This window comes from Cetorhinus maximus, chromosome 6 (assembly GCF_964194155.1).
Source record: "Cetorhinus maximus chromosome 6, sCetMax3.hap1.1, whole genome shotgun sequence".
NCBI classification, from domain to species: domain Eukaryota; kingdom Metazoa; phylum Chordata; class Chondrichthyes; order Lamniformes; family Cetorhinidae; genus Cetorhinus; species Cetorhinus maximus.
In genome coordinates this window covers 118,158,819-118,230,907 of record NC_135884.1, presented here as the reverse complement: position 1 = coordinate 118,230,907, position 72,089 = coordinate 118,158,819, and the positions used below count along the sequence as shown (strand labels likewise).

At 43.7% G+C, this 72,089-nt stretch overlaps 1 protein-coding gene across 2 annotated transcripts; it reads right to left on the bottom strand.

Annotated features, from left to right (window-relative positions):
* Window positions 1-13,991: 13,991 nt before the first annotated feature.
* On the bottom strand, window positions 13,992-71,424 carry vstm2b (V-set and transmembrane domain containing 2B). Of its 2 annotated transcripts, XM_078542973.1 has the most exons (6): window positions 70,562-71,424; window positions 69,641-69,825; window positions 67,968-68,000; window positions 66,969-67,335; window positions 60,360-60,389; window positions 13,992-14,800 (listed from the first exon to the last, which is right to left on the bottom strand). In XM_078542973.1, the coding sequence occupies exons 1-6, from the start codon at window positions 70,632-70,634 to the stop codon at window positions 14,724-14,726; spliced, it is 765 nt and encodes a 254-aa protein (XP_078399099.1). In that variant the 5' UTR covers window positions 70,635-71,424; the 3' UTR covers window positions 13,992-14,723. The 2 variants fall into 2 exon arrangements, with proteins under 2 accessions (XP_078399099.1, XP_078399100.1); XM_078542974.1 differs by lacking the exon at window positions 60,360-60,389.
* Between the last annotated feature and the right edge of the window lie 665 nt (window positions 71,425-72,089).

The window sequence follows — 72,089 nt, the reverse complement described above, 5'->3', positions numbered from 1 at the left end:
ATCTTCTAAACTCATGACCGCTACGATCTAGAAAAACAAGTACAGCAGACGCAAGGGAACACCACCACCTGGGAGTTCCCCTCCAAGCCACTCATCATCCTGACTTGGATCTATCTTGCCATTTCTTTACTGTTGCTGTGTCAAAATCCTGGAACTCTCTTCCTAACAGCACTGTGGGTGTACCTACACTACATGGACTGAAGCAGTTCAAGAAGGCAGCTCACCACCACCTTCTCAAGGGGAATTAGGGATGAGCAATAAATGCTGGTCTAGCCAGCGATGCCCACATCCCATGAAAATAATAAATAGTTTGCTTGCTGCCTGCATCCTGCATGACAATTCCTGCACCTTTATCGGGTCTGCCCAATTTCATGCCATTCCAAAGTGGAATTTCACATCAACACAGTGATTCCACATTGATTTCCATCTGTGAGGACTTCAACAGTGGAAGGACAGAGAATCACTGTCTGCAACTTTTGGACTTCTGTCTTTTACCGTGCATATCAGAATTGCTGTCGGCTTCTTAGAGTAGTGATGACGAATAGTGATAGTTTCACCTTCAATACAACTGTAAAATATTGGGAAATAGATCAAGATGTATGAAATAGAAGTGTTTTACGTTTCAGCAGAACACTGTTTTCCTGTCAACTAAATCAGTTACAAACATTCTAGTTTTATCAGCTGAAAATCCCTCTTTTCTTGTCACATGATGGAAAACCACATAACACAACCTGGCAGTCATAACTGCAATGGTCAGCACTGGTAATGAAAGAATGGCAGTAATAAACAGAACATGGATACTGAAATAAAACCTGAATAACAGACCTCACAAATTGATAAAATGCCAAAGCTGTAACACGCACCTCCCGGCTTTATTCTTTACAATTAACTCTATCTAAACTCCTTGGCATACCACACAAGCTTAACAAACTCCCAATGGTTAAGTATCATTGATGAAAGTTATTGGTGTCCAGAACTTTGCAGAACTTCTGTGAAAAAAAACTATTTCTGCAGCACATGACCAGCTGACAGTTTCAGTGGAAGCTGTTCTACATTTAGCCTCAAGTTTTTCATAAGGAACAGTTCATATGTAATGTTGTCCATTGTATAAATGTTACTGCTGAATGAAGATTTGCTGCATTCCTTACTGTATGTCGCAACAGTGAGATACACTATGACACAATAGAACCTTATCAAAATGCTGCTGAGATGAAATGCATCAAAGGTCAAATTCAGAATTAATTTGATATTGCACTTTAGATTAGTATTGATGGAAAGCTTACTTCCTAATCATGGGCTGTTGTATTGCATTACAGACTGCAGTAAGCTGGCGGTATAATTGCTCTGTGATTCTCTCCCTGAGGAAGCGCAGAAGTGCTACCATATAGTACAAATAAGGGTGAGAGCAAAATACTGTCTCATCCAATTTTTCCATTGCTATTGTGCTACTGCCACAGATTTCAACATATTTAATGATCTAAGATTTTGGTTATTGTTTTATGTGTCGTTCAAAAGTAGTGAACCTACACTGAACCAAGGATATCAAAGAATGATTAAAGGTGAAGATGAGCCATAGAGTAGGATTGAATCAATGTTGCACAGAATGCAACATTTCTCCAATCCTCAGCGTGGCTTTGCAGTGTATGTAATAATGAAGGACCTATGTTAATTTTCAGAAATGGAACTTTTGGAGAAAATGATCAGATGAAATAGGTGAATGGAAAGATTAGGGCATTAAACTATAAAGAGGAGGGGAGGTAAGGGTAAATTTGTAATTCTGAAAAGTCAAGGCCCTAGGGCAGAGTTGTGATTTAGGTAAAATCAAGCAGATTTAGTGAAAGGGTGAAATAGGTGCTATTTGGATGCTGTGCTAATTAGACACATTTGCTTCAAAGTCTAGTTTTAGCACACAACTTTGGAGCTAATTGATTGCCATGATTTTAATGTGTCACCAGGTATTAAAACAGACACTTGCAGGTTTAGCACCCAAGTGCTGATTTGAAGTGTAAAAGGGATATGGATAGGTTAAGTGAGAGGGCAAAAATTTGGCAGATGGAATATAATGTGGGAAAATGTGAGGTTGTTTACTTGGCACGGAGAAAAAAGAAGTATATTATTTAAATATAGAAGTATTGCAGAACTCTGTGATACAGAGGGATCTGGTTGTCCTGGTACATGAATCACAAAAAGCTAGTATCCAGGTACAGCAAGTATTTCGGAAGGCAAATAAAATACTGTATTTCATTGCAAGGGGAATGGAATATGCTGTAGTTGTACAGGATGTTGATGAGACCACACCTAGAGTACTGTGTACAGTTTTGGTATCCTTACTTAAAAAAATATATAATTGCATTAGAAGCAGTTCAGAGGAGGCTCACTCGATTGATACTTGGGATGGCAGGGATTATTTTATGAGGAAAGGTTGGACAGGTTGGGCTTGTATCCATTGGAGTTTAGAAGAATGAGAGGTGATCTTATTGAAACATGTAAGATACTGAGGAGACTAGACAGGGTGGATGCTGAGAGGATGTTTCCCCTTATCAGAGAGTCTAAAACTAGGGGACACAATTTAAAAATAAGGGGTGTTTCATTTAACACAGAGATGAGGAGAAATTTTTTCTCTCAGAAGGTCATTGGTCCGTGGAATTCTCTTCTCCAGAGATCAGTGGAGTGTGAGTCATTGAATATTTTTAAGGCTGAGTTAGATAGTTTCTTGATTGACAAGGGATTAAAGGGTATAGGAGGTAGACAGGAAAGTTGAGTTGAGGTCACAATTAGGTCAGCCATGTTCTTACCTAATGGCGTAGTAGGCTGGAGTGGCCAAATGGTCTAATCCTGCTCCTAATTTGAATGTCCGTATGTATGTATGCATCAGTAATGGTAACCATTAAACTACCAGATAGTCATAAAAATCCATTTGGTTTCACTAATGTCCTTTAGAAAAGGAAATCTACCATCCTTACCTGGTCTGGCCTAAATGTGACTCCTGACGCTCAGCAATATGGTTGATTCTTAACTGCCCTATGAAGTGGTTTCATAAGTCACTCTCAGTTGTACCAAACTGCTAAAGCCACATAGGCTGCAGGAATTCAAGAATGCAACCCACCACCACCTGCCCAAGGATAATTAGGGAGTGTGCTGCACTAAAGAAATTGTCCAGAAATACTCCATTCGCTCATCTTTCAGGCTACCTTTGCTAATCTGATTTGCCAATCTATATGTAGATTAAAATCACCCATGATTATTGCCATACCTTTCTCACAGGTCCCTAATATTTCTTCAGCACACCCTGTCCCGCAGTGTGGTTGCTGTTTGGAGACCTATAAACTACTCCCGCTAGTGACATATTAGCTTTGCTGATTCTTATCTCTACCCAAACTGATTCAATACCTTGATCTTTAGAACTAAGGTAATCTCTCACTATTGTACTAATTCCATCCTTAATTAACAGAACTATCCCATCACTTTTTCCTGGCTTCTTTCCCTTCAAAAATGTCAAGTACCCTTGAATATTTAGGTCCCAGCTTTGGTCATCTTGCAGTCACGTCTCTATGATGGCTATCAGATCAAACACATTTATTTCTATCTATGCTGACAATTAATTTAATTTGTTATGTATGTTACACACATTCATATACAGAACCTTTAGTTCTGTCTTTTTACAATTTTTGTAACCTCCAGCCTTATCTGCTAGTGCACTCTGAAGTTTATACGCTCTGTCCGTTCCTGCTATGCTCTGATTACCATTACCCTTATTGCTACCTTGCTCTATCACCTTGTCCTCATCTTCCCTCACGTGATCCCTCACCTCAACTATTTAATTTAAAGCCCTTTCTACTGCTCTAGTTATATGACTCACCAGAACACTGGACCCAGTATGGTTTAGCTCCCACGTTCACCAGTACTGGTCCTAGTGCCCCAGTTAGCCTTTTTGTTTCAGATTTATTTAATTAGCAGTTTTAAAATTCCCAAGCTGCTGTGGTGGGATTTGAACTTTTAAAAAATTCTTTCATGGGATGTGGGCATCGCTGGCTAGGCCAGCATTTAGTGCCCTCATTGCCTTTGAGAAGCTGGTGGTGAGCGGCCTTCTTGAACTGCTGCAGTCCATGTGCTGTAGATACATCCACAGTGCTATTGGGAAGGGACTTCCAGGATGTTGACCCAGAAACAGTAACGGAACGGTGATATAGTTCAAGTCAGTGTGGTGTGTGAGTTGGAAAGGGAAATTACAGGTGGTGATGTTCCCATGCATCTGCTGCCTTTGTTCTCCTAGGTGTTAGAGATCGTGGATTTGGAAGGTGCTGTCAAAGGAGCCTTAGTGAGTTGTTGCAGTGCATATTGTCGACGGTGCACTCTGCTGCCTTTGTGTCAGTGGTGAAGAGTGAGTGTTGAAGGTGGTGGATGGGATGTCAATCAAGCGAGCTGCTTTGTTCTGGGTGGTGTCGAACTTCTTGAGTGTTGTTGGAGCTGCACTCATCCAGGCAAGTGGAGAATATTCCATCACATTCCTGACTTGTGCCTTGTAGATTGGACAGGCTTTGGGAATTCAGGAGGTGAGTTACTCACCACAGAATTCCCAGTCTCTGAACTGCTCTTGTAGCCACTTTTTATTTATATGATTAGTCCAGTTCAGTTTCTGGACAATAGTAACCATCAGGATGTTGATCGTGGGGGATTCAGCGATGGTAATGCCATGGAATGGCAAGGGGAGATGGTTGGATTTTCTTTTGTTGGAGATGGTCATTGTCTGGCAATTGTATGGTGTGAAAATTACTTGCCACTTATTCCAAGCCTGAATGTTGTCCAGATTTTGCTGCATATGGGCACAGAATGCTTCGGTATCAGAGGAGTTGTGAACAATGTTGAATATTGTGTGATCATCAATGAACATCCCCACTTTGGATCATATGATGGAGGGAATGTTATTGATAAAGCAGCTGAAGATGATTGGACACTACCCTGAGGAACTTCTGCAGTGATTTACCCCTGGAGCTGAGATGACTGACCTCCAACAACCACAACCATCTTCCTTTGTGCTAGGTATGACTCCAACCAGTGGAGAGATTTCTCCCTATTCCCACTGATTCCAGTTTCGCTAGGGCTCCTCGATGCCACACTTGGTCAAATGCTACATGGATGTCCATAAGACCATAAGACATAGGAGCAGAAATTAGGCCATTCGGCCCATCGAGTCTGTTCCGCCATTCAATCATGGCTGATAAGTTTCTCAACCCCATTCTCCTGCCTTCTCCCCGTAACCTTTGTTCCCCTTGCCAATCAAGAACCTATCTATCTCGGTCTTAAATACACTCAATGACCTGGCCCCACAGCCTTCTGTGGCAATGAATTCCATAGATACACCACTCTCTGGCTAAAGAAGTTTCTCCTCATCTCTGTTCTAAAAGGTCTTCCCTTTACTCTGAGGCTGTGCCCTCAGGTCCTAGTCTCTCCTACTAATGGAACCATCTTCCCCTCGTCCACTCTATCCAGGCCTTTCAGTATTCTGTAAGTTTCAGTCAGATATCCCCTCATCCTTCTTAACTCCATCGAGTATAGACCCAGAGTCCTCAAACGTTCCTCATATATTAAGCCTTTCATTCCTGGGATTGTTCTCGTGAACCTCCTCTGGACCCTCTCCAGGGCCAGAACATCCTTCCTGAGATACGGGGCCCAAAATTGCTCACAATATTCTAAATGTGGTCTAAAGCCTCAGCAGCACATCCCTGCTTTTATATTCTAGTCCTCTCGAAATAAATGCCAACATTGCATTTGCCTTCCTAACTACCAACTCAACCTGCAAGTTAACCTTAAGAGAATCCTGGACTAGGACTCCCAAGTCCCTTTGCACTCCAGATTTCTGAATTCTGTCCCCATTTAGAAAATAATCTATGCCTCTATTCTTCCTACCAAACTGCATGACCTCACACTTCCCCACGTTGTATTCCATCTGCCACTTCTTTGCCCATTCTCCTAACCTGTCCAAATCCTTCTGCAGCCTCCCGCCTCCTCAATACTACCTGTCCCTCCACCTATCTTTGTATCATGTGCAAACTTAGCCAGGATGCCCTCAATTCCTTCATCTAGATCATTAATGTATAAAGTGAAGAGTTGTAGTCCCAACACTGACCCCTGCGGAATTCCACTAGTCACCGGCCGCCATCCTGAGAAGGACCCCCTTATCCCCACTCTCTGCCCCCTGCCAGACAGCCAATCTTCTATCCATGCTAGTAACTTGCCTCTAACACTATGGGCTCTTATCTCACTGAGCAGCCTCCTGTGCGGCACCTTGTCAAAGGCCTTCTGGAAGTCCAAGTAGATAATATCCATTGGCTCTCCTTTGTCTAACCTACTTGTTACCTGCTCAAAGAATTCTAACAGATTTGTCAGGCATGACCTCCCCTTGATGAAACCATGCTGACTTTGTCCTATTTTATCATGCACTTCCAAGTGTTCTGAAATCTCATCCTTAATAATGGACTCTAAAATCTTACCAACGACCGGGGTCAGGCTAATCGGCCTGTAATTTCCCATCTTTTGCCTCACTCCCTTCTTAAACAGGGGGGTTACATTAGTGAATTTCCAGTCTTCTGGGACCTTCCCTGACTCGAGTGATTCCTGAAAGATCACCACTAACGCCGCCACTATCTCTTCAGCTATCTCCTTCAGAACTCTGGGGTGTAATTCATCTGGTCCAGGTGATTTATCCACCTTCAGACCTTTCAGTTTTCCTAGCACTTTCTCCTTGGTAATGGCCACCATACTCACCTCTGCCCCCTGACTCTCTTGAACTTTGGGGACGTTACTCGTGTCTTCCACTGTGAAGACTGACGCAAAGTATCTATTCAGTTCTTCCGCCATTTCTTTGTTCCCCACTACTACTTCTCCAGCGTCATTTTCCAGCGGCCCAATGTCCACTTTTGCCTCTCTCTTACCCTTTATATGTCTAAAAAAATTCTTGTAATCTTCTTTTATATTACTGGCTAGTTTACCCTCATATTTAATCTTCTCCCTCCTTACTTCTTTTTTAGTTGTCCTCTGTTGGTCTTTGTAGGCTACCCAATCCCCTGGTTTCCCACTGCTCTTCGCCACATTGTATGCTTTCGCTTTAGCTTTTATGTGGTCCCTGACTTCCCTTGTCAGCCATGGTTGCCTAGTCCTCCCTTTAGTATGCTTCTTCTTCCTAGGGATGAATTTTTGCTGTGTCTCCCAAATTATTCCCAGAAACTCCTGCCATTGCTGTTCCACTGTCTTTCATGCTAGGCTCATCTCCCAGTCAATTCTGGCCAGCTCCTCCCTCATGCCTCTGTAGTTGCCTTTATTCAACTGTAATACCGTTACATCTGATTCCAGCTTTTTCCTCTCAAATTGCAGGGTAAATTCTATCATATTATGGTCACTTCCTCCTAAGGGTTCCTTCACCTTAAGCTCCCTTATCAAATCTGCCTCATTACACATCACCAAATCTAGAATTACCTGTTCCCTAGTGGGCTCCACCACAAATTGCTCCAAAAAGCCATCTCGTAGACATTCCACAAATTCCTTTTCTTGGGATCCACTACCAACCTGATTTTCCCAGTCTACCTGCATATTGAAATCCCCCATGATCACTGTAACCTTGCTTTTCTTGCATGCATTTTCTGTCTCCTGGTGTATCTTGTGCCCCACATCCTGACTACTGTTTGGAGGCCTGTACATAACTCCCATTATGGTTTTTTTACCTTTGCGGTTCCTCAACTCTACCCACACAGATTCTATATCATCTGACCCTACGTCATTTCTTGCTATCGATTTAATTTCATTTCTTACTAACAAAGCAACCCCATCCCCTCTGCCAACCTACCTATCTTTTCAAAAGGATGTATATCCTTGGATATTTAGCTCCCAGTCCTGATCCCCTTGCAGCCATGTCTCCGTGATGCCCACCACATCATACCTGCCAATTTCAATCTGCGCCACAAGCTCATTTACCTTATTTCGTATACTGAGTGCATTCAGATACAACACCTTCAGTCCTGTATTTCCCATCCCCTTTCTCATTGTCGTCCCTTTATCTGATGTGCTTGAAGTTAAATTCCTATCCCTTTCCAAACACTCTGTCCTATTTTGTGTTCTGGAGACTTTAATAGCCTCTCCTGGGCTCTCTTTTCTTTTCAGTTTTTTCATAATTTTCCATGAAGTTGAATCCACCCCCCCACTCGCTAACCTGCTGCTTTGTTTCCCATTAGTCATACTTCTTCGAGTTTTACCCTTCCCTCACCCCCCACTTTCTAGTTTAAAGTCCTGTTGACTCTATTTACCCTTTTCGCTAGAACATTGGTCCCAGATCGGTTCAGGTGGAGACTGTCCCAACGGTACAGATCCCTCCTGTTCCAATACTGATGCCAGTGCCCCACGAAATGGAACCCACGAAATGTCAAGGGCAGTCACTCTCACCTCACCTCTGGAGTTCAGCTCTTTTGCCCATGTTTGGACCAAGGATATAATGGGGTCAGGAGCTGAGTGGTCCTGGCAGAACTGAGCGTCAGTGAGCAGGTTATTGCTGAGAAAGTGTTACATGATAGCACTGTCGGTGACACCTTCTATCACTTTGCTCATTATCATAAGTAGACTGACGGGGCGGTAATTGGCTGGGTTGTCCTGCTTTTTTGTGGACAAGACATGCCTGGGCAATTTTCCACACTGCTGTGTAGATGCCAGTGTTGTAGCTGTACTGGAACAGCTTGGCTAGGGGCACGGCAAGTTCTGGAGCCCATAGCCTTTGCAGTATCCTATGCCTTCAGCTGTTTCTTGATATCATGTGGAGTGAATCGAATTGTCTGAAGACTGGCATTTGTGGTGCTTGGGACCTCTGGAGGAGGACGAGATGAATCATGCACTCAGCACTTCTGGCTGAAGATAGTTGAAAATGTTTCAGCCTTGTCTTTTGCACTGATGTGCTGGGCTTCCCCATCATTGAGCATGGGGATATTTTTGGAGCCTCCTCCTCCTCCAGCGAGTTGTTTAATTGCCCACCACCAATCATGACTGGATGTGGCAGGACTGCAGAGCCTAGATCCAATTTATTGGTTGTGTGATTGTTTAGCTCTGTCTATTGCATGCTGTTTCTGCTGTTTGGCACACAAGTAGTCCTATGTTGTAGTTTCATCAGGCTAACATCTCATTTTCAGGTATGCCTGATCCTACTCCTGGCATGCCCTCCTGCACTCTTCATTGAACCAGGATTGATCCGCTGGCTTGATGGTAGTGGTAGAGTGGGGGATATGCCAGGCCATGAGGTTACAGCTTGTGGATGTATATCATTCAGCTGCTGCTGTTGGCCCACAGCGCCTCATGGATGCTCCAGTTTTGGGTTGCTAGATCTGTTTGAAACCTATCCCAACTAGCACGGTGATAGTGCCACACAACATTATGGAGGGTATTCTCAATGTGAATTTGGGACTTTGTCTCCGCAAGGACTGTCACTCCTACCAATACTGTCATGGACAGATGCATCTGTGACAGGTAGATGGGTGAGGACAAGGTCAAGTAGGTTTTTCCCTTGCTGGTTCCCTACCACCTGCCGCAGACCCAGTCTAACAGCTATGTCTTTTAGGACTCAGCCAGCTTGGTCAGTCGTGGTGCTACCGAGCCACTCTTGGTGATGGACGTTGAAGTTCCCCCACCCAGAGTACATGGCAACCAACACAGCCATCCTCAGTGCTTCTTCCAATTGGTGTTCAACATGGAGGAGCACTGATTCATCAGCTGAGGGGGTGGGGTGGGGTGGGATGGTGCAGGCAATGCATTACGTGGTAACCAGCAGGAGATTTCCTTGCCCATATTTGATCTGATGCCATGAAATTTCATGGGGCCCAGAGCCAATGTTGAGGACTCCCAGGGCTCCCTCCTGAATGTATTGCCATCTCTTGTGGCAGTGCAGTCCTTTCGTTGGGACAGGACATAGCCAGAGATGGTGATGCTTGGGACATTGGCTGTAAGGTATGATTATGTTAGGCTGTTTCTTGACTAGTCTGTGGGCCAGCTCTCCCAATTTTTGGAGGGTTGACAGAGCTAGGTGTGCCATTGTTGTTTTGCTGCCTTGATTGATGCTGGGTGGTCCCTCTGATTTTTAACTCTTTTGCGTTTTGTAGCAGTTTGATACAACTGAATAGCTTGCTCGGCCATTTCAGGTTGCTGTGGGTCTGGAGTCACATATAGCCATACCAGGCAAGGATGGCAGATTTCCTTCCCTAAAGGGGCATTAGTGAACCAGATGGGGTTTTAGGACAACTGAGAATGTTCACTATTACCGAGACCAACTTTTAATTCTAAAATTATTAATTTAAATCCTGACAGCTGCCATGGTGGGATTTGAACCTGTGTCCCCCAGAGCATTAGCCTATGACATTACCACTACATCATTGCCTCCCCTTGCGATGAGCCAATGATTGTCTCTGGATCATTTGTTTAAGCCTCTGGATTACTAGTTCAGTAACATAGCCGGTCTAATAACATGGTTCAAAAATGTTCCCTGTGGATTAAGACGTAGCAAATGTAACTCTGCCACTCCAGAAAGAAGGGGGAGGGAAAACAGGGTGATTGTAAGCCAGATAGCTTGACAACAGGTGTGGAGAAAATGCTAGAATCTATTATTATAGATGTGGCAGCAGAGTGGTTAAAAAAATCAGAATAGCCCAGAGTTTGCAATTATAATGAGGGTGAAACTGCAACTGCTTGGTGTCATTACTGTTTAAAACTGATAGCAGAATTTTTTAATCAGAAGGTGTGTATCTTTGGAATTTCTACCCAAAAAGCTGTGGATGCTCAGTCGTCGAGTTTATTCCGAATGTAGATTGATAGATTCTTGGCACTAAGAGAATCAAGAGTTATGGGGATCATGCAGGAGAGTTGAGTTAATGTAAATATTCAGCCATAATTTTCTTGAGACAGAGACAGAGAATAGGTCATGGGACTGTATGGTCTACTCCTGTTCCTATTTCTTATGTTCTAATAATATGTCATATATTTGGCACCCTGGTAGTGACATTTAGACCCGGGATGAATTTGAAAGCACAGCTTGCTTTCAGTGCGGTTCACGCTCAGTTTTTCACAATAGTGACATGCATAACTTGTATTGTATTTAATTCATTTTTCCTTGTCACATATTTTTATTCTTGTTATAGTGACTAAGTTCTCATAGGGAAGGCAATGAATTATGTTTATAACATACAGTCAATGAAGGACCAACAGCAGTAAAGAGAAACAGAACTATGTAAATGGGAGTCAGATTCTGGTTTCATGACAGATCAATTCCTATAGATTTGATCAATAGTTTCATGAATTCCAATGTGACCCTCAGGATCCATCCTGACTGTCAAATTATCATTGGTTCTCTGGAGAATTGGAAGAAGCGTGGAATAAAGATGGTACTCATGCCATAATTAAAGCTGTGTTGATTGACTTTAGTTGACTATGTACTTTGTGCTAGTAAAAATATTAAGTAATTAAGAAAATGGGCATATAATTACCTGCATATGGAATGGAAATATAGCATTCATATGACACTTTCCTCAACATGGCCATAAATGACAATATAGTTAGCTGATGGAAAACATTTCCAAATAACTATTAACAAAGTAGTGGACATTTCTCTAATCAATGTTCAATTTGAGTTTTAAACAGCCTTGAACAGCTCAGTTAAAATGAGATTGGGGTAGGAATGAGATTGACCAAACAGGCAAAAGAATTGGCGAACTGCCAGCCTGAAACTTGTTTCATTTCTTTCATTTTGTTTTTTGAAGCCATCACCGAAGATCCGAGTTGACAGTTGCTAGGACAAATGTATCCTGCATTCCCTCTCTGCGAACTCCTGTTTTAAGCCTTGCTGAGCAGAGGCTGCTGCAATGTTGGAGAGGAAAGTATTGAGATCTTCTTTGGTTAGCTTACTATTGGGGATGGCTCAAGGATTCAGATTCTCTCCTTCAGTTGCAGATGCAGGAAGACCTTAGAGTTTTTTTAAAATTCTAACCTGTCATAGGATTCTGCAACAGCATGCAGAAGAATAAATGACAACTGTTTCACCTTTAAAAAATTATCTGGCAGTTATCTTTAAAATGCTTGTACAAGTTTAAGTTTCTAAAGAAAAAAAACTTGATTTCTTGTATCATTCTGGACATCAATGAACAATTCTCTTGGACAGTGGATCTGAAGCACAGTTATTGGGATCATATCACTAAGAAAATATTTCATCATTTTAAGGTATAACTGCTGAACAATTAGATCTTGGAACTACAAGGACGCTTTAACAAAGCTTTTGCTGTTTTGAGTAATTCACTGCACAATATATCTTACAGTTCTATACATATTGTTTAGCATTGTCAGCAGTCCAAGGACATCGCAGGAGTTCCTCAGGGTAGTGTCCTCGGCCCAACCATCTTCAGCAGCTTCATCAATGACCATTCCTCCATTATAAGGTCAGAGTGGGGATGTTCACTAAAGATTACACAGTGTTCAGCACCATTTGCTACTCCTCAGATACTGAAGCAATTTGTGTCCATATGCAGCAAGATGTGCATAATATTTAGGCTTGGGCTGATAATTGAAAAGTAACATTCGCACCAAACAAGGACCAGGTAATGATCATTTCCAACAAGAGAGAATCTAACCATCTCCCTTTGACATTCAAAGGTTGAATCCCCCACCATGAACATCAGAAACTAGTTGATGTTGACCAGAAATGTAACTGTACAAGCCATGTGAATAATGTGGCTACAAAAGTTGGGGCTGGGATTTCTGTGGCACATAATTCACCCCCTGACTCCCCAAAGCCTGTCCACCATCTGCTAGCCACAAGTCAGGAATGTGATGGAATACTCTCCAATTGCCTGGATGTGTGAAGCTCCAGTAACACTCAAGAAGCTCAACACCATCCAGGGGCAAATGAGCCTGCTTGATCAACACCCCATCAACCACCATAAATATTCATTGCCTCCACCACCGGTGCACTGTAGTAGTGTTGTGTACCATACGTAAGATGCACTGTAGCAACTTGTAGAGCCTCCTTCAACAGCACCTTCCAAATCTCCGCCAACTGGATAAACAAGGGCAGCAGGCACATGGGGATACCACTACCTGCAAGTTCCCCTTCAAGACACACACCATCCTGACTTGGAACTATAATCACTGTTCCTTCACTGTCACTGGGATTCAAAACATGGAACTCATTTCCTAACAGCACTGTGGGTGTACCTACAACACATGGACTGCAGTGGTTCAAGAAAGCGCAACCGCGCCCCCCCCACCCCACCCAGCTTCTCAAGAGCCATTAGGGATGCGCAACAAATGCTGGCCTTGCCTGCAACATTCATATCCCATAAAATAATTTTTAAAAATCAACTTGCGAAGCTGGCGTTCAAAATATTAGATGTTTAGGACAAATTATATTTATGTGATTTTTGTATAGCCTAATTTGCAAGACTGGAGAAGTAAGTCACCTAATTCTAAGTGTAAAATGTATTGAAAAAGCTACAAAATACTTTTTAATCAAGAACAAATTATTTAATTAGAGGTGTTGATGTATTGCTTAACCATGCCATGGATCGGCTAATATCTTATCCCAAGTCATGACTGTATAATCCTTGCAGCTTGTACATTGTACATAACGTTTTTGTAACAAAAGTCACAACAGCAGACATATGTGCTAGACATTTGTTTAGCAGGCACACATATACCAAGTAAATTTATAGATATCTGTACTAGACATCTATGCTACTACTTTTTAGCATAAATCCTCGCAGATGCACTGCCCCCAAATTTCCATGCTACTTAATCTTGTTTCCTACTGAGTTTTAGTGTTTAACTCTGCTGTAGTAGTCTCATTAATAATTAACAGTTTACTATCTCTTTCAGGGTGACCTGAACAAGTACAGGAATGGACCTGCGATTTCCTGCTATGTGCTTCTTTGTTTAGTCGCCACATGAGATGTATGTATTTGTAACATCGGACCAATATCTTTAAAGAGAAAGAATTTAATGAATCTGCCATTTTTGTGCTAAGATGAGATGCACAGCAATACAGGTATTGAAGACATTATTTGAAAATTCTTTATTCCAACTTATTTTCAGCAATATATCAATACAGTTTATAAATGAATGTCTTACCCTATTTTCCATCTTTATTAAAAATAAATATTGTTGATGCTAAATAGTATTTATGATGGGATGTGCTGTTCCTACTCAAAATTCTCAAAGGGAATTAAATCTAAATGCCATAAAATAAAATGAGAAAATGAACAAAGAGATCAATCTAAAATACTCAAATGTCATTAGGTCACTGACCCTGCATTATCACTTGAGAATATCAAGAACTGATAGGTGGCTATGGAATGAATTGTGCAGAAAACAAGCAGGTGGAATTTGTTACCAAGAAAATAATCTTATTAATAACAATTGCCATGCTACATACAGCAAGGCTTTACATTGTGTTTATTGGGAAATTAATTTACCACGTCGAGAACATTTAGAATGTGCAACATTGGACTGCTGAAAATTTTTGAAGGCCGTCCTCAGATAAACATTTTTCCCTCTCATGCCTTCAAGTGCTTCCTTTGCAATTTTTGAAAGGCAGTTTGATCTAACCAGTTTTGAAATTCTTCACTCTTCATAGTCTTATTTTTTTTGTCTCCACTGCACATTTTCTTTGTTTGCTTGAGAAAGATTACTTTGGAGAAATCAGTCAAGGCTTACTAATATGTGCAGAGCCTTTGTAAGATCAGCAGAGAGATAAACAGGAATGGGTGAGATGCAGAAAGGGGTTCAAAACCTGCAGGCGAAATAAAGCATCATTTGTTACAGCGTTTCACTTTGAAAAGTCATTGATGACATTTCCCCATCATTGCAATCAATGTACAAAAATAAGGTTTGGCACTAACCCACAATACCACACTCGCCCTCAGCCTGATTTATGTGGAACATGAAAATCGCCCCATTACTTTTAAGCTCAAAATATTCCAAACTAAAATTAATCAATTCAGATCCAAAATGCTGGGCTATAAACAGAATGTACATTGATATAGCTGAATTTGCGGTAAAGAAATGGAATTGGATCAGAGTTATACTATTGAACGTGGTTAAAGTGGTGCTATTTTGAGGTCATGTGAACAGGATGCCAGTTAAAATTCATTAATATATTTATGGTTGCCAGATGTTCCTTCTGGTCAATGCATCATAGAAAACTCCACCTGTGTTACTGTTACGATACCACTTTGATACACACAAAGATAAAGAACAAGGTCAAAGGATATGAATTTACATATCATCTCTCACTACCTCAGATCATTTTACAGCCAAACAGTTTTGAAGTGAAGTCACTGTTATAACATAGGGAGTGAAATACTTAGTGAATTGGAGAGAGGTGCAGCTTTAGAGATAGTCCTCAAATAACTCTACCAATAGATAGGATGTGACCCATCACTGAGGTGGGTTTCTCCAGCACATGTGATAAATCAGAACTACATCATGACTTGGGTTATTTTCAACAGAAATGTGTCTTGATTTCAGGGCAAAGCTGGACTTATTTCGCTATAATAACTACTGTATGGCAGCCATAGCCTGTGGCTAAACACATTGTGGCTAGCAACAGCTTTTCTATGATTGTGAATACACACTAAACAGAAAAAAAAATTCTAAGTATGTAATCTGCACTCTTATATGCTAACTATATTTTATATCAAGATTATGTTATTTTAAACAGTGAAAGTACACACAAAGTAAATACAGGAGAAAAGATGCAACATCTTCATGTATGTTCCGCAATTTGAAATCAAACGGAGCTGAGAGCTGGAAAACATCTTTCCTTCCTTCTAGTGTTGTGATTTTTGTTGGATTCATTTATCTCTATATATGGGATATATGTCCCATGCACTAATTGAAGATTTCTGACTTCCTATTTGGTTTTTGTTAGAGAAACTGCTTCAGGTTCTTATTATCAAAACTAGCAGCTCCTCAGCCCGACCTTCAGAGAGATAGTTGGGAGAAGGTTATTTAATCTCTGTTACCTCAGGTAGCTATTCATCTGTTAAACCAAATTGCCTATCCTGCCTTCAGGTTTACTACTGTAGGAAATTACTGAAAATAAAGCTCTTCTCTAACAGGCACAGGGTTCAGCTTCTGCTCTGTGTGGATTATCTTTTATTTCTACCAGTTAAATTCTTAACTGTTGCTTTCTCTGGTGCTTATGCTTGCAACCATTCCTGTATAAAGTCCACTGGGTGGGAGAAATCCATTGTGCCAGGCATTGATATAAGCTGCTGCTCAGAATTAAAATGACTTCACTCAAGATTCTGCATGTCAAAGAATTGTGTTGTATTATTTTCCCTCATTGAATAGTGCTGTTTTTGTCTTTACAGTCTGACATTTAAAATGGTTTCAATTGGAAGAGAATTACAGCCTGTGCCTCCATGTTTGACTAATGCTCTTAACAGTTTACGCATGAATAATTAGGAAAGATAATGGGAGATTGTCCAGCATTGGAAGCCCACCAAGGAGTTAATGGCATCAGGATAGGAAATTGGAGAGAAAATGGATAAGAGAGAAAAACAAAGTGGGTTTCACATTAATGATATTTCAATTGGTTGTAGGGATACCATTAAATGTTAACAATCTTTTTATTTCTGACTTCCCACTGCTCTTCATGTGCTGCCTAGGAAGAAAGGGTGCAAGATCTGAAGCACCATCTTTTTTAGCCATGTCATTTCAGTTGTGTAAATTAATTCGTCTCCTTCGCACTAATGGGCTCAGTAACTCTTGCAAACTAGTTCTTCCAATAATGTCTTTTACCTTTACTACTTAAATAAAGTTTCATGTTAATTGGGTGAGCTTTGTTTGAATGTAAGCAGTTTAATGACTATTTTAGATGGTTGCCAAGGTTGCCTGATAAAAAGCTCAACCTAAGATTGGATCAGACATCTTTCAGGCATCCTTCGGCTGTGAGAAAATCATCACTCATTGTGCCCATTTTATGTCCTTAAAGTAGTGCAATAAGACCCAGGCCAGAATCTTATGGAGGCAACAAGGGTCTGGCCACCAGGCAGTGAGTCGACGAGAGCCGTGTCACCTGTTTCCGGGAGGGCCTGCTGCACCTTCTGCTGCTCACCCAGATGGGCCTTCTTCTGGGATCAAGGACCTCAGGGACGGAAATCTCGCACCACTCCCCTGGCCAATCAGAGGCTGGCAGCTCTATTGAATGGCAGCACCATTGCTGAGATGGAGGCTGCTGCCAGTATAACACTCACCCGAGGCCTAGGATTGTTGCTGGATCTCAGGCCAAAGGCGAGTGATGGCGTGGGTTGGGAGTTGTGGGGAGGGGGTGATGGGGGGGGCGGGGTTGATGTGGGGGGGCGGGTGGGGGTGCAGAGGATTAACAACAAAGGCAAGAAAGTGGCTCCCAGGTTCCCTGATCAGACAATGTGCCTTTGAACAAGAGGCCAACCACCGCCCCCTACTCTGGGAGCCCACAGTAACCCCGCCACAGGTTTCCTTGTTGGCTCCCCACATGGTGACACCCCCAAGTGCCGCTGGTTTACTACCAGTGGTGGCCAGATGAGGACCTTAAATGGGCATTAATTTCCCACTTGACAGCCTCAATTGGCTGTCTACAGCCTTCCTGCTATAGACTTAATTGAGGTGGAGGCTGGAAGGTGGCACAATTCCCACCCACCTGTCCCCTACCTGATTAAATGCCATTCATCCCCCCCCCCCCCCCCCCCCGCTGACATCCCCAGTACCAAACCCACCACGGGGGAGGGCACAAAATTCCGCCCCCAATTTCTACCCCATTTTGTTTAAGTCAACAAATACGATCCACTGACATGGGGATGCATGACATTTTCATTATTTTGTATTCTTACTTGAGAATAAATTGTACTGATTGTATACAGTGATTCTGATCAGAACTATTGCTGTGTGTGTTATTTTGCTGTGAAATAAAACAGCTTAAAATTACTATCTGGCCTCGTCTTATGAGGTTTTTTTCTTGGTTCACTTTGAAGTGGGTTGGAGAAGCATGAGAGGGCATGTCTGAAAGAAATGCATGTCTGGTTCAGATCCTACAGGGGGTTAGGACTGTTACATCTTTGGGTTATGCTGTTGCATAGTTAAAAATCAGGCAGTAAAGACACACCTGTAAATGTAAAATGAACAGATCACTAATAGGAATGACTAGCACTGTTGCACCTGAAAATTTTAAGGCAAGACCAAAATTGGTAACAAACATATTGGGCAGAATTTTTCGCTCAGCGTGTGTGTGCGCGCCCAACACGCTTGAGCATGAAATAGCGCGTGATGACGTCGGGCGAGTGTCCTGACGCCATCGTGCACTTGCACAATATTTTGGACGGCAGGCGTGCGCGAGAGTCAGCAGAGCACCCGCCGACAATTAAGAGGCCTATTAAGGCCATTAACGTATTAATCAACTGTGATTTTCCTTTGCCCGTCCAACATTACGTTTGGTGGGCAGGCAAATCAGCCAGGCGGCCTTTGCCTTTTTGAGGAAACTTCATCCAAGGGCGGGATGAGGTTTCCGATATTAATTGAAAAAAATAAAAATGTTTGCACAGAATTTTCATCTGGTATATGTTCCGGTGACTGATTCTGATGTGTGGACTTTTCTCACAGTTTTTACAATCTTTATTGTTGGCATTTAAATTCTTTAGCTCCCTGAGGCAGTTTTCTGCCTTCAGGGAGCTTTCTGTGAACGCTCCCTTGCCCCCGCGCTGACTTCAGCACTCGCCCTCCTCCCGCCCCCCCACCCCGGCAATGCTGAGCTTTCCAGTGTGCCTTTCACGCTGTCTGGCCGCTAATTGGCCAGCCGGTGTGAAATCGCGATTGGGGGCCGATCGCGGTTGGGGGTCTGTTCCCCGGCAACTCCCAGGCCCGCTGATTGTGGGCGCCCGCTGAACTAAAATTCTTGTTCAATAACTGGTGAGCAGTACATAATCATCAAAAATATAAGATACAGCATACCGATGAATCAATGTATTTCTTTCACAGTTGTGAACATCTTAGGAAATGGCGTATTATGAAGCCTTTGTCAAGAGTGAAAGTATGATAAAAATGCCCTTGAATACAATAACCTCTTAATCCGATAGCCAGTGCTATCCTTAGAGTTTACACTAAGTCAAGACACACAAGTAATATGTAGTGTTTGCAGGCAAAATTAATGTGGTTTTCATTGTCACTGATATGAAATATGGAGTAGATTTTTCAACTTGCTGTTTAGGCCGAATACTGGCGCTGACCGTCTGTTATAGAAATGTAAATCGGACAGGTGCTGATCCTTAACGCCAGCTTTATGCCAAGCGGCAAGTTGAAATTCTACCCCATGGTCTCTGGAGATAAAGAAAATATCAAAATCCAAACAGTAAAACACCAATTGGCTAATAACAAGCTGGTATTGCATGAGGCTGTACAATAACAACAGCTTGCATTTATATTGCACCTTCAATGTAGTAACATGTCCCAAGGCGCTTCACAGGAACAGCAACAAACAAAATTTGACACTAAGCTACATAAGGACATACAGTACAGTGTCTCATATCCAGCTGTCCAAAAAACCAGAGTTGTCCAAAAACTGGACATTTTTAGAATGTGCCATGCATCAATTATAATTGAGTAAAATAAAAACTTACCTGGACAATTTGGCTAGGTGTTGCAATGGCAGAGTGTGGCACCTGACTAGTTAACCCCCTTGCCGCTTCTGCACTGGTCTATTCCTGCAGTCCAAGCGACCCTTGACCCCACTGACCCAGCTTGACCCAAACCAATCATAGCCCCAACCGTGCCAGACCTGAAATCTAGCAAGATCTGAAATCCAGCACGCCCTCAGTCCCAAGGTTGCCAGTTTTGAGACACTCTTCCTGTAATAGGACAAATAGCTAAAAGCTTGGTCAAAGAGGTAGGTTTTAAGCGGCATCATACAGGAGGAGAGAGAGGTAGAGATGGGGAGAGGTTTAGGAAGGGAATTCCAGAATTTAGGTCCTCGGCAGCTGAAGGTATGGCCATTAATGGTGGAGCGATTTAAAAAAATGACCTGATTTTTCAGATTTTATCAGAGAGCAAACTGTTGAAATTGTTTCAGTAACAAAACAAACAATTCCATTATTTACCTTTAATCTTTAGATTAGTAGCCAAGCAATTGACTTTGTACTGCTGGAAAGATTTAATCTGAATGAGCTGTGTGGCTTGTATCATTTCCTTTCTAGTTGTATGATCATCTAGCATAGTAACACTCGGAGGTCAAGACTTGGTTCTAAATCCTTACTTTAATAATGTAGATTTGATATTTATATGAGATTATATGCTAAATATGCTGTGTTCAGATAGAAATTTAATGGATTGGCACAGCACTAGAAATCAGTAACCATCACTATAATCCTCTCACTTCAAATCTGTTAATCATTCTGAGACACAAGGCAGCAACACGTTAGACAAAATTACCCCAACATCATGAGAATTGGCACGTACACATTTAGATTTAAACGTGCAACATCTTTAACCAACAATCCTAACATGGTTTACCAATTTCAGATAATTCTTACAAACTCAAGTCAAAGCAGTAATTTAGCAGCTTTAGAATAGGGTCTGTCAACATACAGATTAATGCCATAACATAGAACTACATCTTAACTCTTTCAGGTTTTCAGCCTAAAACTTACCGTCTGCAAAGAACACCAACAATAATGCATAGTCATAGCCAAAGATTCAACAGATTCAGAGCAAGCCAGCATGAGTCGACTTCATGCTGGAGAAGGGGGAGTACATGAGGTACCATCTGAGAACGTAGCATTTTCGTTCACTCAAAGTTTTGATATTTCAGCATTCAACCTGCTTGAACATATACCACAGCCACCAGCGGAACATGATGAGCCACTTTTATATATAGTCTGAGTGAGCATTTTTGTTTGACCCTTCTGATATTGGTTTAAGAATTTTTCTTTGAATTTGCTTTCTTCTTCAGCAGTCTGTTGATAGTGAAGAAATTAGAATATGTTCATCGATCCTAATACATTTATTAGGAGTTATTGATTGTTCACACTGCAATCAGAATTGTAGATTTTACCTGACCATGGACTACTATATCAGTAATATGCGATTCATACTTAAATAGAGGACAAGGGGCTGATTAAAGCACAAAATGCTTTAATCACCAGGGTGTTCTGTGTTAGCCTGAAAGATCATTGCTTATTTCTATGATTGCCAAGTTGATGACTCTGCTTAAAAGTACAACAATTTTATTATATAATTCAGTTGACAAAATACAAAACCATCACAAAAGAAGAGAAAATGCAGAAGCAAGAGGTTTCCAAAGATCTTGCTGTCCCTTCCGTATTCATTTTTGACTTCAACATAGATACAACATAAATAAATTCATTATCCTCTACTTACTAAATACACTGTTTTGACTGTTTAAGTACGTGATGTAGACTGTAGATCACTAAGATAACACAGCAAAAACAAGAAAACAACTAGGGGCTTTTACCATGGCACCTGCTGCCACACTGAACCTCAGAAAGAATATATTAAAGGGTTAAATGATAAGGACAAGTTGCATAAACTTAACTTGTATTCCCCTGACTTTAGAAATTTGAGGGGGTGGCCTTTTGAGGTCTTCAAAATGATAAAGGGTAGACACAGAGAAACTATATACCATGGTGGGGAAATTGAGAACAAGGGGGCACAGCCTTAAAATTAAAGCTGGACCATTTAGTAGTGAAATCAGAAAGAACTTGTTTGCACAAAGAATAGTGGAACTCTATAGTGGAATAGAGGAATAGTGTCCTCTGTGGATGCAGGGTCAGTTGAAAATTTTTAGACTGAATGATAGAGTTTTGTTATGTAAGGGCATTAAGGAGTATGGAGCTTCTTCTTCTTCCAGCTTCTCCCATTTTGCTTAGAGTTGCCAGAATGCTGATTGATCACTCTTCTTGATCTCCTCCTGTCAGTCACCCATTACTCTTCATATCCCACTGTGTTTAAGCTTCTCGCCACTGCATCTTGCCATCTGGTCTTAGGCCTTCCTCTTCTCCTTCTTCCTGGCAGTCCCATCTCCATTACTTACCTCACCATATTACCTCTCTGTCTCCATGCCATTTCGATCTCTTCTCGGCTACTTTCTTTGATGCTCCCACTATATTCACTGACCCCTTGATGCGCTGGTTCCTGATTTTGTCCTTTCTCGCAACTCCACACATCTATCTCTGCATTGCCATCGCATTAGCATCCAGTCATTGTTCCTCTCTTCTTGATGTTATATCATGCTGAAACTTGGGCAACAATTTCAGCCTCAAAACTCTCTTGTAGATTCTTCCTTTCAGTTTCAGCAATACTTTCCTATCACATAATACACCACTGCACTTCTTCCAATTACTCCAAGCAGAGCTAATTCATTGCTTAATTTCCATTTCTACACTTCTATATTCTGCCACCACTGACCCAGATAATTGAAACTACCACTTTCTCCAAGTCTTTAGCCATAATTTCTACATTTACAATCTGACCCCCTTCTCTAGGCTCATATTGACATTCCATATATTATGTATTTGGTCTCCTGTTCTTCATACCCTTGTCTTCCAGCTCTTTTCTCCAGCTCTTCAGATATTTTGTCATGTTCTCATCATGGCCACCTACTAGATCAATGTCATCTGCAATGCCATTGACCATGGCACTTCCTGTCTCATTTTCTCAGTTAGAATATCCATGATGCTTGGGAAGAGGAAGGGACTCACTGCCAATCCTTGGTGAAATCTAACTTTGGCTTTGAAACTCTCACTCTTACTCTTGTCTGGCACTCTTCTACATGTCCTGTGTTAGGTGAGGCGAGAGTGACTGCCTTTGACATCAAGGTAGCATTTGACCGAGTGTGGCATCAAGGAGCCCTGGCAAAATTGGAGTCAATAGAAATTGGGGAAAACTGTCCGCTAGTTGGAGTCAGACCTAGCACAAAGAAAGATGATTGTGGTTGTTGGAGGTCTATCATCTCAGTTCTAGAACAGCGCTGCAGGAGTTCCTCAGGGTAGTGTCCTCGGTCCAACCATCTTCAGCTGCTTTATTAATGACCTGCCTTCCATCATAAGGTCAGAAGTGGGATGATAGCACAATGTTCAGCACCATTCACAAATCCTGAGATACTGAAACAGTCCATGTCCAAATGCAGCAAGTCCTGAACAATATCCAGTCTTCATGTGGCAAGTAACATTCGTGCCACACAAGTGCCAGGAAATGACCTTTTCCAACAAAAGAGAATCTAACCATCACCCCTTGGCATTCGATGGCCTTACCATCACTGAATTCCCCACTATCAACATCCTGGGAGTTATCATTGACCAAAAACTGAACTGGACTAGCCATACAAATACTGTGGCTACAAGAACAGAACAGAGGTTAGGAATCCTGTGATGAGTAACTCACCTCCTGACTCCCCAAAGCCTGTCCACCATCTACAAGGCACAAGTCAGGAGTGTGATGGAATACTCTACACTTGCCCAGATGAGTGCAGCTCCAACAACACTTGAGAAGCTTGACACAATGCAGGACAAAGCAGCACCCAATCAACAAACATTCACACCCTCCACCACTGATGCACAGTGGCAGCAGTGTGCACCATCTACAAGATGCACTGCAGGAACTCACCAAGGATCCTTAGGCAGCACCTTCCAAACTCACTACCGCTACCATTTAGCAGGACAAGGGCAGCAGATGCATGGGAACACCACCACCTGGAAGTTCTCCTCCAAGCCTCTTACCATCCTTAAGTGGAAATATACTGCTGTTCCTTCACTGTCGCTGGGTCAAAATCCTGGAACTCCCTCCCTAACAGCACTGTGGGTATACCACTTGGACTACAGTGGTTCAAGAAGGTAGCTCATCGTCACCTTCTCAAGAGCAGTAAATGCTGGCCTAGCCAGTGATGCCCACATCCCATGAGTGAATAAAAAAAAAATTGTACATACTTATCAGGGACTCCATGAATTCTAGCAGATCTCTGGACTTTGTCCCGAAGCACCCAGTTATAAGCCTTCTCTAGATCAATGAATACAATCTTCATGTTGCATCAGCCTTCTCAATATTTCTCTATATTTCCTTATCCCTTCCCATCAAGGGATACGGAGCAAAGGAGGATAAATGGAGTGACGTAAATGGAGTGGAGTTGAGTTGAAATATGAATAGTATATAACATTTATTTTGTTTTGTACATTTCATTGGCAGAATTTTTTTTCATTCATAATTTTGGAATAAAAAAGTCCATAGTGAAATGTTTCTAAAAAAGGACACTAAAGCTGTAAAAATCACTGATCCTTATAAACAAAATTTTTAAAAAAATAGAATAAAGATATCTTCCTTGCTGTCTTACTGCAAACTATTAGACTCTCTTGACTATGCTATATAGCAAAATAAGAATTTTATTATTTTCTTTCCACATGTATTAAGTAAATTTTCAATGACAACAATGCATTAAATATTGATTTGTTTCTTCTATTGTTTAAGAATTCTGGCAAGAAATATTGATTTAATACTCATGAAGTATTATTTAGTTTCTCATACACATTCTGTCTTTGCCTGCTTCCCTGCAGTAGGACATTATTGAATTATATATTGCCTTATTTGAGTTCTAAATAATTTATGTCTTAGGCATCAAATCAGATAAGATGAACAAACTTTTTTTATTTACTCAGGATTTAACACTTCAACTTCAAACTATGTTTTTCCCATTTTCCATTGCTACGGTACATATAATATGATGAATTAACCTATATCTCAGGATCAGTTTGTAACATTCTCCTACAAGTAAAATAAGCAATAATGTATGCTTGTTTATGGGAAAACATCACAGAATAGATACCTCTATTTTGTATGTGCCAGTTTCTGGCCTATTTTCCAAATGAAGGTAAGTTTCCTGCTCCATTGGTGCTAACTGGTTGCAGATATTGTGGATAATTTTCAACTTCACTGCCTGGGTGGTAATGTGAGAGTGGATTGCCTGCTTGTTATAAAACTCACTTGACTTTCATCCCATTACAATCAAAGCTTCAGCAAATTCTAAAATGAGTGGGTGATCTGTTCCACTCCATTACCACCACTCAGGTGGTGAAGCTATATGTTTACTCCCTGGTGTGTCAGCTAATAGAGATTGATACACTTGTTTTGTTTTATGTAAATTGAGGGTGGATTGATGGAAACCCTCAAGCTACTGATTTCCTATGGTGTTAAATTCAATCCAGAATGGGCTTCAAATTATTTTCAGTGGTAACTTTCCACCCTTGCTGCCTTGAAGTTATTGGTTCTGGTGTTCTTCTAGTACCTCGTCAAATGCCTGCTATTTATTTATGAATATTGACAGTGAGTGTTGGCCGGTGATTCAACCATGGGAGGCATCACAACCTGATACAATCCTGATTCTGACTTCCACTTGTACAGGAGGGAATGCTGCATTGGAACCATGAGCAGATTTCTGTTCAATTTTTCCATTCCCTAACCGAAGTGCCATTCCAGCTGAGATCAGCACAGAGCAGGGGTCTGGAACTGTATTGAAATAGCTCAATTATTCACTGGATAAACTGAAGACCTAAGCTGGGGGAGCTCCAGTTAAATTGCAATTATGCACAGAGTGCTTAGAATTTAGTGTCAGATTAAAACACAGCTCTGGAAATGTCAGGTATCTTGTTTCCAGCCAGCAGAGATCCAATTGTTTGAGCAGTGTCAATTTGTTTTAATGCTGGAAAAACATCCAAACCCAAATATTCTGCCCTAGACTTCATGGGCTGGATTTTAATCTGCTGGCGTGTGTGGGTTTGAGAGCAGGTGTCTGTAAATTAACCTGCTGACTTCCAGGTTTTAGTGCAGCACATTAGTCCCCATGTGAGCAACACCTTCTGGTGTTTTTAATTAATATAGATTAGTCACTCAATTAAAGGGATATTGGCATAGATTTTTCATTTTAACTTTAAGCTTCTTGGAACACACCTGTGAAAGCAAGAATACAACCTCAATTGATGGGGCTAAAGCAATCTCAGGGAAAGGATTTTCTCACAGTGCTTGTGCTAAAAGGCTACATCATGCACTTTGAAGGCTTCTGCAATATTTTGGACATTTGGTGGTGTGACCTGTACTTGGGACTTTGATCTATCAGATTAGGATGGGTTTTGCCAACGCTGCTTTAGATTGGACCTCAGATGAGGACAAAGATGACCAGCAGCAGCAAAAAGCACCAGAAACAGCGACAGCAGCAGTATGATGAGCAGTCTGCTGCTCACAGACCTGCAGCTCCACAGGAGAGAGGAGAGCAGTGTATAGGTGCAGCTCTCAGGAGGCCATGTCACAGAGGATATACAGGTAGAGGATCAGCTTCTTGGACATGTCTGAACACCAGTGTCTCAGGATGCTTAGTGTGTCATGTCAGATAGTGACAGCCATTTGCAACCTGCTGGAACAAGGCCTGCTGCCAAGTGGACCTGGTGGACATGCTTTACTAGCAGCTGTCAAAGTATTTGCCAGATCTTGCAGGCACACACATTAATGCATAAGACAGCTTGCTGATGGTTTGTTTGCCAGGTCTCCAATTATGTCAACTTTTCCTGTAATTATGTCAGTCAGAATGTGTGAGTACTTGGGTTTGTGGCTCTGGCTGGCTTCCCACAGATGCTGGGTGTCATGGAATACACACATGTGGCAATTGAGGCACTTTTGAGTGTTTATCAATTGCACAGGCTTTCACTCCATCAATATGCTGCTCATGTTCAACCACAAGACCATCTTAATGCAGGTGCCTGCAAGGTTTCCAGGCAGTTGCTGTAACAATTTTGTCCTGCGCAGTCCACCAGTCCACTCTCCCTGAGCTCTTCACATCTGGAAGCAGTTTTAACAGGTTGCTTCTTGGAGACAAGGGATATCTAGTAAAATGTGGATGATGACACTTGTCAGGAACCTGAGAAATAAGGAGCACTACAATGAATTCAATATAACACCCAGATGTGTCATTGAATAAGCCATTGGTATGTTGAACAAGAACTTCAGTTGCTTGGACAGACCTGGAGGCACAAAGCACAGTGACACTTAGGTGGATTTCAAGGAGGAAGGGGAGGAAGATGAAGAAGAAGAGGATGAAGATGGGGAGGTAGAGTGTGATGAGGGCAATGCATCACCAGTTGTGCACGTTGTAAGGTTCACTTATGTTCCACCCATCTCACAACCTCATGTAAAACCCACTTTTGCCCCCTCCCCACCCAAACCACTAACACATAGCAGCCCTGTAAACAAGCAAGATTTTCTTTCATGCCATCCATCGGTCATCATCAAATCATGTCTTTCTATTTGTCATCAACAGCTGAAAAAACTCACTTGGCAACCAGCTCTCAACCAAAAATGGGCAACACAGGAAAGAAGTGTATAACAAAAATATTTATGTGCTTCAAATGAAGAACAGATATTTAACAGTACAAAACACCTATCCATATACATATGCTTGTACCAATGCAAATCTTTATTCTTCCTTTTTTCACTGCTTCTACATGGTGCAAACCTTGTGGTTTCAGCAGAGATAGAGACAGGCTGCTCATATCTCTGTTCTGGCTGTTGAAATGCTCTTGGGTGATATATTTTGGGTTTTGGTGCCCATGAGGGATCCACCAAACATTGCTGCCCTTCACCTGTGCAGAGGAAGACTTGTCCATTGGGACCCGGGACAGTATGATGAGCACTGACTGAAGTTCGGTGGGTGGGGGTCAAGGAGGAACGAAGACCTTTGAGCAAAACCTCCACTTCCATGTCCCCTATCCCACTCAATGCTTAGGCGCACCTCCCTGCTACCAATTTGCTGGAAGGTACTTTTGCACAGGTCAGCAGGTACCTCAAGGCCAAAGTTAAGGTATCAGTCATCCTACTTAAGGTAGCATTCAGAGCCTGCAAGCCCTTGTTATAGACCTGCATGCACTTGGAAGATTGCTGCGTTTGACGGTCCATGCATTTGACCCCTCTATTCATGGAAGAAGACATCATTGCAATGGCCTGTGACAGGCACTGCCTTAGGCGTGAGTCGGATTCCTGCAATCTGTCTGTAATTGTGGACAGTGTGCTTGGAACACCTGTCAGTACATTGCACAGTCTCTGCTGCTGCTCAATGATTATCCTCTTCATCGACGATCCTCAGGGTATGGCATCTGTGTCCATTGGGGCAGAGCTTGGTGAGGCCTGTGTCCTCCGACATGGACTCTTCATCCTGTCCCTGACTCCACTATCTACTCTTGTTCACTTGTGAAGTGTAACTCACAATGTGAAAACCCAATGACCTCACTAACCTGTCCCACAGAATTGAGAGTATCTGAGCTGGTGCAAATTCTGGATGAGTCCCGTGACAATGCACTTTCAGCGAGATTGATTTCCTTGGAGGAATCGTTGTCAGGGACCTTGTCCACCTCCTGCTGGATGCACAAAGGCCTTGTGGGAAATAAAAGACTGTGAATGAGTATTGTCAAGGTAAGAGCGCTGGAAATTATCATTATGAAGATGATGATATATCACTCACTGTTGATGTCAAGTTAACTTGACTGGTGGTTGTACAACATATGATTCTGTGATATCTAATACTGTCACCAGGTAGTTGGGAGGCCCCTATCTCTCCAACTCTGATAGCTAGGCACACTGAGAATCCACTGGTCCCCATGTCTCCTCCTCTGCACTTGCGAGTTATGAGATCTGTGGAAGGCCACCTCTGGTTCTCTCCCTGATGTTTTCAGTTCTATTCCCCGGCAAGGCGGGCAAGAAGAGACCTATGAGATTAATGGCATGTGTCCACTTGATGGATGGACTGTATATGTTGAGGGTAAGTATGAGGGACAATGATGACATTGCATAGGGATGAGATTGAGTCAGTGGTAGATGTATAGATGGGGATGTAAGGAAGTGCATAGGCAGAGAGAAATGGTTGTACCTTTAAGATAAGTGGATGTGAGGCATGATGTACTGAGGTCAGCTTGAAGAGCCAGAGTGATGAGGTTGGGGGATACACACATGAGGATGCTAGTGAATGTGTCACTGCTCTCCCCTCTCCTGACCTGGTTAGATCAGTAAACTGCTTCCTGTGTGGCACCATGGTCCTGTTGCTGGCCTCCTCTTCTACCTCCAAACACACCTTGGTTTGCTCAGCAGGCTTCTCCCATCCATTGTTCAGAAATAGTCTCTCTTTCCTACCGCTCACAGCCTCCAGCAGCAAATTCACAAGGGCGTCCATGAAGCACAGTCTTAGGTCATCTACCTTCCATTGCAACACTTCTTTCTCTCTCCTTCCCAACTCCAACCGCTTCAACTTCCATGAATGGATTGTCCTATTAAAGACTCGAGTGGAGGTCATGTCATGTAGATCATCATCATGCCTGATGCACAGATTGAATGGGAAACCTGTAAATAAAATGACCACGGGTGGAATTTTCCCAAATTTGCACTAAGTGCGGTAGCGGGCGGGCAAAATGGCGTTCCACCCACCGACGGTGATGGCAGGTTTTCACACTGTATCATCCGGAGCCTGCCACATTACTTATGCATTCCCGGGAAACACGATGTTTCCATGGTGGGCGGGCAAAGAGAGCCCGCCCACCATCACCCCCACTGTTGCATTACGCATGCCACCATGTCTAAAAGGCAGACGCAAGCTCACCACCGCTGCCTGGGAGACATGGCCAGCAAAGGTTAAAAAGTCCCCGGCCCCCCTGCTTCAACGATGGGTCCCTTGAGCAACTGCTGGATGCCATGGAGGGCCGCCGGGATGTCCTGGACCCCCGCTCTGGCTGCAGGATGGGTTGCAACGTGAGCAATCTGGCTTGGGAGATAGTGGCAGCGGTGATCAGCGCGAACGCTTTTCAGAAGAGGACAGCCACCCAGTGCCACAAGATGATGAATGATCTCTTCCATTCTGCCAGGGTAAGTCACTCTTCTCATCACTCTCAACTCACACACTCACAAACCCATCACACACCCACAGGGCCTTCACTCACTGCCGGTTCAAGGGACATCGCTATTCAATCTCCCACACACACCCTCATTGTCCTCATCCTGTCCATGGGACCACTCACCACCCACACAGGCTAGGCATACTTATTGTCTGGCTTACTCTTTCTCCATCTCTATCCATGCAGGACAAGCTGGCACACAACAAGAGAGAGAGGTCGCAGACCAGTGGCAGAATGCCTGAAATTAAGGTTCCCATGGACTTTGAAAATGGAGCCATCCAGCTGGCCAGCGTTGACCGGGACCGTTCCTGTGCAGACGGCTCTACCAAGTGAGGGTCCAGCAGTGCAACATCTATCAGACAACCATGCTGTGAATGATGTGCCCCGTTTCACAGGCTGCTGCCATGCACCTTGCTTTCCTTGCTTTCACATGCAAATCTGCCAAACAGCCTACAGAGTCCATGACCCGGGGCCTCCAATCAAGCCCCGAAGAAACCTCTGAAGAGGAACCTGGAGACAGCCTCCCTGAGGTCCCATCACAGCACTCACCCACACCCTCCACCAGCACAGAGACACACACCTCAGTGGGACCAAGCTTTAGGGTAGCTTCAGGATCAAAATCTGGTGAGCACATCGCACTGTCTGATCCACAGCAGGCAGTGGTGGTAGGGATTCCCCAGGTGTCTGGCACTTGGAGGATTGCTGAGTGCGAGTCTGGACTCGGTCATGTCACAGTTGCTGGAGCTGCAAAGGCAAGCTCGGGAACCTCAGGAAGGGATGTCCACTGCTCTCCTCAGATTGCAAGGCACGATGGAGGAGTCCGCCCACCTTCAGTCTGAGGTGATAGCGCCAGCATTGCAAAGCACTGAGGTCAATACTGGCAGGGTGGCGGCCACCATGGAGACCTTGGTCCAGGACTTTGCTCCTGCACTGCTGCGCGGGCTCAACTACATCACTGATGCCATAATTGGCCTCCAACACTGTCTGTGCGAGAGGGGTGTTGGGCAGCTCAATCTCACTCCAGCTGCCCCTTCTGCTCATGGAGTCAGCCTGGGGCCTTTGTGCACCCATAGGGAGGAGGATCAGCAGGTGCATGCTCCAGGCCCATCCATCCAGGTGACTTCAAGAGTGTCCAGCCCACCCACTCGCCTGTTCCTGTGACCTCAGCAGCTCCAGCTCCACAGGCCGAGGAGGGTGCCACTGCCACACAGCAAGACCCTGAAAGCAGCTGGGGCCCTCCAAGTCACGGCCCTCTAGAGGACGCCCGCCAAAGTCATCACAGACAGGGCGTCACAGTCAGCAGGCTGCCTCCACCTCCGCTGTGGATGTCCAGTGAACAACAAGATGTAGTGGAAGGGTTAGGATAGTTAGGAAGATGTAGTTCTCCTTGTTCTGATGAGCAGTGTTCTTGTCACTCAGATGTGAAACCTTTCTGCACAAGATAAAGGCGGGTGTCTAAGTCCAGGGCCTCTTCCCTGTGCTCTGTGCAGCCTTCAGACCACAGTGATGGCCTCACATTCCCTGGACACATTACTGATGCCTGCACCTCAGCGGTGCTCGTCCTTACTGCCAGAATGTAGTGGGCAGGCACCACAGAGTTCTCTCATTCTCTTGGTGTGCTCTCAGCATCTTTATCGAAAGGCTGTCCCTCATCTTTTCAGCATCTGTGACCACTGATGCTGTACTCCAGCACCTGAAGGGCTCAGGTGCTGAAGGCAGACAAAGCATCAGATGCATCTAAAGTTTCATGGCTGCGTCTCTATGATATGACTCTGATCACAGAACACAAGTGATCTGCCCTCGGCCAGACAGGAGTCAGGCATTCTCAGAGGCTGTGTGAAGATTTACAGAGTGTCCTCACTGCATGTCGTCATCATCTTCCTGCAATCAAGTGACCATTAGGGCCTCCACTGCATCTCCATGACAGGAGCCTTATCACAGAGGGTATTGGTGCTGCCATAAGCCCGACTGGTCAAACGTTCACAAATGCGATGTGAAGATCTATGGGGTCACCTCACTGCATGTTGTCATCATCCTTCACAAATTTAGCAGCTATGAGGGACTCCTGAGCATGCCTGCCCGAGCAGGGCCTCATCCCTGTCACCGTCGCCTCCGAAGACCTCCTCATCCTCATCCCTGTCGGCGTCCTCCTCATTGGAGACATGCAGCAACTCCATCTCCTCCTCAGCCAGCTTCTCTCCCTGTTGCAGTGCCAGGTTGTAAAGGGCGCAGCAGACGACGACGATGCATGACACCCTCTGTGGACTGTATTGCAGGGCTCCACCAGACCGGTCCAGGCACCGGAACCGCATCTTCAGCATCCCAATGGTCGGTTCCACCAAGTTGCGAGCTGCTGCATGAGCCTCATTATAGCGTCTGCTGCAGTCTGAGGCTGCTGCACAGGTGTCATCAGCCATGGCCTCTGTGGGTAGCCCTTGACCCCGAGGAGCCAACCCTGCAGCCGCTGTGGACCCTGGAAGATGTCAGGGATCAGTGACTGACTGAGGATGTAGGCATTGTGCACACCTGCTGGAAACGGTGCGCACACCTGCAGGATGCGTTTCTGGTGGTCGCATATCAGCTGCACCTTCAGTGAGTTGAATCCCTTGCGGTTGATGTAGTCCACTGTGTGTAGCAACTGAGACCTGAGAGCCATATGGGTGCAGTCAATCGCACCCTGCACCTGTGGGAATCCTGAGATCCGGGAGAATCCTTGCATCCTGGCTGTCCCGGTTCCAGGCGCAATGCACAAAGTTGTGTGCCATGGAGAAGATGGCATCCGTGACCTCATGGATCCATTTGTGCGTGGCAACTTGTGATATCCCACAAAGGTTACCTGTGGTGCCCTGAAAGGAGCCACTGGTGCAGAAATTGAGCACCACTGGCAGTGGATGCCCTCCATGTCCCCTTGGCACCAGGTCCTGCAGTAAGTGGCAGATGTGAGCCACCAGGTCCCTAGACATGTGCAGTCGTCAGCGACACTGGTTCTCAGTCATCTGCAGGAATGGCAGGCGGTGGCTACAGACCCTGGGTATCACTAGGCACCGACCAGCCACAGCCCGCTGTCGCTCCTGGCAGTGTGAGTGGGATCCTCAGCTGTCCCTTCTTCATGAGGTTGCTGCTCCTGTCTTTGCGCGGCCAGTTGCCTCAGTCACTCTCTTCTCCATCTTCTACGGTCTCTGCAGGCCATCAGGCATACAGCTAGGTCACCAGGATCCATGATCCTGAGGTGGTCCTCCTGCAGCATGAAAGAGAGAGAGAGACGTGGTTATCATGTCTGTACTTAGCACCTTTCCTGGCCCTGTGTGACCGCCCCTTAACGCTTCCTGGAGAGTGCTGGTCACCCCTCGGATGGCCAGAGATGACTGCGCTGCATGGCTGCCCTGTCAACCTGTGACATGAGGGACACTGCTCCTAACCGGGATGCTGAGATTGCAAGGGGCAGTGAGCACCTCCAGCAGTGACTGCTACATGGCCAGTGTTGGAGAGGAGATTGTACAACGTGTGCAGTCCAACTGCTCCACGATCCAATAAAGTGGTCGCGGACTTGCAGTCTGTGCTGGGGGTGGGGGGAGGAGCGTGGGGGTGCTGGGGAGGAGGGGGGTAAGGTCTAGGGCACTTGGTGGCACTTTAGTGCCTCCGTGTTGCTTGCTGATGACACCCGTGCGGTGGCCTCAGACTGTAACAGATCGACGGTATAATGAGGCTCATGCTGCAGCTCGCACCTTGGTGGATGGGCAGTCTAGGAGCCCAATCCCAATCATATCACTGTCGAGGAAGTGTGCATGATGCCTACATCCTCAGTTGGTCACAGATCCCTGGAGTCTTCCAGGATTCACAGAAGCTGCAGGGATGGCTCCTCAGGGATAAGGGCTACTCGCAGAGGCCGTGGCTGATAATACCCATGCGGCAGCCTTAGACTGCAAAAGAGCGACAGTATAATTAGGCTCATGCTGCAGCTCACAACTTGCTGGACAGGAAGCCTAGGAGCCCGATCCCAATCATATCACTGTGGCTGTACCTGAATTGTCTCAGTTGCAGAGGCATGGCCAGTTTATACAGATATCCCTATTGCGTGGCCGCTTCCCTCGCTTACCCTGCCCTCCACCTCGATATCTTATGTGCAGGATCCAATGCCAGGGCAGCAGTTGACCCCCCCCACCCCCTCCCCTCCCCGCTGACAACAGTCACTTCTGAGGCTGGGCAGCAGTTGCCCCCGAACATTCCCCCAACAACAGTCGCCTCCGAGGCTGGACAGCAATTGCCCCCGGACAACCCCCCCGACAACAGTCGCCTCCGAGGCTGGGCAGCAGTTGCCATCGGACACACCCCCAACAACAGTTGCCTCGGTGCCAGAGCGGCACTTCACCCTTGCCACCTGGCACCCCTGAAGCCTGCAAAGCAACGGTGACCCTGGCGAGCTCTGCAGAGTGATGCTGTTCGCTAACCATCATTTTTCCCAAAGTGAAGGCCGCCAAGTGCACGTCGCCTGTGTGACGTTGTGAAACACTTCAATGTGCTTTCCCACTGACATGGTTGGATGATTGGGCGGGGGTGCAAGTGCCTGGCAGGATGGCTTTTTAATGATATGCTGATATATTACAATGAGTTCCCCAATGACTATTGGTGGGAAACGCGGCCTGCCATTGGCGGGATGAGTGGACGATTGCGACCTGCCTTCCCACCATCGTGAAACAGATCACGCCATATTGTCCGCACACACCACCTATCATGCCCGCCGCCAGCGGGCATGGAAAATTTCACCCCATGATTTGGCTGGATCACACGAGCCATCAGGCACTCCATTCCATGTGTGTCAGCATATTAAAATCCAGTCCCTTGTTTCCATTTACCTTTACTGACACTGGAACCAAAGTTAATTCCTACAAAGGGCTAAATTTAAATAATTAAATCCATAAATTATATTAAGTGGCACAGAAAACCCACATACATATCCAGATTTACTTTTTCATGTGGGAGGGCCTAGCAGCCGTTCAGACAGTAACAACCTCAATGGCCCTTGAACAGAATGGATACAAATCATTTCAATAAACAAAAAGTAATAAGCTTGTAGGTAAAGTCACTGATCAGTATCAAATTGTATATAAAACATCAAATGGCAGTAAGCAAGTTCGAAGGGGCCACACAAATCCCAGGTTCATGGCATAAATTGCTTGAGATATTCTCTTGTGATTCATGATGCTATCAGAATTTCTCACCCGTGTAACTACTTTGAAAATCACTTGTAACCATTTACTATCAGAGTGGTAGTATCAAAACAAATTTCCATTTTCTTATATTTATCGGCATGATGTTCTATAAAATTATGGTGCACTATGTGTTTAGTCAGAATTTTAACCAATAGCCTGTGCAGAGTTCTTTTGAATTATTTCCTAAAACTTGTAGGTGGAAGAGGTTACAGTGAATGATTTTTGTAGAATTAAATTGTGCAATGGCTCAATTTTATTGAATTAATATTGATCTAAGAATAAATAAAATATTATCATCAGTCTGCATACGATGGGATGTTGTCCTAAATATGACACAATGTTTTCTTGTAATGAACAAATCTGGACAGTATTGGATTTATATCTGCCAAATTGAAATAAGTATTTATCACTGGCTTCAGTATTACTTGAGCATGAGGAAACAGCACAAAATTTAACTATATTCAAATACCATCATGTCTGACATTTACAAAAAGGAAGCAGTAGGTTTTGATTTTGAAGAAATATTTCTATAAGCACAAGAAGGACTTTTGCTGAACACAAAAGCAATTTTGTATTAAGATGAAAATAATGAAAGACTATTTTACAAGTGGGTATGTGCATTTGACTAATGTTGTTTATTCTGCAATTTCCAACAATTTCAATGTTGAAATGTTGAACAGAGCAAGAGACACAGAAAGAGAGAGAGATGTTTAAAACATAGCATGATAATTTGGTCCTCAGGCAAATTTATATTTTCTATTCCAGAATTGAACTTGCTGGAGAGTGTGCTACCATCATTTGTTGATAGGTAACGAAGTAATAGCAAATAACACTGTTTTTCAAATCAAAGCAGCAACCTGGAAATGTCTGAGGGAGTATGAATAATGAACTCGATCCCTCATCTTCTAGCAGCTTGGCTCAGTTGGTGACACTCTCACTGCTGAACTCTTGAGTCAGAAGTTGTGGATTGGCGTTGTTGTTCCTCTGATAAGAGGTAAAATTGAATTGTTAAAGATCTCACATTACTATTTGGAAAGGAGCAGGAAATTCACCCAATGATCTGGACAATATTTTTTCTTCAGCCAGCACCAATACGAATAGATTAGCTGGCCATTTATCTCATCGCTGTGAATGGGATTATGCTGTGCACCCACAAAGAAACAACAAATGCACACACTTCAAAATAAATCCTTGTAAGTGAATCAGTTATAGACAACAACAGGAAAACATTTTGCATTTATATAGCACCTTTAATATTGCAAAATGTTGCAAGATGCTTCAGCGGATCATTATCAAATAAAATTTGATAATCTAAGAGATGTGATAAACTGCTCTATTTATGCATATTCTTTACTTCTTATTTGCTTCTCAACTATTTTAAAATAATGGAGAGAGGAATGAGCATACTAATTTTTGTATGCTAATGTTACAAATAATAATTTATATGGTAATATTTCTGAAATAACTTATTGGACGGGTGACCCGAATACACAAATTTATCCTTGAGAAATATCAAGAAATAATAATGGAATGCATTAGAAAATAAGCAGATTCTTAAGATTTCAAAGGAGGCTTACTCCTCAGAGGATTAATTACTACACAACCAGCCTCAAGGAGCTTCAGAGTGTGGAGGGTTTTTTTTCTGTCAAGACATACTGTTTTTCAGCTAAGAACAATTAGTTGCTTTGCTGCTAAGAATCGTATATTGTCTGGGAGATGCACCGCTGAGATGCACTATCTGGTGTTTACATTATTAAAGGCTCTCTTTGGTTCCTAAAACATAACTTCTGTACCTATCCCATATATTTTTTCCACATCTATTCTCCTTTTTCTCCTTCCTCTCCTCAGGGTGTTGCTTTATACTGGCGGAAGGTTCAAAAGGTGATGGCACTTCTCTATTTTCTAGACCCGGTTCTCCATTTATCAGGCATATATTGAAGCAGTGAGCATTGGTGGACTGTTTTATCATGGAGGACATCACCACTGAGTCTGTTGCTAACATCACCAACGTTCAAAAGCACACAGCTTCAAGCAGGAGTCACTTGACAATAATTAGGAGTGAGACCCTTACAAATACTTCCCTTTCCTACTCTGGGGACATTGCAGTTAATTATAATAACTCACTATTGCTCTAACTGAGATCATATTAACTCATCACAGGTAAGAAATCACATTTGGTACCTTTCTGTTGTGTATTGTTCACTATTTCCCTGGACTATGACAGGGAAGTAATTTATTGGCTTTGGGATATCCTGAAATACGCTATAGAAATGTAATTTCTTTCTCATTAAAAATTCATTACCCACTGAATCATTAATGGAAACTCCAACTCACAAGCACAAACTAGTGATCTTGGGGATGAAATTCCACTTTGACAAGGATGTAAGATGTCCCAGTGGTCACTGCTTACATGCCCCGCTCAATATTCAATTCCATTAATTTCAATGGAATTTAACATCAGGTGGTGCGTTGTGTTTACGAATTTTGTGTTACTTTTGGCCATAAAATACTTCAGTAATCAATCAAAAGGTTTTGCATAAAGTGTAATTCTATCAAATCTTTAAATTCTTAGGCTGTACAGTAACATACATGACTCATTTGTTGATTACAAAATGATATAAATCATCCTACAGTATATATAGAAATTAGTTAGTGTAGGATACTGTTCTTTTTCTTAATCAAATTAGAAAATATCACCAATTTGCATTTTATATTTATAACATGCATTAACACAATAACCGGAGTTAAATGTAAAAGTTTCACATGATAAAGACATTTCTTTCATTTTCCTGTTCTGTGAAGAGCAGAGAAATCTGCAAGAAATAATATGCTCCAAATAAAAGAGACAACAATCAAGATAACTGTGGAAGAATTGATCTTAATTTCCAAAGAGACCTGAGTTTTAATTTGGTATTTTAATTTGGCAATTTTAAAAGGTATGGGCTTTCCTCAAGGACCAATTCTAACCCTGCCACCTCAGTGCAAACCAGGCAAATCATCAGTTAAAATGGCCGCAGTTAAATGCTGCTGACAATCCCACTGGTTGTAATTTTAAAATGCCCTTTTAAGCATGTGAGAGAAACACTCACTGAAAGCCTGTGTGTCCTTCTATAGATATGTAGGTGAAGGCATTTGGGCCCGACTTCAATTTTAACATGAGGCTTTCCTGGGGTAACTGTCGTGACTCCCAGGTTCCAGAGAGCTGGATGGTTTTCTGTCTGCCTGGGCACCTGATGCGTGACTCCCACCAGGGAGTTAACATCAGGGCTCTAAGGTCAGCTTTTTGCTTGTTTTCATCTGGTTAACAATGTTAATGTCCGACATTTCACACAGACCATTAACTGATTTCAATTTGAGAAATGTGATCATTATAGCTTTATAAACTGGGACGATGGTATGAGTGAGGGCACAAATTAGCCAAACAAAACTTGTAGCTTCCCTGCCGTAGTTTTCCTACAGATTAATTGAATGAAACAAGTAAACAATAAAATCTGTAAATGGTGGTTCCTACACCTTCTAATTAATAAGAACCTCTTCAACGGAGATATGGCATGAATACTAACACAAGGAGCAGAGTCAAGCTGTGGATGGATGGTCTGTGGTTTATTATTCATTTCAACACCTGTTTAGTTCTGTTCAGTTGATCAAAGACAAACCACTTTATAGGAAAGCAATCCTCCACCTTATCCACAATTATGATGAATATTCCAGTTTGTCGGTGTGAACGTTCCTTGTTTTTGTAGTATCATTTTGACTATAGCACAGGCTTGTGCAGTACGACAAACACATTGGCCCTTTTCTCTGATGAACAAAAAACCATTCAATTCAAGGTTGCATCAAATAAATATTCTGATAATTCAACCTCGAGCATGAAGTTTCCACCTTTTTAAAAAATTCATTCACTGGATGTGGGCTTCACTAGCTGTCCATCCTTAGTTGCCCTTGAGAAGGTGATGGTGAGCTGCCTTCTTGAACCACTGCAGTCCATGTGCTGTAGGTACACCCACAGTGCTGTTAGGAAGGGAGTTCCAGGATTTTGACCCAGTGACAGTGAGGGAACGGCGATATATTTCCAAGTCAGGGTGGTGAGTGACTTGGAGGGGAACTTTCAGGTGGTGGTGTTCCCATCTATCTGCTGCCCTTGTCCTTCTAGGTGGTAGTGGTCGTTGGTTTCGAAGGTGATGTCTAAGGAGCCTTGGTGAATTCCTGCAGTGCATCTTGTAGATGGTACACACTGCTGCTACTGTGCGTTCGTGATGGAGGGAATGAATGTTTGTGGATGTGGTGCCAATCAAGCAGACTGCTTTGCCCTGGATGGTGTCAAGCTTCTTCAGTGTTATAGGAGCTGCACTCATCTAGGCAAGTGGAGAGTATTCCATCACATTCCTGACTTGTGTCTTGTAGATGGTGGACAGGCTTTGGGGAATCAGGAGGTGAGTTAATCGTCGCATGATTCCTAGCCTCTGACCTGCTTTTGTAGCCACAGTATTTATATGGCTAGTCCAGTTCAGTTTCTGGTCAATGGTAAACCCCAGGAAGTTGATAGTGGGTGATTCAGTGATGGTAATGCCATTGAACATCAAGGGGCGATGGTTGGATTCTCTCTTGTTGGAGATGGAAATTGCCTGGCAGTTGTGTGACACAAATGTTACATGCCACTTGTCAGCCCAAGCCTGGACATTGTCCAGGTCTTGCTGCATTTGGACATGGACTGCTTCAGTATCTGAGGAGTCGCGAATGGTGCTGAACATTGTGCAATCATCAGCGAACATCCTACTTCTGACCTTATGATGGAAGGAAGGTCATTGATGAAGCAGCTGAAGACGGTTGGGCCTAGGACATTACCCTGAGGAACTCCTGTCCTGGAGCTGAGATGACTGACCTCCAACAACCACAACCATCTTCCTTTGTGCTAGGTATGTCTCCAACTGATGGAGAGCTTTCCTCCTGATTCCCATTTACTCCGGTTTTGCTAGGGCTCCTTGATGCCACACTTGGTCAAATGCTGCCTTGATGTCAAAGGCAGTCACTCTCACCGCACCTCAGGAGTTCAGCTCTTTTGTCCATGTTTGAACCAAGGCTGTAATGAGGTCAGGAGCTGAGTGGCCTGGCGGAACCCAAACTGGGCATTAGTGAGCAGGTTATTGCTAAGCAAGTGCCGCTTGATAGCACTATTGATGACCCCTTCCATTACTTTACTAATAATTGAGAGTAGACTGATGGGGCAGCAATTGGCCAAGTTGGATTTGTCCTACGTTTTGTGTACAGGACATACCTGGGCAATTTTACACATAGTCGGGTAGATGCCAGTGTTGTAGCTGTACTGGAACAGCTTGGCTAGGAATGCGGCAAGTTCTGGACACAAGTCTTCAGTACAATTGCTGGAATGTTGTCAGGACCCATAGCCTTTGCAGTATCCAGTGCCTTCAGCCGTTTCTCGATATCATACGGAGTGAATTGAATTGGCTGAAGACTTGCATCTGTGATGCTGGGGACCTCCAGAGGAGGCCGAGCTGGATCATCCACTCGGCACTTCTGGTTGAAGATTGTTGCAAATGCTTCAGTCTTATCTGTTGCACTGCTGTATTGGGCTCCTCCATCATTGAGGATGGGGATATTTGTGGACCCACCTACTCCAGTGAGTTGTTTAATTGTCCACCACCATACCCGACTGGATGTGGCAGGACTGCAGAGCTTAGGTTTGATCTGTTGGTTGTGGGATCGCTTAGCCCTGTCTATCACTTGCTGCTTATGCTGTTTGGCGTGCAAGTAGTCCTGTTTTATAGCTGTGCCAGGTTGATACCTCATTTTTAGGTATGCCTGGTGCTGCTCCTGGCATGCCCTCCTGCACTCTTCATTGAACCAGGGTTGATCCCCTCGCTTGATGGTAATGGTAGAGTGGGGGATATGCCAGGCCATGAGGTTACAGATTGTGTTTGAGTACAATTCTGCTGCTGCTGATGGCCCACAGTGCCTCGTGGATGCCAAGTCTTGAGTTGCTAGATCTGTTCTAGCATTTAGCACAGTGGTAGTGCCACACAACATGATGGAGGGTATCCTCAATGTGAAGGTGGGACTTCGTCTCCACAATGACTGTGCAGCGTTCACTCTTACCGATACTGTCATGGACAGATGCATCTGCGACAGGCAGGTTGGTGAGGATGAGGTCAAGTATGTTTTTCCCTCTTGTTGGTTCCCTTACCACCTGCCACAGACCCAGTCTAGCAGCTATGCCCTTTAGGACTTGGCCAGCTCAGTCAGTAGTGGTGCTACCAAGCCACTACTTGATGATGGACATTGAAGTCCACCACCCAGAGAACATTCTGTGCCCTTGCCACCCTCAGTGCTTCCTCAAAGGAATGTTCAACATGGAGAAGCACTGATTCATCAGCTGAGGGAGGGTGGTATGTGGTAATCAGCAGGAGGTTTCCTTACCCATGTTTGACCTGATGCCATGAGACTTTATGAGGTCTGGAGTCAACATTGAGGACTCCCAGGGCAACACTCTCCAGACTGTATACCACTGTGCTGCCATCTCTGGTGGGTCTGTCCTGCCAGTGGGACAGGACATACCCAGGGATGGTGATGGTGGTGTCTGGGACATTGAACTCCCCCACCCAGGTGTTAAAGTCTGATTAGATGTATGATTCCATGACCATGTCAGGTTGTTGCTTGACTTGTCTGTGAGGCAGCACTCCCATTTTTGGCACTCTCCCAGATGCAGTGTCAACAGGGCTGTGATTGCTGCAATTGCCATTTGCCTAGGTTGATCTGTCCTTTTTTGTATCTTTGTAGTGGTTTGTTACAACTGAGTGGCTTGTCGTTTAAGAGTCAACCACATTGCTGTGGATCTGGAATCCCTAAAAGGCATTAGTGAACCAGATGGGATTTTTACAATAACTGACAATGGTTTTAATTCCAGATTTTTACTGAATTCAAATTCCACCATCTGCCATGTTGGGATTTGAACCTGGGTCCCCAGAGCATTGCCCAGGGTCTGGGGATTACTAGTCCTGCGACAATACCACTATGCTATCACCTCCTCCTTGCTGTGCTCTTTATGTTGTTTAATTCAAATTATTGAATAATTCAAATATTTTTAGTGTGAAAGGTCACTGGATTATTAAATCTCTGGTTCATTTCTTTGATGTTCTTGATGACTAATGCTTAAGAAAATGAGGTGAAGACCAACCCCAGCCATTCTTATTTAGTAGGTTTGCAGCTATTTATAGCCTGTTCCTTAAATACATCTAAAAGCGTACCATTGTTCTGCTGGGGGGGGGGGGGGTGGTGGGGTGGGGGGGGGGGGGGGGGGGGGGGGGGTAGGTGGGAGTGAGGTCATTTTTCAGTTCCAGAATAGGAATTTGCAGCTTAGCAGTTAAGAAACCTGGAAGTATTGGGTTCTCTTTTTAGAATCAGTTGTCTGGTCAGAGCCAGTCATCCAGGTTGAGAGGTTGACTGGCTGGTTGGCTTTCAGGCAGGTAGCTCTTTGACATCAGGCATAGCCTGGAATCGGGAGGGAGAGATTAGAGGTCTGCAGGGTGGACATTGGAGGGGTGGATGCGGAATGCCTGGTGGTATCGTGGAGGGTCATGGAGAAAATCGCAGATTGGGGAAGAAGTCTGGGGAGGAGAATGCAGACTGAAGAGGACCTCAGGAGTTTATCAGGTCACTGGGATGAGGGGGTGCCCAATTTCTGGGGACTGAATGAAAGCACTTCTGCTCCTGGCCAATAACCAGTGCTGAAAGTGTAGCTTCATTAAAATATTTAAATAAGGGACCCGTCTCCTCAGAGCAGGAGGTCTTGTGGGGAGCATCCCTACCTCTGAGCCAGAAGCTCTGGGTTCAAGTCCCATCCCAGGACTTGATGGCCAAGGATGGTGAATTCATTGTGCAGTTAAAAATGTTAATTATCAACCAGTAAATCTTTCCACCACATAATACCATTGGCAGGTGGTAAGAACAAGGGAGATTCCTGGTCAGCCATTTGATGGAAAGAAAGTTGGAGCCTCTACCATCACTACAACATGCAAGTAAATGTGCATGTGACCATAGCAACTTGGACTCCCTGAGTGAATTGTAACACACTGCCACCATCTCCTGAGAGCATGTTGCTCATCTTCCTCCAATCCAGATTGGCTGGCAGCTCTCTGAGGTGGGAATTCCTTCTGAGTGTGGGATGGTGTTGTGACATGCCTTTAAGGGATATCAGCATGACATCACTAGAAGGGAAATGTGTCATGTGATCCAGTCTTGGTTTCACTTTTGCTTTGAGCAGAGCACACACACACACACACACACAGCTCTGATGCCTTCAAGCTTTAAACATATGTATAACTGTTCTCATGAGCCTCGTTTTAATAAATGAACCCACACGTGTTTACAGAATCCCTTATGACCAATTGGTGCCTTGTGTCTTGTGTCCAAGGTCTTATATCATTATTATAATACAACATGGTGATCACCAGTGGTAAGACAGGTGACAGCAAGATTAGGTACAGGTATGACATGGTGAACAGCTTAGATTGTGCTGCATGGCATGAGATGACTCCTGACGTTTTTGTCAGACTGCAACAAAGTCGCAGCATTGGAGAATGTTGGAAATGTAGTGTCATGACTGTGAAGGAAAGCTTTGGAGACACAGCACTGAGCTAGTGCGCAAATAAAGAGCTGGTAAGCAGATGAATTCCATGTGGTGAGATTTCAACTCATAGCCTGTCAGTTCCATGAGTGGCTCGGCATATCGAGAGGACCAGCACTGGGTTAGATCAGTCGGGAAAGGTGAGTGACCAGGGTGTGGGCCGGATTGAAAGCGAACAAGAGAGAGTCAAACAAAAGAAAACGAAAGAAGTAATAAAAATCAGGCCAGAAAAAGTTGCAGTTTTACTGGGCTGCTCTGGGAGTTGCTGAATAATAAATTGAATAAAAAGCAAAGACACCATTACTCCGTGGTGAGATCCCATCACAACCTGTCTTCCTGGCTGGAGTTTCAGAAAAGCACGCAATAGTCGCTATAGTGATACTCATCCCAGGTACAGAAGAAGGAAGGCCAAAGGGATATTGTCAGAATGTCCATAAATTTCCCCAGTTTGAATTGGGATGCAGCTGATCTACCAACCGAATTGAAAATGTTTAAACAGCATACAGAGCTATGGTTTTTTGATTCAGGTGTGTCTGGACCAGATAAGCAAGCCATAAAAATTCACCTAGCAATTTGGGAATGAAGATCTACACAGGCTGAACACGTCAGGATTAACAGAAGAAGAGCGTAAGGATCCCTAAGAGATAAGGACTTCATCGGAAGACCGGTTCAGAGTCATGTTATACTTCCATATTCATCGACTAGAGCTCATGTCATTTTGACAATAGCCTACAGAATCCATAGATCACTTGGTCAGCAGATGCAGGGAAAGTATACATACAGGTCGAATATCCTTTATCCGTAAATCCGAAAACAAAACACATCCAAAAGCCACACTTTGTTGAACCTCATTGCCCTTTAGCGTGGGAAGTTTAGTTATTTGTTTGCACTGTTTACCTTGCGATTTTTGTGGTGAACATGTCAAAAAGAAACTTATTACAGGTACCCCATATTTATTAGTCAGTAATACATCTTACTTTCCCAGCCAAGGCTTAGTAGACTAGGCTTCGGCCATTGTAATGTAAGTGGGCCTAGGCCTATATGCAGTATCCAAAACCAAAATGATCTGAAATCCAAAATACAACTGGCCCCGAGTGTTTTGGATAAAGGATACTCAACCTGTACTGTGTTTTTGCAAATGCAGAGCTAGTAGACAGAATTGTTGAGTTGGTGATCGCATCCATTTCCATGAAAGCATTCCAGATTGATCTGCTAGACAAGCCCAAAACCTATAGCATCGAAGAGATAGACGCAAGTACAAAGTGATCCTCGCCATTTGACAAAGGTTACAGGTCCTAAGTGCAACCCCAATTGCTGATGCACTGATTAGAACATGCAAACCTAGCAAGACGTGACAGGTGTGGTCTTCCGCATACACCAAGAAAATATCCAGCTTTTCATCAATTCCACAAGGCATGTGGCAGAAAGGGCCATTGGCAGTAGCAGTGCACTAGAGCAAAGGCTGATGCAGATACAAAGAGCCGTGCACTGATCCAAACAGACCATACACAATGGGTGCCTTCATGCAATAAGAATAATCATTCGGTATCCCATCAGAAACATATACATGAGGTGATGAACAAACCAGAAAATGACAATGATATACATGAGATGAAGAGCAGTGAGCATATGTTTCACACAGTCAAGTCCGTGGAAAGCATGGATGCTGTCACATCGTCCAAAGTGTTTGCCAAGATTCAAATGGTCTGCCCTAAGAAAGTTGGTAACTATTCATTATTGGCCAAGGTTGACACAGGGGCAAGTGCCAACATACTACCCCTGAATCCTAAAAGACATGAATCCATAGATGTGGAAGGCCAGGGCAAAACTTACTGCTGTGATCTTACAGCGTTCCCCAGTTCACCAATTCTGTGTACAGGATTCATAGTCCTGGAGTGCAAGAACAATCAATCCTCCTGGGTTACACAGATGTTCTACATCATGGAAACTAAGGGCCCAGTGATTGCAGGTCTACCGGCATGTCATGACCTCACACTAATAACAATCCATGGAATCAGTCTGATGTCACAAGGCAGGTCAACCTCAGAAATTACTCTTATCACCTCAGTTTACAACCTAACATTGAAATATCCAGAATATTTCAGCAAAATTGGGTGTTTCAAGGGAGCTGCAACATTACACTTGCAGGAGAATGCAAGCCTGGTAATTGATCCACCACATATGTACAGTATCCAGGTACAAGACAAATTGAAAGTTGACCTGGACAAAATGGAAAAAAACAGAATCATTAGGAGAGTACAAGAGCACACAGATTGATGCAGTCCAATCACATTAGTCATAAAGAAGGATGGCTCATTGTGAGTATCCCTTGATCCACGACATTTAAACACAGCTTTGCAACATTGTCCACATTAGCAGAGTTAAATCCAAGATTTGCAGGTGCAAAGTTCTTCTCGAAGCTTGATGTCAAGTATGGCTACTGGTCAGTACCTCTTGTGGAGAAGTCCTAAGAGCTTACTACATTTCATATCCCATATAATGGTCAGGTGATACCATTTTCAATGACTTTCTTTTGGGCTATCTATCAGCCAGGATCTCTCTCAAGCTCACGTGGACCACATTATAGGCACTGTACCAGGATGCATTTGTATGACAGATGCCATATCTGTTTTGGGAAGAACAAAGCAACAGGAAGACCATAACCTGCACTTATTGATACAAGTGGTGCGTAATGAAAGATTGGTGTTCAACAGTCTGAAATGCGACATCAATGTGCAGCAGGTCAATTTCTTTGGCTCTAATTATTCCAGTGATGGCCTATTTCTTGTTCTAAGTAAAATACAGGATATAAAAGCCACGGATAATGGTCTGCAATTTATGAAAAAGCCATTTCAGGATATGTGTGAGAAGTAGAATATTGATCACAGTACTTCTTCTCCTCATTACCCTAAATCTAACAGCCTAGCTGAACAAATGATTCACATGGTGAAATTCCTATTCTCAAACATTGACAGACCAAGCAAGATCCACAAATTGCAATGTTACAGTTGAGAGCGACAATTTAAGTGCAATTATTCCATCACCAGCAGAGCTCATGTTCAACAGACCAGTAAGTACCAATTTACCTACTCTTACCCATTCTACTCTCTCATAAACTTGAGAGCAACTTTTAAAACTGCATGAGAAGATGACCAACATGCATGATAAAAATGCAGGTACAGAATTGTGAAGTTTACAGTTGAGACAAAAGTTCGCATCCAAGATCCCAGTCAAGGTGACAAGGATTTTTTTCAGAACCAAGGTCCTATGAAGTCATTACACACAGAGGCGTAATGGTGAGGCAAAGCCAAGGACAAATCAGATCGATTTCAGCTCCTGAGCCGTCATACAGTCCTATTGCATTGGGGACAAGGTCCTAAATGTAACCAGGAACAACATCCAAGAATGAAAATCCCACAGATCACTGTGAGCATTTAAAGATACCTCCAGTCAAGGTTACCATCACAAGTTCTGAGCGTACCAGCAGATTACCTCTATGCTTTAGAGACTCGTGATTTCATCAGTTCTATGCACTTATGTAATGGTAACTTAACATGAATATGTATCGTAAATAGTTGTACTTCTTTGGAAGGGGAGAAAACATCTTTAAAAAGAAGGGATATCAAGATGATACCACTAGAAGAGAAATGTGTCATGTGATCCAGTCTTGGTTTCATTTTTGCTTTGAGCGGAGCACACACACAACTCTGATGCCTTCAAGCTTTATATCTATGTAGAGCTGTTCTCATGTGCCTAAAAATGAACCCACGATATGCTTACCAAATCCCTTATGAGTGACTGGTGCCTTGTGTCTTGTACAGTAAATAAGTCCAAGGTACTACATCATTATAATAACATGACAGGCTGAAGTCCTGTCTCTAGCCAAATAATGACATAGGAGCTTTAAATAGCTGCGAGGCATCCAGTGTTGGTGGGGATGCATTCCATAGCGACCCTTTAGGTGATGGGGTAGGAAATCCCACCATCCAAAAAAGCCCTGGCCCATGATCTTTAATGCTGATTTAAGATTTAGCTCACGTGGATCAGGCCCTGGCCCACCAGGTAGAAATTGTGAGATTCCACTGGTTGCTCAGGCTCAAAGGCTCTTCAAATTATACTTTTTTTTTAGGTGCACAGACACTGGTAGACACATTTTAAATACTTTTTAGTATTAAAAAGTAAATTAAGAAACTGACTAATGTAAACCAAGAAAACTATTAAATGGTTCAGTATAGTTTTTAAAAAAATACTTTCAATGATTTTAAATCAGGTTACTCCCAGGAGGAATACTGCACACTTTAAAAAAAATGCTTATTTTTGCTGATAAACCCATTCTCATCTGTATTCATAAAACAGCAACAGGTTACCAGTCTTAAACATATCAAGGTATACTCCTTGATAAAAGAAAATGAATAATTATGTTCTATTGTGCTGTCTGCTTCCACTGGTACTTGCAAAATTTTACTTTTGTGATTGTGCAAATGAGTTTTATCAGTAACTTGAGCTGTAACTCAGCCCATGTGATTCTTCTGATTTCCCAATTGTGCCCAAAGCAGAAACTCTGCTGATATATGAATGTGCATTTTAATAATCAAAATAATCTCCCTAATTCTTAATGGTTTTGCTTAACATAGCTCAGTTGGAAACAACAGAACAAAAAGTGTGGAAAAATAAAAGAGTGATTAGTCCAGACTTCAAAGAGAGAAGATTCACTGAACTCCCATTGGAATGAGGCATTTTGACAGTACCATCAAGATGGCTTATCATCCTCTGCCTGCACAGAATTGTATGCTCCATCATAGCAATACAAGCGAATATCCCTCCACTGTGGTGATTATAACATCTCAGCATTCCCCCCCACCACCGCCCCCTCGCCCATCATCCTTGTGGATTAAAGCAATTACTGAACAAAATTGTTTTATCAGCCTTTTTCTGTTCCCTCTCATTTGCTGTGTTTCTTTTGTTGTTTGTAAATATTATTAAATGTATTTTCAGCTATTCTCTCTCCTTTCAATGGTGACTACTTATTTTTTCCTTACGTTGGTACAATTTACACCTTCTTAATAATTCCCTTAATCCCCCTTCTGTATCCATTTTTGCCCTGTGTACTCCAGAATCTCTCAGCCTTTTAGTAGTTAAACAGTCAAGTAGTAGGTATTAAACAGTCAACTCCCATCAAATTTTGAAATTACTTTTAATAATTCCAGTCATTTGTGGGCTGGCACCAGGTTATGAAATCTGCTAATTGTTGTAAAAAAACACAACTGATTGACTAATGTCCTTTAGGGTGAGGAACCTTGCACCCCTGCCCAGTCTGACCCACATGTGATTCTAGTTCCACAGTACGTGGTTGACTTTAGGTATCCTCGGGGCAACTAAGTATGGGCAATAAATACACATCAGCAAGAGCAGGAGTAGGCTTTACACCAACTCGAGCCTGCTTTGGGCAAAAACAACCTCGCCAATGTCACTCGCATCCCGAGAACAAATAAATAAAAACTAACCATACAGCCACGTAAGCAGTGACCATCTCAGAAGCATCTCATATCAATATAAGGACAATAATCCTTCTTCCCCCATCAGGACATACTGGTGGCATATATCAGACCTACAATTACACAGTCATAATCAACCATTATCTCATTCCAACCTGAACAAGTGCTTACTTTTTGGTATGTTTTTTAATATTCTGGACTGGTCCAAAGAAAGCTCACAGGATATATTTAATTTCTTATGTTTGATTTAAATGGAGGTGAATGTGTATAGTAAAACAGACACTTTCCTATATACCTAGATTAAACTGGCTTGGAATGGGGCTAGGTCAATACTTCTGACATTTAAAAACAGAACAAATGAAAACCCTGTAACATAAGCCATTTGTTCTGTCAATATAGAGGAATGTTGTGGTTAAACCTACTTATCCAGGAATATAGGAAACTTGGGCCTCGCTGTATTTTTAATAATTGAGGTACTGAACATATGTTGTTGAAAGAGATTATATTTACAAAGTGGCAGCAAAATTGCTTCGCTTAGATTGTTCTTGCTGCCCAAATAGTATAATACTGAATATAACTGTAATAAAATATACTTGAAAGGCCTATAAAGTCCTCTCCCAAATGTGCAATATTCTCTGCAATGGAGTGCAGCTGAAGCAAGTGAGTGCAGATCTGGAGTTTGGTGAGTGTGGGAGCGTTAAATGTTAATTTTGATCCTAAATGTTGCTTTCTTGTGCTTAAATTTTGCTCTTAAAATCTAATCTAGTCTGTAATTAGCAGTTACTGGAAAGCACTGTGTAAGCAAGCTAAGTTTTCTTTCTTGCAGATTAGACAGGCTAAACTCACTCTCAGCGGTGGGAGCTGAGTAGTTAATTAGCTAACGGGTTGAATCTGGTTACTGTAGCCCCAGTTCAGTTTACTATAAATTCAGGCTTCTTTACTACAGGCAAGGCAGATGGAGTGCAACTGAGGAAATTGAGTGCAAACTTAGGCCTGAACTTTACCCTTGGTGGGCGTGCACGATTGGCGGGCCCGGGACTGTTCGGGAAACAGGCCCCCGACCACGATTGGCCCACAACCGTGATTTCACGCTGGCTGGCCAATTAAGGCCTGCCAAGCATGAAACGAGTCTTCCTAATGGTCGGGAAGGGCCAGGCGTAGGAGGGGGCCTGTCGGGTACCGGGTCCAATGGCGACCTGGCAGGCGGTTTAAAAATGGCACAGGCAGCTCCTTGAAGGCTGTCAGGGAGGAATCATATATTCTGTGTTCTGGAGAGTGAAGGCATGGCCTCAACAGCGGCTGGAGAAGCCAGGCGGGAGGGCAGGTTGGGTGGGCACTCACCACCCACCCGCCCCCCGCCACCTCCCCACCCCCCACTGGATTTCGGACGAGTGCTTCGCAGTGCTCTCGGAGGAGGTGGTTGCCAGCAGGGACACCCTCGTCCCCAGAGGTGGAAGGAGGAGGCCACTGCACCAGACCAAAAAAGCTTGGGAGGAGGTGGCAGCCGAGGTCACAGCCATGACGATGTGTGGCACACATGGGCACAGTGTCGCAAAAGGTTCAATGACCTGCTGCGCTCAAGAAGTGAGTAACGTGTTGGCATGGACCAGTGTGGTGAAGTGTTAAGGGCTGGCTATCCTCCCGTGGAACTCAGGGGTGCTAGAGCCTGACTGCCAACTGCCAATGATGCCAGAGCTGGCCAAGGGGGTGACCACTGGCTGCTTGGACTGGGTGCCTTGTGGCTCGAGGCCCACGACTCAGCTATGCCCTGTGAGGTGTACCTCAGGTGGGTTTGGCCAGGCTGCAATGGGGCTGCAGGTAGAGAGTGGACTAATCAATGCTCCTCTGTCCTTTCAGGAGAAGAGGAGCCATAACAACATTGAGAAGTCACAGACAGGCGGAGGCCCCCCACAACTCCTAATATTGACTGGATTTGAGCAGGAGAGCTGGAGAGCCACCATGCACCTCGTTCAGTCGGTCATGGAGAGGCTGGGGTGCCAGACGAAGGTAAGAATGCAGTGCACAGTACCTGGAGTCCCTATTGATCATTGAAAGAAGATGACACCATGATGCAGATCCCCATTGTCTCACCAGGGTGCCTGGTATGCACAGTGACAGAGTGATGACTCTTGTCATGTTGTCCTTCTTCCTTAGATTTGCCAGAAGACACTTGTTTGCAGGACCCTGAAGAGCCACCCCTGATGCCAGAGAACCGCCGGGATTCAACTGCATCTGCATCAAACCCACTCTCTGAACCAGGCACCAGTGCAGATACTAGCGCCTCGGTGGGCATTAAATCTTTGGCTAGATTGTCGGTGCACAGCAGTGGATGCACTTCACAATCGCTTGAGGTGGAAACGGAGGCAGAGAGTGCCCACGGTGCCGGCAGTTGGAGGACTGCTGGAGTCGTCCATTAGGCAGCAGATGCTGGATGCCCAGTGGGATGTGCGGGAGGATCTGGCGGAGATCCATGAGGGTATGCATGCCACGGTCTCTGTTATGGAGGAGTCCATGCGGAGCATAAGCACTGCATTGACCCTCATAGCCAAGCTCACTGCCTCCTCCATGGAGAGAGTGGCAACCCTCATCGGCAGATGCAGCACCAGGGACTGAATCAGGTGTTCCTGGGGTTGTGCTCAGACCTGCAAGCCCTCACACAAGCAATGACCTCAGGTGATCAGTGCTAGTGTGGGAAATGGATGGGACATCCCAGTATCCCAGCTAGGTGCCCATCCATCAGTGATGAGCAGGGAGGTCCAGGGCGACCTCATGTTGGCGCATGAGCTGCCAGTCATCTCTGCGGGCTCCTCTCAGGGCAATCTGGATGACAGCAGCAGCTCTTCCACCTCTCTGCCAGTGACCATGGCGTCTGATGAGGCTGCGATGACTGGGGAGATGCCAGCCATGGCACTGGCCGTTCCCTCCCAGGCAGGGCCAACACAGGCTCCACTGGCCAGAGGACAACTGCCAAGGTCATCAAGGCCAACAAGACAGCAGAGTCAGCAGGCTGTCTCCAATGCTGCTGCCAGTGAGGGGGAGCACCAAGATTTTGCACTGGTAAAAGTAAGTTGAAGGCACCATGAGTACAAGAGGGACAGTGCACGGGTGATTTTCTGTTTTGTAATGTTTTGTTTATATGTTTACTGGTGTGGAAATGAACACCAGAGATGGTATTGTAAATTTGTTTTGAGTGTGAAAATTACATAAATTTTGTTTTTGTCGTAATGGCCTGAGTATGCCTCACCTTTTTATTTTGGTGCAGGATACACCAATATGTAATGCTGGGTGTGAGTGGCTCTAAATTTTATTGCACAGGCACTGAGTGCACTTTGTGTTCAAATGAAAAGGTCCTTTCAGACATCCGGGATGGAGGAGGCAGCCCTGGCATAAGGTGGAAGCAGATCTTTGGCAGCCTAGCTGAAGGAGCGTTGAATCAAGATGCCCCTGGTGCCCCTGCCTCCCTGAAGGATACAGAGGTCTGCCTCCACACCCTCAGCGTTCTCCTCACCGTGCTCCTCTTCTGACTCACTACTGGATTCATCCTCTGTGGCCTGTGGAGCTGCTTCAAGATCCTCTTCCTCCAGTGGGTCCCCCCTTGTCAGTGTCAGATTGTGGAGAATGCAGCATGCAGCCACTATCAATGACACCCACTCTGGGGGGTATTGTAGTGCTCCCCCTGAACAGTTCAGGTATTGGAAGTGCATCTTCAGAAGACCTCTTTATCACTGCCCTTGTGGAGGCATGACTCCTATTATAATGCTGCTCTGCCTCTGTTCTTGGGTGGCGGAGAGGCATCATAAGCCACATTTTCAATGGATAGCCCTTGTCACCCAGCAGCCACCCATCCAGTCGGGCTGGAGCACTGAAGAGCCCTGGCACCTGGGAGTGTCTCAGGATGTAAGCGTCATGGGAGCTGCCTGGGTACCTTGCACACACTTGCAGAATCTGCATCCTGTGGTCACACACTATCTGCACGTTCATGGAGTGGAAGCTCTTCCTGTTGACGAAGGCACCCGGCTGATGCTCTTGCGCTTTGATGGCCACATGTGTGCAATCGATTGCACCCTGGATTACGCTCTGGCTCATTCAGCCTGGTTGGCCTCATCCATATGGCAATGAACAAATGACATTACCCACCTGAACAGAGCTTCTGTCACCAGCTTGATGCAAATGTGGACAGCTGATTGGGAGACTCCACACAAATCCCCCACAGACCCCTGGAAAGAGCCGGATGCATAGAAGCTGAGGGCCACTGTGACCTTCAGAGCCACTGGCATTGGGTAGTTAGAGGCGATCTCAGGTCCAATCATCTCACAAATGGAGGCCACTGTCTCCCTTGAGAGGCACTTCGGGCATATTGAGCTAGCTGCATCACTGCCTGTAAACCATGGCAGCAGGATAGTGGTGTCTTCTGCTGCCCCTTCTGCGTTGGGCTTCCGACTGGCCCTGTGCCCCTTGTGCCTGCGCCTCTCCTCCCACAGGTCCCTCCCCTGGAAGCTGCACTGGGACACCTGGCCTCCTCTCCCTTATGCCCCTCTCTTCCTCTTCAGAGGAGGTGCCTCCAGCAGAGACCACAATCCCCATTACCAGGGTTACAAAAGGCTGTCTGATACTTGGAAAGATCCATGTAGTCAAAATCCTCCGGGGGCCTTGGAGACACCAATGGGTCCTGAATGAAGCCTAGAAATGTTAAGAATGAAGCCCAGAACAGAGATGAAACTGTCAAGTTCAAATAAGCAACCAGCAGCAAACTATCTCCTAAACTCCTCACTACTCACAATGGCAATGCTACTTCTCATCCCTTTTCATCCCACCCTTGGTTGAGGTTTTGCAAAATGTGGGCTGCTGCCTACCTGTTTTGCCCATGCGGCAAGTGCAAAATTGCATAGGCAATGTAAAATCTGGATCAATTGGGTTTTTAATGGCCTTAAGTGGCTTTTTGATTGATGGCAGGCGCAGCTCCAACACCCATGTGCACCAACTGACCTGAAGATTTTGCGCATGCAGTATGTCATTGAGACGCTCATTTGATGTCTTTTTGCACTATTTTACGCCTGATCGGGTCAGGTGCGTGCCTGCCCGCAAGGCGTAAAATTCTGCCCTTGGAGTTTGGTGAGTGGGGGAGTTCAGTGAAGGGGGAGAAGGAGATGTTTGTTTTCTTTTTCTATCTTTCTCACCCTGTAGGAATTGACTCTTGCTCTTGTACAGATGAGTATCTGGTAAGTGGGTAAGTTTTATTCTATCCCTAAGGTTTAAAATAGTACACAAATTTATGGTAAAGTTAATAAAATATATTTAAAAAATCAGGATAAATAAGTGATTAATATAATTAAGTAATTGTTTAAAATACATTAAGGATGGCAGGACAGGTGATGTGTCAAGGCTGCAGCATATAGGGGCTCCTAGATAACATTGTGCTCCAGGGCAACACATCTGTAGTAAGTGTTTGCGGCTTGATGGACTTCAGCTCAGAGTCATTGAGCTGGAGGCTGAGCTGCAGACTCTGTGGCACATCAGGGAGGGGGAATGTTATGTCGATGCTTTGTTCCAGGAGGCAGCCACACCTCTTAGGATAGGATCTTCTGATTTGGTCAGTGGTCAGGGACAGGAGGTTGTGACTGTGAGTGAGGCAGGTAAGGGGACCCAGAGGCCAGGAGTGCAGGAGTAAGAGCCTCTGCCATTGTCCAACAGGTTTCAGATTCTCTCAGCTTGTTTGGATGAGAGTGGGGGCTGCAGGGTGGATGAGCAAACTGACTATGGCACCGTGGTACAGGAAGCCATTCAAGTGGAGGGGACAAAAAGGAACATAGTGTTAGTAGGGACAGTATAGTGAGGGGGATTGACACTGTTCTCTGTAGCAAAGAGCGAGACTCCAGATGGCTGTGTTGCCTACCCGGTGCCAGGGTTTGGACATCTTTTATTATTCATTCACAGGATGGGGGCTTCACTGGCTTGGCCAGCATTTATTGCCCATCCCTAGTTACTCTGCTCAGGGCTGGAGAGGAACTTGCAGTGGGAGGAGGAGGATCCAGTTGTCGTGGTCCATGTAGGTACCAATGACTTAGGTAGAACTAGGAAAGAGGTTCTGTGTAGACAATATGAGGGGCTAAGCACTAAATCGAAAAGCAGAACCACAAAGGTTATAACCTCTGCATTATTAACTGGGACCGGTGCAAATTGGCATAGGGTACATAAAATTAGAGAAATGAATACATGGCTCAAAGATTGGTGTGGGAGTAGTGGGTTCTGGGGCATTGGCAGCAGTACCGGTGAAAGAGGGGGCAGTATTGTTGGGGCGGTCTACACCTGAACCTGGCTGGGACCAGTGTTCTTGTGAAGCGCATAACTAGGAAAGTAGAGAGGGTTTTAAACTAAATAGTGAGGCAAGAGATCAAATGTGGAAAGATGTGGTACATCAAAGAGTAGAGACAAGGTAAAAGAGTAAAATAGTAATATGGGAAATGAGGGTCAGAGAATGGCAGGGACAGAGAGAAGAAACCTAAGAAAGCACAAAGAGTCAAAACTAGATGTTACAAAGATAACAAAAAGACTAAACTAAAGACTCTGTACCTGAATGCCCATAGCATTCATTGCAAAATAAACAAATTGATAGCGCACATTGAAGTAAATAAATATGATCTGATAGCCACTATGGGGACCTGGCTTCAAGGTGACAGGCAAGGGTTGGGTCCTGAATATTGAAATGACCTTGGTTCAGGGGATCAGGATATAGAATCTGTTTGGGTGAAGATGAGGAACAGTAGGGGAAAGAAGTCACTAGTGGGAGTGGTCTACAAGCCCCCTAACAGCAATTGCAATTTAGGACAAAGTATACAAGAAGAAATATTGCGTGCTTGTGATAAAGGGACAGCGATAATCATGGTTGATTTTAATCTACATATAAACTAGAAAAATCAGATTGGCAGTAGTGGCCTGGGTGTGGAGTTCATAGAATGCTTCCGAGATAGTTTCTTAGAGCAGCACATTCTGGAACCAACCATAGAACAGGTTATGTATGACTTGGTATTGTGTAATGTGACAGGATTAATTAATGACCCCAGAATAAAGGCACCCCTACGAAGCAACAACCACAATATTATTAAATTTTACATCTAGTTTGAAGGGGAGAAGAGTGGGTCCAAGACTAGTATTTTAAACTTAAATAAGGGCAACTATGTGGGCATGAAAGCTGAGCTAGCTGAAGTGAACTGGGATACTAAGCTAGGGGATAGATCAGTAGAGAAACAATGGCAGGCATTTAAGGGGATATTTTAGAATACTTAGAATAAGTATATTCCTACTATAAAGAAAAATTCTAAAGGGAGGACCCACCCTCCATGGTTAACTAAAGAAATTAGGGAAAGCATCAAACTTAACGAAAAAGCATATAACTGTGCAAAGGTGAGTGACAGATCAGGTGATTGGTCAGAATATAAAGAACAGCAGAGAACAATGAAAAGGTTAATGAGGAGAAAGAAATTAGAGCATGAGAGGAAGCAAGCTAGAATTGTAAAAACAGATAGCATGAGTTTCTACAGGTATTTAAACAGGAAAAGTGTACGTAAAATGAGTGTTGATCCTCTAGACAGTGAGGATGGGGAGTTAATAGTAGTTGATAATGGAATGGTGGATGAAATGAACAAATATTTTGCTTCTGCCTTCACTATAGAGGATACAAAAAACATTCCAGTAATAGCTGTAAATCAGGAGGTGGAGGGGAGAGAGGAACTTGGTGAAATTACAGTCACTAGGGAAGCATTACTGAGCAAACTGATGGAGCTACGGGCTGATAAGGTCTGGGTCCAGATGGACTTCATCCTAGGTCTTAAAAGAGGCGTCTAATGAGGTAGTAGATGTGCTGATGTTAATTTTCCAAAATTTCCTAGATTCATTGAATATATTCAAGGCTAAGATAGGCAGATCTTTGAACATTAGAGGAGTCAAGGGTTATGAGAAACAGGTAAGAAAGTGGAGTTAAGGGCAATATTAGACCAGCCATAATCTTATGGAATGGCAGTCTTGTGGCTTGTATATGTATAGCTTACTTCTGCTCCTATTTTTATGCTCCTTTATTATGGGCAGAATTTTACGTTCTCCCACCAGGAAGTTTGCAGGTGAGGGGCCCATAAAATTCCTCATATGGCCTTCCCACTGAACTCCCACCCACCCCAACCTCTCTGCAATTTTATGGTGAGATGGGTGAGGCCTAGGTTGACCCATCAGTTCTTTCCCCAGTTAAGGTCCTTAAGTGGCCGATCCAATTAATGACCGCCTAAGAGCTGTGTCCCACCTGGCCTCAATCTTCAGGCTGGCAGGAGAGCAGGAGCAGGGGGAAAGCCCAGAAAGTGATCTGGTTCAGGCATCGGGTGGGGGATTGGGGTTGTGGCAGCTCCATCAACAGCCTCCTTTCAACTTCGGGTGCCTCCTATAAGCCTTTGCCCTGCAGGTGCTCCCTCCCTCCCTGGCTTCCCCACTATCACCCCCATCCCCCTGGGCCTCAATTTCCCTTCCCTATCCTGAGAACCCCCCCACACTTACCCGGTCCTAGACCCTCAGGACTTAGACTCTGGGGACTGCTTGCAGTGCCAGCCCTGTCCACTACAGATTCTGGAGCTGCTGAGACTAGAGAGCTGCCAGCCATCAAATTGGCCGGCAGCTCTCTGAGGCGGGACTTCCTCCTGACTGAGGGGCAAAGTCCCATCTCCAGTCAATAATACTCGTTGGAGCATTAAGTGGCTGCAGGGTTGCCAGCATTGGCGGGGATGTATTCTTCACCCACTCTTTGGATGCCAGAAGGGAAACGGTGCCATCCTAAAAATCATGGTCTATGTTTTTAATCATGGAATAGTATTGCACAGATGGAGGCTATTTGGCCCATGGAACTGCAATTCCTTTGTCAAAGAGCAATCTAGTAAGTCCGACTCCCCCGCTCTTTGCCCATATCCGTGCAATTTTTTTCTGCTTCACATATTTATCCAATTCCTGTTTTGAAGGTGATTCTTGAATCTGTATCCACCACCCTATCAGCCAGTGCATTACAAATCCCCATCATTTGTTGCTTAAAAACGTTCTTCCTCATGTCACCTCTGGTTCTTTACTAATTACTTAAATTTGTACCCCCGGTTATCAACGGTTTAGCCTTTGGAAACAGTTGCTCTTCATTCTATCTAAACCCTTCATGATTTTAAACACCTCTTTCAAATCTCCTCTCAACCTTCTCTGCTCTAAGGAGAACAACTCCAGCTTCTCCAGTCTTTCTAATATAATCCATCATTTCTGGCACCGTTCTAATAAATATCTCCTGTATCCTCTCCAAAGCTTTCAAGTCCTTCCTAAGGTGTGTAACCCAAAAATGGACATAATACTCCAGGTGGGGCTGAGTTATTTTTATATTGATTTATATAGGTTTAGCATAACTTCCTGGCTTTTGTATACTATTCCTCTATTTAAAAAGCCTGCCATCCCATGTGTTTTATTAACTGCTCTGTTAATTTTTCCTGCCACCTTCAAATGTTAACACTCCCAAGCCTCTGCCTTCTTGCAGTTCCTTCAACATTTTGCCATTTAGTGTATACTATCTCTCTCCACTCTTCATACCAAAATGTAACACCTCACACTTTTTCTGAATTCACAAACTCTTCTACCCAGGTCCAATTCAGCAGTATCTATTCTCCTGTTAATAAAAATTCCACCTCCCATCTAACCAGCAGATACCACTTCTGCAAAGGGTCCAGCATTGACCACAGTGTAGCAGTTGTTAGGCATTGATAGCAAATGTGTTAGATCGCTCCCAGAGAGAATATAGAATTTAAGAGGTAAATTCTCATCTTTTCTCAAAGTGGAAACCTCTGTGGCAGAAATGATGGATGAAAATTTACCCCCATTTATGTCCAAAGAAGTGTCAGAAAGAGAATGTCATAGACAGCACTGAAAGAACATTTTATGCCCATTCATGAGGCAGGCCATAACTCACTGTAAATTCATTCACTTTGAGGTGTTGGATCAGCCTCAAAATATAAAGATTTGTTTCACAGTTCATTATGACCAAAGTTGTTGATATTTTTCCATTACAACAGTGACTACAAATCAAAAGTACTTTGTTAATTGTAAAGCACGTTGGGCTGTTCTGAAGTGGTGAAAGGAACCACATAAATGTAATTCTTTCAAGTCTTTTATTTTGCTTTTGTGGAGAAACGGATGGAGCCGTGGAATGTAATTTCAAAAACACTAATAACAATCCTGAAATCAAAAATAATAAAATGGTTTGTGTCTTATTTATCGTAAACTAATGGCCTCAATTATAAAAAATAGCAACCTTTTCATTATTATAGGCAGCACCACGGATTTTCATAAAAATGAATGGAATTGCACATTGAGAAAATCACTAAACAGCAGTAAAAAAAAATCCAGGAATCCCAATATAAACAAAGCAGAATTTGACATTCAATTACTGCAAATCCATGGCCCTAAGGATTGAAAGGAAGAATATTGGATTCCTAACTTTGAGCATCATCTGTATGAATCAGTACTGCGATTTAATGTTCTTAACTTGCTTGACTTGATTGAGCAATTCCTTTTTTACAATTTTGACAGCTCTCAGTTGGATCATGAGATGGCAAGCGCTGCATAATCTTATGTGGAAGAGATACAGCTATGAGGGATATTCTGATCTAGAATTTGCGTACTTTCCTGCAGGTGAAAGTGTAGCAATGGGGAGACAGTGGAAGAGAGATTAAAAAGCAAACCAAGTTGAGAAAACAAAGAAAATTACCTCAGTCGAGATGAATACAATATTTTAAATGTAAAAAAAATTTTTAAAGACTGAAAATTAATAGGCTTCTATAACATACAGATATCCCAAAGGACTAAATTTGCTTTATTGAAAATGTAGGGTTTGGGCAGTAACTTTTGGCTACACAAATACATAACAGAGAAATAAATGAAAAGCATATAATGACTTTAGCTGTGATAAATGTAAAGGTTTAAACTCAGAGACTGTTATTTTCGAAGAAGTCAAACAGCCTTGTATGATTCACCTTACCTGAAGTTAGTGTCTGCGTTGGTTTCCCACCTGTATGAAAAGCAAATGCATGACAATGTTTAAGCAGCCGTTGTGTTCTCAGTCTGTCTCATACCTGCATTGTTCCTGCTCCTCTTCCTCTTGAGATTTCCATATTCAATACCATCCATTTTGCTTACAGCAATATTGAAAAATCCAAATGCTCCTTCCTAATCTTATTGCCGAGTTCTGCTTTTATAAAGGTAATGACTGCCAGATTGGGATCGAATGGGGGAGAGGAGGGGCTTTAATGAATTTTGTTATACTTTTCATATAAGCAATTTAGTATCAAGCACACAGAGGTCAGGTAGAAGAATATTGTCAGACACAGAGCAAAGCTCCAGTTACATTAGCGCAACTATTTTTCCTTCACCCTCATCAGAACAAAAACCATACTGTACCACATTTCAATTTCTCACACCAATCGTCATTGTGGCTTTTTTGAGTATGATTGCCAAATTAATGCTAATAAGTGCCGGATGATGGGCAGCTTTGTGGTGTGGGCCTATTGACTTCAAAAACTCATATAGTTAACAGAGAAAGAAGACTAACATGCCAGCAGCTTGGGCTGGGTTCAAATCCAGAGTTGAGGAGAAAGACCAGTGTACGAATCAACTGAATCATTTTTTTACAAAATCAGTCACATAAAACAATCACTACATAATTTCCAGTGAAAATAGTTAACTTCAGCATCCAAGTTACTAAGGAGCGATCTCAGCCTTGTAAGGATTAGACCGAATATTGTCTCCATACCAAGGTTTTTATTCCATTTATCTGAAGGTGTTACTGCATTTGTGCTTGTTTAGTTTGGATGACATAATTGCAATATTTACATTGCTAAACCAACTTCCTTAGCCTGAAAGTAGAATTGTAGATTCGCAAAAATATAGCTCTGCGGTTCTGCTGCCAAGATTAGGGTATCGGTTGGAACAGTGGGTCTCAAACTTTTTTTCTTCCCTGGACCACATAAATTAAGCAGAAGATCCTGCTGACTTCTTACTGGTCCTGCCCCACCCGCTTTCATTTGTCACCACAAAAAACTCATCAGAACTAATGGGAAGGATGGTGTTGCCTTTGATAATACACCAAAGAGTGATGTCTGATTCCAAGTTGAAGAGCTTCAGTCTCATGTCAGGCTCCACATTCATCCATTTCCACTTCCTTGTTTTCAAATCCACAAGTGTTGAAACTCTGATGCCACAGTTGTATGTTGTAACAGCAACATAAATCTTGTCAATAAAACTACACCATTGTTACTCGTGCTTATAATGATGCATGCAGGAGCCAATCTGGTTCTGTGACGTCATACGAGTGGTGGTGATAAGGATTCTGGTCTGTTCTGTCTTATGGCTTATAGGCCAAGACGTTGTGCATCAGTGAATAGATCCTTGTGGACCACACTTTAAGAACCACTGAACTAGAAGAACCCAGGTCATAGACAATGGCAAGATACAAACTAAACAAGATTAAATGTGAAGCAAATAGTCGTTTGATGGTACAGAACTTGAGTATTGCTGAAAAAGGAGACATTTTTTGTCAAAGCTTTTCATATTGCACTCATCAAGACAATTCACAAGAAAATACCAATGTCAGGGGAAACAACATATTTATACTGTATGAGAAGAGAGTGCTGATTAGTTGGCAAGTGGACTATGATTGGTAGAGGTGCTGCCATGGAGAATGCACTAGTTGATAGTGACTGACAATTAACTACCAAGCATTGTTTGAAATTTAAACCAGACAGCTTGATTCTGATTGGTCAAGACATTGCCCTGGGGAATGCACCCGCATTCACTGGCTGTCACTTATTTTGTTTAGCTGAAACAGGCACAATGTGTGTACATGTTCTTTCTGTCTGCGAAGAACAGGGCCCTGTGTATTTGTATACAAAACACAGTGTCTAACATCAGATAGGATTCCATGATTGTACAACATTTGCTAAATAGTCCGCAGTGTGCTAAGAATTATGCTGACAATTAATTTAAGATTGTTAGTAGGGCTCACAGTGTGGTGCATTTACGTGTACTGGAAGCTACATATATTAATACACAGGACCTTGTTCTTTGCAGACAGAAAGGACATGTACACTCATTGCGCTTGTTTCAGCTAAACAAAATAAGTGACAGCCATTTGCTAGTTCATTCCCAAGGGCAATGTCTTAGCCAATCAGAGTCAAGCTGCCTGGTTTAAAATCTCAAACAATCTTGGCAGTTAATTGTCAGTAATCATCAACTGGTGCATTCTTTATGGCAATATCTCTACAAATCAGAGTCCACTTGCCAACCAATCAGCACTCTCTTCTTATACAGTATAAATACATTGTTTCCCTGACATTGATATTTTCTTGTGAATTGTCCTGATGAGTGCAAGATGAAAAGCTTCGACAAAAAATGTTTATTTTTTCAGCAATACTCAAATGTAAAGCACTTCAATTTTCAGCAGGGTTTTTAATAATGTTTAGAAAAACGCCTTCTGTATCAAAGTTCTAGTGACTAGCTGTCAGGAAAATGTGTGGATAAGAGTTTATTCTGACGAGTAAACACATCACTAACTTCCCTGGTGGATTCAGTTGGTAGATATATGGCCAATGTGGCACCGAGTCAAAAAGCTCAGGAACATCCCAAATTTGGTTTTATGCCTCTACCGATCTCAGCCAGTGTACAGCTGTCACAATTGGCCATAGACTTCTCAGCTAGGAAGGAGGAAACATCAGCAAGGATCAATATCGAGCAACACTTTCCAGACAAAAGCAATTCTGGACATCAGGTGAGAAAGGGACTGGGCTCAGCTGTGATGACCCCATATTGAATAGCATAGCAATTTTTCAAAGGCAGTTTATTTACATCTCTCACAAATGTAATAATCAGTCCTCAGCTCTTACTTTTGAATAATCTACCTTTATTCCATTATTTAGCAATAATAATTAATAATATATTTTCACTAGTTGATAGGCTGCAAGTAGTGCCATAGATTTGTATATATTTATCTTGAATTTAATTATATTTTGTGAGTAAATGATCAACTTTATGAGTGCTTTGTGGCACATTTGACCAACTGTTATGTAAGTAATATCCACATAGATAAAATAACAAGTCAAATAATTAAAATAATTTGGTATAAATCACAACTATGGGGAAGCCTTGCACTGTCTCACCTCCCAAATGAACTGCACAGGAACTTGTGTGCTCTTTTAAAACACAGCACAATGTGCACACTTCAGTACCAGACTGAGGGACAACTGGATAAGTGCTTTGCTTCCACATGATTTCACCACCTGTCTTATCAATATTTTTATCAAACATTGCAAGAAGTATGACAACATCAACAACTGGACCAAAACAGCAGCTGATTGTAACACCAAGCCAGAGAAGAACATAGAATTTCATTTGAGCATCCAATCCCTCTGACAGGGGATCGAAGGCAAAAGGAGCGGGCCCTGGATGTGGGTGCCACCAAGTAATCCAGAGGTATAATTTATGCCATCTAGAAAGAGATGGCACTGACAATAAATGCCAACTCTTTCACCTCCAAGACTGCAGAACAGTGCCCTAAAAAGTTCTATGTCCTCAGCAGGGCAGGCAAAGTAACACATCAAGTACTACCTTTCCTTCATTGCCCTACCTGGGCATCAGCACACTTTACCACCTTAAAGCAACACATGTACAGCTAACCCTTTACAATGCTCCTTGGTCAAGGATGCTCTAACATAACTGTACTATCATCACTCTATCAGCCTCATATCCCCACATTCCTTATGCCACCTCACCTGATCGGAGATTCCTCAACTGCTGAGCCTTACCCTCATTTACTCCAAAATCTTGCAGGACCAGTTAGGAAATAATGCTTGCCATAGGCAGAGCACCCCCTTAGAGGAAAAGGTTTAAGAACTTGTGATGAACATTCATCTCTTACTGTGGACGATGGGCAAAATTGACAGCATTTTGGAAGTGCCATGTGCCATGTTATGAACTGAACATATACAATATCGCTCTGGCGTTCCACATAGCTACAACTTTCCACCCCTTAATCCCAGAAGAGTAATGCACAGCCATTCTTTACTTCCACTTTTCTTTCCTGTAGATTCACCACTGCAACAGGTGGCATAGGAAGATGAAGATGATGAAAAAAATGATGAGGATCAAGTCACCTGAGTCACAGTTACAGGATACTGCCAAACCTCTAAGCCATCTTCCTCATAGAACTACACTGGTGGAATGCAAGAGGTGACACCAAGCTCCGCAGTGGAAAATAACACAAGACAAGGGCCAACTCAGTTGTGTGCACACAATGAGGAGCATGATCCTGGTGTTGAGGTGGCAGTTACAGGGGCCCTAGAATAGAAGAAAAACTCTAGTAGAAACTCAGAGGAAGCACAGTGTTAGGAAAGGTTTGTGTAATTGTGTGCATTTTCAATTAGTATTATAAAATAGACCAAACGCCGAGATGGTGCATTGACATTCATAAAGGTTAGTCACACAGGAAAGGATGCATACATTTAGTTCTGACTTACACACACTGATGATTATCATTAACACGGTAAGGGCAAGGAGGGCTGAGGTGCTGTCATATGGTGCGATGGGTAATGGATTGAGAGAATGTCCTTTTCTGTACTTATGGGAGCAGGAGATCAGGCTGTTGTGTCAAAGGTGGACTGTGTTACTTAGAAAGCTTCAAAGACAATCTGTTTTCCCATTAACATTGCCGTGGTCACTGAGGATTCATCCGAGTGTTGCCCACCTTGATCTTCTCTGATCCATGCTGTTCTGGTTCCAAATGAGCAAGGGTTTCCGTATCACACGTATCAAAGTCCACCTCTTCTTAGAATGCAAAACTGTGAATGGCACTTCATGATACAATCATTTTTGATGCCTGATCTAGACCTTGTTGCAGTATGCCTCATGACCTGTTCAGGCAGCAGAAATCAAGCTTTTAATATGCCAATGGTCCTCTCAATATGTCTTGTTGTAGCACTCCACCGATGATGCTTTTTCTGGGCCCGTTAGCCACGAGAGCAGGTGACAGATACTGTTATCCAGAAGCTATCAACTGGTTTGATTATTTTCCCTAAAGAGCCTGATAGGGCTGAAGGAGAAAGGTATCGGGCTAACTTCCTGCATATCAAGCATTGATATTCAAGATATTCCGACTGTTGTTGAATTTGGTTTGTACATTGAGGTAGTGGAAGCTCTTCCTCTTGATATAGTTGATTTGGTATTCTGTAAACACCCTCAAAGCAAAGTGGATGACATTGATTAGATCCTATGTTTTGAAGAGCCCAGTAACCCACAGAACTGGTAAATCTCTCTCACTGCTGTTTTGCTATATTGCCAAAGGTGATGCATTGGTCTGCTCTCCTGTACAGGGTGTCAGTGACCTGATCAATGCTTGCTTGTAATGCACGCTGGCTGATGTCATGTAAATCCTCTTTGGCTGCCTGCAGTGATCCTGTGCCATAGAAATTGATAGTTACCTTCATAACCACTGAGAATTCAAGGCAGGCAATTAAGCATGGCTTGAGGACTTACTGCAGCAGAAAAAGTTGCTCTGTTGCTCCTTTGCTGAAATGCACAGCTCACCAGAAAGGCTCTCAAAAGACATTTACTGCCTATATATTCTATAGGCGGTGGGGGTGAGGGGTGGTGGGGGTGGTTGCTGTGGGGAAGGTGGGAGGAAGGAGTTCTGATGAAGAGTCATACGGACTCGAAACGTTAACTGTCTTCCTCTCCGCAGATGCTGTCAGACCTGCTGATTTTTTCCAGCAATTTTTGTTTTTGTTTCAGGAATACCTGGTGTTCTGCATCTTCCTGATACGGTGCCTGTCTCTCCTTAGCTCCAACCTGTGCTGCTGCTCTGCCTCCTTGATAATTGCATGCAAATTGTATGCCTATAAAAATGTTCTACCTTAAGGTGTATGGTAGCCTAGTGGCTATATCACTGGAGTGGCTGTCTGGGATAATAAGCCAGTGGCTATGAGTTCAAATCCCACTGCAGCAACTGTGTGATTTAAATTGAATTAAATCTGGAATAACAAGCTTGTACCAAAAATAATAGCTACAAGATTGCTGTAAAAACCCATCTGGTTCATTCCTCCCCTTTGGGGGAGGTAAACTACCAGTCTCGGTACCTGGAAGATTTTCAATACAAGCAGATTTTTTTTTAACAAATATATACAATAACAATGTTACACATCTATTTCTGCAAATTTCCAAATGTCCAGTGCTTGACATTATAGAGAAATACAGAACTACAAACTGTGCAATTATTGGTAGAAATCATATTTTCATATTTTAAATGCAAATTAATCAATGGCAAACTTACAAACTAGTGATTAGGTGTCAGCCTTGGCTCAATGGTAGCATTTTCACCCGGGTATAAATTGATTCTGACGAAAGGTCATCGACCTAGGATGTTAACTCTGTTTCTTTTTCCAGTGATGCTGCCTGACCCGCTGAGCATTACATTTTCTATTTTTATTTCAGATCTCCAGCATCCGTAGCGTTTTGCTATCGTCTAAATGGATTTGATTTGCACATACTTCAGCACTGTACATCCCACTGACTCCCCACATGGTGGCAATGTAACTCCACTTACCGGAGGTATGCTGCCCGATAATGGCTGCGTTGCCCGGGGGCGGGGAGACAGAGGCGGGGGTGGATGAGGGAACTGCCTCGCTGCCAGAGCCTACTTCTGCCCCTCGCCGCCTGTCTGAGCCGGGCACTGGGGTGGAGCGCACGCTGCTCCTGCGGGGTTCGTTACTCTGAATGTGGGAGACAGCTTCGGCCGCTTGCATCTCCGGGCTGTAGCGGGCTGTGACCCGTAAAGTGGCCTGGGCTTTGTGTTCCTGAGTTTCGTCGTCGATAAAGTCGGTGACTCGGCATTCATAGACACCCTCATCCTCCTTCTTAACGCCAGAGAGCCGCAGCTTATGGGAAATGTCATTGCCCATCACCCGGACAGTCTGCAGACACACAGAAAGGGCCGTATCAGAACACAGGGCTCCAAACACAAGAGAATAACATCAGTCTCACCAACAGGGGAAAAAAAAAAGAATTGGAACAAACTATAAACTATATAGCAGTCTTCAAGAAGAATAGGAGGCAAGATCAAAAAATAAAAATAAATTAACACATCCAAGCTGTAGTGTCAACACTATTAATAACTAGAATTGAAACATAAAAAAATAAATATGGATGTGATTTTTCGTTAAAAATTAGATGGAATAGTTTTAATAATAGTGCAAAATAATGAGGAAGTCATGACTGGGTTTAATTATGCCAAACGTCTAACTAATTAAGGGAAATGGTAAAAATTGTGGCCGAAGAATTTGAAATGGGATAAAAGGATAATAGGATAAAAGCTTTCTCTCTGTTTCGGCATACTGCTCTCCGGCGGAATGTATAGAGGAATTCTCTAAGTACACAAATCCATTGTACGGATTACCATTCGAAGAAAGCGCAGGGCGGCGGGTGAGCCTCTCCAGTGTGGCTCCTTCGCCTCCGCGTTATTTTTAGGGCAATTCTTGCTCCATGTTCAAAGGATTATTAATACGGTCTTGTTTATTAATAACACGTAGTGGAAAATAGCACTTACGCTTATTTTGGTGGCATCCTTATTTACTGGTACCTAGAAAAAGTAAAGACATTGGATCAAATTCCCCAGGCAAAGAAGCCAAAGCTGAAAGTCAAATCGTCCTGACAGATAGAAGCACAAGGAAAAGGTTATCAGAAACACGAGTGGAGTGTCATTTTTTGATCTTGGATTTTTATGGTGTGGATTGCTCTGGGTGATAAATTATGCATTTAACTAGTGCTCCGGTTCTAGCCTATGTTTTTACCACATCTGGAGTGCGATTGGTGTAACGTCAGCACTTATAATGCAATTAACACACCTGACTGCCAGCACATTGGAGAGATTGTTAATCTGTTTTCAAATGATCAACTGACGCCATCAATTGCACTACATGTAACAATGTTTTGGTACAATTAGAAATGTATAATTGATGTACTACAGTGTCACAGGGAACGTTACCGTACACTATGTTCTCGGTTTGTGGATGATTAATACAGCTCTGTAGGAGCCTGATACTTGTACATGTGGCAGATTTCCCACCGAGAGGAATAACTGAAAGAGGTCAAACTGAAGCTGCCATGCTACAGGAAGCCGTGCCTCTCACTGGAACATCTCTGTCCCTGAACTACCCCCAAACTTGGTCCCTGTCTCTTTGTTCCAAGGTGATACATTTGGACCAAAAAAGAAATGGGACGGGAGACTCGATTCCCCAGTCTATACTTATTTTGCTCCTGCCATCTTGTGTGGGGCACTCCTACATGGACGCTCGTTTGTCCTCAAGACACCTTCAGGATGGCTTCGCCCAATAGGATTGGGGCTGGAATCAAAGCCAAGATTTCCATTCAGATACTATCCCACTGTAGCGTTGGCAATCATCGGGGTTACCCTGATGCTCTTCAGCTCTCCCCGCACCTTCCATCTCGGGCGGTGACAAGCCTAGCTAAACCTTTTCCTTGATTCCCTCAGTTTATCCCAAGGGATTGCCCTGAGTGTAGCCGAGGTTTTGACCTCTGTTTTGCAGGCTACGCCTTCTTGGCTTTCTCCTCCATATGACTTCCTCAGGAATACGCATTAAGCTGCCAGTCCTCGTTTCTTTTTAAGCCGATTGTAACCCCGAATTTGAGCCTGCACTGAGTTTGAAATCCTATCACGGGTAATGTTGCCCAATTATTGATTAAACCAAGAAAATGCCCATTTATCTCGATTTCCTACAAGAAACCCTAAACTTGACCCTATCAGTTATGAGCATTTACATGACTTCGGGCTTTTTACTATAGCATTTACTCTACTCGGGTTTATTGTCTTTCAGGCATAGCCTCGGATGCCCAAACCTTGTCCCACAATGGGCTTCTATAGGAACTGCAATTGTAGCGTTTCGTGTATTTCTGTCAGCAGTCGTTGGACTTCTCTGTTCCTCTTGATCTGAAATTTACATTTTCTCAAAGAAATACCTCTACCATAAGCTTCCGGAATCCTTACTCTCTCAGTCTTGTGAGATGTGGCGCTGGCTTTTCCTTGTCTCCCTGCGAAGGACCTTATTTCAGTTCTCATTTTCCCCCACCATTACCGGGATGCCTCGCCATGGGCACAGGATTTCTTTGGGCTACCGCTTTTGCGCCAAGCGCTCCCTCAATGTCTTGGAGGCTCCTCGCTCCGAGTTCCCCTCCTCCAGCCTTTTTTTTTTGCCTCCTTACCTTGGCCCTGTTTCCTTGGGCGCCGAGGGTCATCTCGTGTGCCAGCTCCTTGCCAGCTTCCTTCAGGTACCACCACTGGATCTCCAGGGAATACGAGGTGGTCCCGCTGGCTCGAAACGCACACGACATCTCAATGTCATCGCCTTCTTTAGCAGTCACATCCTGGGGGACTTCAAGAAATGTTGCTGACAGAAAAAGGGAACATTATAAGGCATAATTAACAGACAAAATAAGTCTTTCGAGAGTACATTCCCCTCAATTCAGCGAAGCGTCCAGATTTGGTGGAAAGCCGAAATCGTTTAAGTTACTCTTATTATTTCTGTTCCTTTGTAAGTGATAAATTGACTTTTCCTACAGATATGAAACGCTAACTGATAGTTAAACGCCGCGCGTCCATTATTTTAGAAAGATGAACTACCGGCACTTAAAAACAATCACAATATTATATCATTACGAATGAAAAACACCCGCCCAAAATCGCTCAATTCCACCCCCCGCCACCCCCACACACAAATGCAACTTTGAGTGCAAGTCAAATCTTTATCAAATGAATGATGCATCGTCTAAACAGCCCAGCGGTTAGAAATATCAGTCAGAAAGATCCCACTCAGTTGGTCTGGAGCAGTTACAAACAGGACATGCCGCAACTCTTACAACTAGAGAATGTTGAGTGGCGACGTGTTTTGAGGCTCTCGCCAGAATTACCATCTCCCAGCGCAGCGAGATTGAAATTAATAATTCCGCAAAATACCCACTCAACACTTGCCAGTCATTTGTATCACTGAGTCAGATGCTGCGTCCACTTGGTTTCCTTTGGCTATTTGACTGTGGTTCCCGTGTCCTCAGCCTGGCCAAAGCTACTGATACTCACCGAGCTGTACAATGAGAAGATGCCCGCATCAGTTACAAAACAGCACTCACCCTTAACACACAGCAAAAGTGGTGCGTTTAGCATCAAGTAATAGAGAATATTGGCGATCCCGCGATTTTCCATTTCATAGAGACTTTTAAGGTACAGAACAAACGCCAGCCGGTGTTAGATCTTGAGTCCTCTGGAGCGCTGCAATCCCATCCCAGTTAACAGAGCCTCAAATCTCGCTTCCCAAGGTTACAAATGTGGAACACCGGACTCGGTGCTGGTTGACTGATAAGCAACAACCCGATCGACAACTTGATCGGACCTCTTCCTTCGATTTATTCCTGGCGGTGAAACGCAGCCCCTGGTATTTGACCGAGGTGCCCAGCTTCACAAACACGTCTTGCTTGAATTCATATTCGGAATAGGTGTGATCAGAAGCACCCGTTACTTCCCCCACACAAAGAGAGTGGATGTGGCTGCACGGACCAGAGGCAGGGGAATGATTCTGAGCTGGACTGGTTAGCACCCATCCCCGTGCAAACAAGTCTCTGATCCCCGAGAAGAGCTCACCGAGTCAGCAGCCGATCCCTCCAGGCTCTAGTGGGAGATGTGCCTCTCACGGAATTGGAGTGGGGGAGGGAGGGAGGGAGGGGTGGATGGGTGGGGGGTCTTGCCTTTTCTTTCTTGCTGCTTGTGACTTTTTTTGGATTAGCGGAAGGAGAGGCGAAGGGGACTCCTGGGCATCTCCAAAGAGCAGCAGCAGCAATAGCAGCAGCACTGCGCGCACCGTGCGCTTCCACACAACATCCACATCAAACACCGACACGAAAATCTCAGCCAACTGGCAGCCAGGGGAGAGAGAGAGAGAAAACAGAGACAAGCTCGATCGGCTCCCACATCAACAGCCTCCAGAAGCTGCTGGGACAATGAATAAAACTGACGTCTCACGTAATGGATCGACCAGCAGACAGCCCAAAGGAGCCCCAGTTGCCAATTCTGTCGCTTGCGCCATATGTCCCGAGCAAACATTACATCCACAGCAAATATCTTCCAGTCACACTGGGGCGGGGGGGGGTGGAAGGGGAGGGGGCACATTACACAGATGCTTGTAAAGGTGCATTCTGTATTGTGATGCACTCGGGATCCTGTAATCAGACAACCCCTGGGGATAATAAGCAAGACCCGTGCCTCTTGCCTGGATGTTATTCTAATCCGAAATGAGTTTAGCTGCAAGGACTAAGAGGGCGAATTTCAATCAGATGTTTGTTTTCGAGAGTAATGTTAAGGGACCACTACATTCTGTTTGAAAAATAGCACGCAGCACTAATTAGGAAATTCTCTCTAATCCACCAGGCAAGTGTGTGTCGTTTACCTGAGAGGAGGTTGGATTTTTACAAATTGGTGACCCAATGGACAACCTCAACTCTTTCCCTGTTAACAGATACTGTTAATATTTAATAATAATGTTTCAAGTTGAAAGCTGTAGGCACTGTTGGCTGCGGACAACGTGGTCGAATATAAAGCACGCCACCCTGATACTATCATCTCTCTAATGAACGCACCTTCGCCCCTCTATCTTGTTCCAAATGA

What these genes read in the sequence shown, in the direction of transcription:
- vstm2b (XM_078542973.1), bottom strand. Translation starts at nt 70,634, where the DNA reads ATGGAAAATCGCGGGATCGCCAATATTCTCTATTACTTGATGCTAAAC. An exon ending in TATCGGGCAGCATACCTCCG is followed by an intron (nt 60,390 to 66,968) that starts GTAAGTGGAGTT and finishes CTTTTCATACAG; the next exon opens with GTGGGAAACCAACGCAGACA. An exon ending in AACGCAGACACTAACTTCAG is followed by an intron (nt 14,801 to 60,359) that starts GTAAGGTGAATC and finishes TTTCGCCTGCAG; the next exon opens with GTTTTGAACCCCTTTCTGCA.